At 37.5% G+C, this 72,089-nt stretch overlaps 4 protein-coding genes and 1 long non-coding RNA gene across 5 annotated transcripts; 4 read left to right on the forward strand and 1 right to left on the reverse strand.

The window, feature by feature from the left end:
* The first annotated feature begins 7,689 nt into the window (after positions 1 to 7,689).
* LOC105447378 lies at positions 7,690 to 14,531 on the forward strand. The gene is made up of 7 exons (XR_004066031.1): positions 7,690 to 7,866; positions 8,816 to 8,956; positions 9,605 to 9,766; positions 10,759 to 10,909; positions 12,197 to 12,286; positions 12,823 to 12,990; positions 13,896 to 14,531. It is a non-coding gene; the product is annotated as a cytochrome b5 reductase 4 (long non-coding RNA).
* A 6,378-nt stretch (positions 14,532 to 20,909) lies between these two features.
* LOC115927929 (acetyl-CoA acetyltransferase, cytosolic-like) lies at positions 20,910 to 29,816 on the forward strand. Its single transcript, XM_030994288.1, has 8 exons — positions 20,910 to 20,955; positions 23,664 to 23,854; positions 24,363 to 24,488; positions 25,751 to 25,871; positions 27,268 to 27,540; positions 27,921 to 28,075; positions 28,737 to 28,847; positions 29,388 to 29,816. The coding sequence occupies exons 1-8, from the start codon at positions 20,910 to 20,912 to the stop codon at positions 29,556 to 29,558; spliced, it is 1,194 nt and encodes a 397-aa protein (XP_030850148.1). The 3' UTR covers positions 29,559 to 29,816.
* A 5,853-nt stretch (positions 29,817 to 35,669) lies between these two features.
* On the forward strand, positions 35,670 to 46,714 carry LOC115928354 (acetyl-CoA acetyltransferase, cytosolic-like). The gene is made up of 8 exons (XM_030995533.1): positions 35,670 to 35,839; positions 38,716 to 38,906; positions 39,526 to 39,651; positions 40,623 to 40,740; positions 41,364 to 41,630; positions 42,766 to 42,920; positions 43,662 to 43,772; positions 44,294 to 46,714. Exons 1-8 carry the CDS (start codon positions 35,794 to 35,796, stop codon positions 44,462 to 44,464), a joined length of 1,185 nt encoding a protein of 394 aa, XP_030851393.1. The 5' UTR covers positions 35,670 to 35,793; the 3' UTR covers positions 44,465 to 46,714.
* A 614-nt stretch (positions 46,715 to 47,328) lies between these two features.
* On the reverse strand, positions 47,329 to 51,658 carry LOC579020 (histone deacetylase complex subunit SAP18). The gene is made up of 3 exons (XM_779155.5): positions 51,532 to 51,658; positions 50,412 to 50,518; positions 47,329 to 49,179 (listed from the first exon to the last, which is right to left on the reverse strand). Exons 1-3 carry the CDS (start codon positions 51,610 to 51,612, stop codon positions 48,816 to 48,818), a joined length of 552 nt encoding a protein of 183 aa, XP_784248.2. The 5' UTR covers positions 51,613 to 51,658; the 3' UTR covers positions 47,329 to 48,815.
* A 7,995-nt stretch (positions 51,659 to 59,653) lies between these two features.
* On the forward strand, positions 59,654 to 67,986 carry LOC115927930 (proteasomal ATPase-associated factor 1-like). The gene is made up of 9 exons (XM_030994289.1): positions 59,654 to 59,657; positions 60,370 to 60,473; positions 61,509 to 61,598; positions 62,656 to 62,754; positions 63,352 to 63,502; positions 64,176 to 64,370; positions 65,402 to 65,493; positions 66,745 to 66,860; positions 67,830 to 67,986. Exons 1-9 carry the CDS (start codon positions 59,654 to 59,656, stop codon positions 67,969 to 67,971), a joined length of 993 nt encoding a protein of 330 aa, XP_030850149.1. The 3' UTR covers positions 67,972 to 67,986.
* The last annotated feature ends 4,103 nt before the right edge of the window (positions 67,987 to 72,089 follow it).

The raw sequence follows: 72,089 nt of genomic DNA on the forward strand, positions 1-72,089 counted from the left end.
GGTGGTTCAGCATTTTGGAGGAAAATATTGTGTTTTTTGAATAGGCTAGTTTCCTCACATTGAATGTATATTCATGCCATTAGATGGATCCTGACCCCCATATCCCTTTGACAGGGGGTAAGGGGCAAATATTGTAAAAATTTGAATTATCACAACTTTTCGTGCCGAAGTTGTAAGGGCCAGGGTGGTTCAGCATTTTGGAGGAAAATATAATTTTTTTTTAATTGGCTAGTTTCCCCACAATGAATGTATATACATGCCATTAGATGGATTCTGACCCCCATATCCCTTTGTAAGGGGAGTAGTAGCAAATATTGTAAAAATTTGAGTTATCACAACTTTCGGGCCGAAATGGTAAGGGCCGGGGTGGTTCAGTATTTTGGAGGAAAATATGTGTTTTTTGAATAGGCTAGTTTCCCCACAATGAATGTATATTCATGCCATTAGATGGATCCTGACCCCCATATCCCTTTGACAGGGGGGTAGGGGCAAATATTGTAAAAATGTGAATTATCACATTTTTTCGGGCCGAAGTTGTAAGGGCCGGGGTGGTTCAGCATTTTGGAGGAAAATATTTTTTTTTTTAAATTGGCTAGTTTCCCCATAATGAAAGTATGTACATGCGATAAGATGGATCCTGACCCCCACATCCCTTTGAAAGGGGCATAGTGGCAAATATTGTAAAAATTTGAGTTATCACAACTTTCGGGCCGAAATTGTAAGGGCCTGGGTGGTTCAGCATTTTGGAGGAAAATATTTTTTTTTTTTAATTGGCTAGTTTCCCCATAATGAATATACATACATGCGATTAGATGGATCCAGAACCCTATATTTCCTTTTGAAAGGGGCGTAGTGGCAAATATTGTAAAAATGTGAATTATCACAACTTTCGGGCCGAAGTTGTAAGGGCCGGGGTGGTTCAGCATTTTGGAGGAAAATATTTTTTTTTAATTGGCTAGTTTCCCCACAATGAATGTACATACTTGCGATTAGATGGATCCAGAACCCTATATCCCTTTGAAAGGGGCATAGTGGCAAATATTGTAAAAATTTGAATTATCACAACTTTTCGGGCCGAAGTTGTAAGGGCCTGGGTGGTTCAGCATTTTGGAGGAAAATATTTTTTTTTTTTAATTGGCTAGTTTCCCCATAATGAATATATATACATGCGATTAGATGGATCCAGAACCCTATATTTCCTTTTGAAAGGGGCGTAGTGGCAAATATTGAAAAATTTGAGTTATCACAACTTTCGGGCCGAAATGGTAAGGGCCGGGGTGGTTCAGCATTTTGGAGGAAAATATTATTTTTTTTTAATTGGCTAGTTTCCCCACAATGAATGTACATACTTGCGATTAGATGGATCCAGAACCCTATATCCCTTTGAAAGGGGCATAGGGGCAAATATTGTAAAAATTTGAATTATCACAACTTTTCGGGCCGAAGTTGTAAGGGCCGGGGGGGTTCAGCATTTTGGAGGAAAATATTATTTTTTTAAAATTGGCTAGTTTCCCCATAATGAAAGTACGTACATGCGATAAGATGGATCCTGACCCCCACATCCCTTTGAAAGGGGCATAGTGGCAAATATTGAAAAATTTGAGTTATCACAACTTTCGGGCTGAAATTGTAAGGGCCTGGGTGGTTCAGCATTTTGGAGGAAAATATTAATTTTTTTTTATTGGCTAGTTTCCCCATAATGAATATACATACATGCGATTAGATGGATCCAGAACCCTATATCCTTTTGAAAGGGGCGTAGTGGCAAATATTGTAAAAATTTGAATTATTACATTATTCGGGCCGAAATTGTAAGGGCCGGGGTGGTTCAGCATTTTGGAAGAAAAAATTACATTTTTTAAATAGGCTAGTTTCCCCACAATGAATGTATATACATGCCATTAGATGAATCCAGAACCCTATATCCCTTTGAAAGGGGCATAGGGGCAAATATTGTAAAACTTTGAATTATCACAACTTTCGGGCCGAAATTGTAAGGGCCGGGGTGGTCCAGCATTTTGGAGGAAAATATTGTGTTTTTTGAATAGGCTAGTTTCCCCACAATGAATGTATATTCATGCCATTAGATGGAGCCTGACCCCCATATCCCTTTGAAAGGGGCGTAGTGGCAAATATTGTAAAAATTTGAATTATCACAACATTCGGGCTGAAATTGTAAGGGCCGGGGTGGTTCAGCATTTTGGAGGAAAATATTATTTTTTTTAAATTGGCTAGTTTCCCCACAGTGAATGTACATACATGCCATTAGATGGAGCCTGACCCCCATATCCCTTTGAAAGGGGCGTAGTGGCAAATATTGTAAAAATTTGAATTATCACAACATTCGGGCTGAAATTGTAAGGGCCGGGGTGGTTCAGCATTTTGGAGGAAAATATTTTTTTTTTTAAATTGGCTAGTTTCCCCACATTGAATGTATATTCATGCCATAAGATGGATCCTGACCCCCATATCCCTTTGACAGGGGGGTAGGGGCAAATATTGTAAAAATTTGAATTATCACAACTTTTCGGGCCGAAGTTGTAAGGGCCGGGGTGGTTCAGCATTTTGGAGGAAAATATTTTTTTTTTTAAATTGGCTAGTTTCCCCATAATGAAAGTACGTACATGCGATAAGATGGATCCTGACCCCCACATCCCTTTGAAAGGGGCATAGTGGCAAATATTGAAAAATTTGAGTTATCACAACTTTCGGGCCGAAATTGTAAGGGCCTGGGTGGTTCAGCATTTTGGAGGAAAATATTAATTTTTTTTAATTGGCTAGTTTCCCCATAATGAATATACATACATGCGATTAGATGGATCCAGAACCCTATATTTCCTTTTGAAAGGGGCGTAGTGGCAAATATTGAAAAATTTGAGTTATCACAACTTTCGGGCCGAAATGGTAAGGGCCGGGGTGGTTCAGCATTTTGGAGGAAAATATTATTTTTTTTTAATTGGCTAGTTTCCCCACAATTAATGTACATACATGCCATTAGATGGATCCTGACCCCCATATCCCTTTGAAAGGGGCATAGGGGCAAATATTGTAAAAATTTGAATTATCACAACTTTTCGGGCCGAAGTTGTAAGGGCCGGGGTGGTTCAGCATTTTGGAGGAAAATATTATTTTTTTTAAATTGGCTAGTTTCCCCATAATGAAAGTACGTACATGCGATAAGATGGATCCTGACCCCCACATCCCTTTGAAAGGGGCATAGTGGCAAATATTGAAAAATTTGAGTTATCACAACTTTCGGGCCGAAATGGTAAGGGCCGGGGTGGTTCAGCATTTTGGAGGAAAATATTATTTTTTTTAAATTGGCTAGTTTCCCCACATTGAATGTATATTCATGCCATTAGATGGATCCTGACCCCCATATCCCTTTGACAGGGGGGTAGGGGCAAAAATTGTAAAAATTTGAATTATCACAACTTTCGGGCCGAAGTTGTAAGGGCCGGGGTGGTTCAGCATTTTGGAGGAAAATATTAATTTTTTTTAATTGGCTAGTTTCCCCATAATGAATATACATACATGCGATTAGATGGATCCTGAACCCGATATCCCTTTAAAAGGGGCGTAGTGGCAAATATTGTAAAAATTTGAATTATCACAACTTTCGGGCCGAAATTCTAAGGGCCGGGATGGTTCAGCATTTTGGAGGAAAATATTATTTTTTTTAAATTGGCTAGTTTCCCCACAATGAATGTATATACATCCGATTAGATGGATCCTGAACCCTATATCCCTTTGATAGGGGGCTAGGGGCAAATATTGAAAAATTTGAGTTATCACAACTTTCGGGCCGAAATGGTAAGGGCCGGGGTGGTCCAGCACTTTGGAGGAAAATATTTTTTTTTTTGAATTGGCTAGTTTCCCCACAATGAATGTATATACATGCCATTAGATGGATTCTGACCCCCATATCCCTTTGAAAGGGGAGTAGTAGCAAATATTGAAAAATTTGAGTTATCACAACTTTCGGGCCGAAATGGTAAGGGCCGGGGTGGTTCAGCATTTTGGAGGAAAATATTGTGTTTTTTGAATAGGCTAGTTTCCCCACATTGAATGTATATTCATGCCATTAGATGGATCCTGACCCCCATATCCCTTTGACAGGGGGGTAGGGGCAAATATTGTAAAAATTTGAATTATCACAACTTTTCGGGCCGAAGTTGTAAGGGCCGGGGTGGTTCAGCATTTTGGAGGAAAATATTAATTTGTTTTAATTGGCTAGTTTCCCCATAATGAATATACATACATGCGATTAGATGGATCCTGAACCCTATATCCCTTTGAAAGGGGCATAGGGGCAAATATTGTAAAAATTTGAATTATCACAACTTTCGGGCCGAAATTCTAAGGACCGGGCTGGTTCAGCATTTTGGAGGAAAATATTATATTTTTTGAATAGGCTAGTTTCCCCATAATGAAAGTACATACATGCGATAAGATGGATCCTGACCCCCACATCCCTTTGAAAGGGGCGTAGTGGCAAATATTGAAAAATTTGAGTTATCACAACTTTCGGGCCGAAATGGTAAGGGCCGGGGTGGTTCAGCATTTTGGAGGAAAATATTATTTTTATGCCTCCGCCACCGAAGGTGGTGCCGGAGGCATCATGTTTTCGGGTTGTCCGTCCGTACGTCCGTCCCATTTGACCGTTATCACAATATCTCAAGAACCATTTAAGATTTAAACTTAAGACTCGGGAAAAGTGTTTAACACCATAGGAAGACGATCTGATTAGATTTTGGAGTACGTAGGTCAAAGGTCACAGGTCACAGAGGTCAACTTATGAAATTCCTTGTATTGAGTTTGTTAGCGTAATATCTCAAGAACCATTTGAGATTTAAACTTCAAACTTAAGGATAGTATGTATCACCATAGGAAGACGATCTGATTAGATTTTGGAGCACGTATGTCAAAGGTCAAGGGTCACAGAGGTCAACTTATGAAATTCCATACATTGAGATTGTTATCATGATATCTCAAGAACCACTGGAGATTTAAACTTCAAACTTAGTGATAGTGTGTATCACTATAGGAAAACAATCTGATTACATTTTGGAGCACGTAGGTCAAAGGTCAAGGGTCATAGAGGTCAACTTTTAAATTCCATACATTGAGATTGTTATCATGATATCTCAAGAACCACTGGAGATGTAAAAACTTCAAACTTAAGGATAGTATGTATCACCATAGGAAGACGATCTGATTAGATTTTGGAGCACGTAGGTCAAAGGTCAAGGGTCACGGAGGTCAACTTATGAAATCCCATACATTGAGATTGTTATCAAAATATCTCAAGAACCACTCAAGATTTAAACTTCAAACTTAATGATAGTGTGTATCACCATAGGAAGACAATCTGATTAGATTTTGGAGCACGTAGGTCAAAGGTCAAGGGTCACAGAGGTCAACTCATGAAATTCCATACATTGAGATCGTTATCGCGATATCTCAAGAACCACTCTAGAATTTTCACTTCAAACTTAATGATAGTATGTATCACCATATCATAATATCTCAAGAACCACTGGAGATTTAAACTTCAAACTTAATGATAGTGTGTATCACCATAGGAAGACATTTTGATTAGATTTTGGAGCATGTAGGTCAAAGGTCAAGGGTCACAGAGGTCAACTTATGAAATTCCATACATTGAGATTGTTATCATGATATCTCAAGAACCACTGGAGATTTAAACTCCAAACTTGTTTAAATTGCTCTATGGCGGAGGCATCATTTTCAACTGCGCGCAGTCAAAATTCCATCTAGTTTTTTTATGAAGTTATGATTTAGTTATCTTTAAGTTTTCTGATTTGTTTAGAACTTATCCCTTTCCTTAACTTTAAATTTTGAGTCTTTAATAAATTTTAACCTTCTTTTTTTTTTCCTCTTCTGAAATCTACAAAAAAAATTGAAAGCACGACGAGATGTACATGTACATTGAATGAATGCTTTGAGTATTGAGTGATTGGCAGGCATAACAACATGCCCGTGTGCCCATGTCCTTATTAGAACTTTTTACTAGATAGCCAAGGTATTAATTTTTTATAAAGTAATTTAGGTCTCTATTTCATTTTAGACTGTTTTTAAATGTATGTTCTTTCGATTTTATGATGTCATTCTTTATTTAGTTTATTAGAGATAGTTTTTGTATTTCCATGGCATCAGATATCTTCTAAATGATGCAATGAAATAGACAGAATTGTGAAAACTAACGTGTGCACAATTTCAATATACAAAGAACATGTACGTGCAAGTTTAAATGCACAGAAGAGCTTTCTATAATTGAAGAGTTTAATTCCAAAAGAAGCTAAATCCATTTTTTTTAACTTCAGAGGAAAACAAAGTTGTTTACCAGATTTTGTACAGGCGTCTATGGAAAAGTGATATTAGAAGGTGCAATTTTTTCATAATTGCTCCCAAAATTTAGGTCAATAATTTTGTTGAAAGACGGGTACTTATTAAAGTGAACAACGTTCTGATATCAATAACTCAATTTTCATCAAAAGTTGATTTAGCTCCTTTTGGAATTAAGCTCTTTAATTTATAATTTATCACAAGCAAGGTCATGCATGCCTTAGCTATGTCTGCACATGTCTCATTGAACATGTCTATGCCCCAATAAGCGTCATTCACTTTTGACATGGTAAACTGCCTGGAAAAGAAGACAGTAACAAAGTATCAATATATTTTAAGTGTTAATGAATGGCATATGGAGATGAGAAATGTGCTATGCACAATGAACGCCTTTGTGTGTACTTACCGCTGCTTAACCCTATGTGTTAAAAGTAGACTATGCTTCCATATTATTTCATTTTGCGGCTGCTTTTTTTTCTTCAGGTGATATTGTGTAGTGCACAATAATTCTGAAATTGTTGTAATTGCAGTTTGAATTTTGAATCATGATATCATGAACTGCAAACAAACATGTTCTCTATACTCGTTATTATGATAGCGAATGCAAGAGTCTTGTTAATCCATTGAATATACTCTCGATGAATTTGCAATTATTTCTATTCCTATGACAATTTGCAGAAAAAAAGAAATCAATTCTGAATTACTAAATGAAAACATGCTCACAAATGTCAGTCATAGTTTAAGAATGTGAAATTACAATGTATTCATCTTTTGAAGGTAATGATTCTTAATGTCTGTTACTAGCATTGAGTTGTAGAGGTGTTGTGGTCTAGTGGATCATAGATCACAAGGTCTGGGATTCAAATCCCAGCCCTGCACTAATGTCCTTTGGCAAGACGTTAATCTTCATTTGCCACTCTCCACCCAGGTGTTAATGGGTACCCGGTAGTATGCAAAAGTTAATGAAGTTTGCTCAGCATAGTGAGCTTCTGTAAAATGATGCCTGGCTAGAATGCTACCCAGGGAGTGGAGAGTGTGCATACATTGTGTGCGGGAAGCATGAATCCAATGACCGGGGTAATATATCTGTGAAGTGCTTAGAGACATCATCGATGTATTAAGCGCTTTATAAAAGCAGAATATTATTGAATGAAATGTTGGAATTTTGTATCATTGTTTTTTATTATGTACATTATCTAGTAATTAGTGAAATTCAGTCTTTGGACTGCTAGCATGGAATACATCAATGAAATCCTTCAATCAAAAAATGGAAGACGAAAATGTATTTGGAAAGTGCAGGCTTCAACATTTACAATAACAATACTATGCCCATTCTTTTCATGTACGGACTGACTCACTCTACAGTAACACAGCGCAAGGGTAATATGCCAATGAGATGTGACCTTTGGCTGAAGAAGAAGAACCCAAACATCAAATGGACAACGTTAGGGCTCCCTCTAGATGACCACAAGAAGACAGCTCCTGCCACCGATTATGGTGAGTGTTAGATTATACTCATTGACAAAAAAGACACACTTTGAATAAACAAGCATTTGTACTTGCATGTGCATTACAAGGGCCATTAAAAGGTGCTTAAATGCTTCATTGTAATGTTTACTTTTTGTCTCGCCTGCATAGCAAAAGCAAGACATAGGCGCCGCTTTTCTGTTGCCGGCGGCGTCAACATAAAAAACTAAGGTTAAGTTTTTGAATTTTTAATATAATTTTGAAAGTATAAGTTCTTATTCAATGAAACTTGGCCCAAAGGGTTATCAAGTATCCCGTATTGTGTGAGTAGAATTTCAGGTCCCTAAGTCAAGGTCAAAGGTCATTTCAGGTCAACAAACTTAGACTATGTTGTGGCATTGACATCAAAAAATTTCCAAAGGTTACGATTTTGAATTGTTATGAAAAAGTATACATTCCTATTCCATGAAACTTGAACAAGGGTTATCAAGTATCACCAATCATGTGATTAGTCTTTTAGGTGACGAAGTCAAGGTCAAATGTCATTTCAGGTCTGTAAACTTAGACTTTGTTGTGGCATCAACATCAGGATTTTGAATTTTTTGCATGTCTGTACTTGTAAGAAAGCAACCAGTGGACCAAATAATTGTATACCTATCATATTATTAAAGTTCTTATGATTTACCTTCTTCCAAATTTATAATTTTTTAAATTTTAATTCTCACCTGTGGCTTACAAATCCATCCTCCCACTTTAAGATTGTACAACGCATGCTCTGGTGATGAATGCCCCAAGGTTATTTTCAAATACTTACCAACTATACCAAGCCTGAACCCTAACCTTTACCTTTCTCTAAAATCTAAAATTTAACATTGCCACAGTCATATTTTAAAGATCTCGCCAAATCAAATCACCAATGTCAAAGCTGGTATATCTAATACAATCTTCACTTACTGTATATGTTTTTCATCTATAACAGAGCCTGCCTTCAGATCCTGTACACTGAGTAAACGGACAGCCGTCACGCACGACACGTATCTGATGACCTTTGACCTTCCAGAGGGCACACAGTTCAAAGTTCCAGTCGGAAATCATGTCTATCTCAAAGCAAACATCAAGGGTAAGCAACTTCTAACTTGTTTGACTCTGAGGATCGGGACATTCCAGTAGACCAACAATGTCGGTCTTGTGAACATAGAAAAAGTCAATAGAAGAAATATTGGTCTTTTGAATCTTCAGAAATCGTCCAGAAGGCCCATTAGACTGGCATTGTCGGTCTCCTGGGGTGTTGGTCTCATGGGCTGTAGCCCCAGAGGATTTCACACAAATCTTGGATAAGTTGGCAACATGGCCTCCTCTGGTAATCCTTGACGATAAGGGCAATTATGCATAGAGGTGGTCGAGTAGATTCGTCACCGGACTGTGTATCACAAGGTTCGTGGTTCAAGTCCCGCCGCCGCACTAATGTCCTTTGGAAAGGCATTGATCTACATTTGCCACTCTCCACCCAGGTGTTAAATGGGTACCTGGTAGGATTTGAAAGTTAATGTGGTTAGATGAGCAAGTGCGCGCTTGTAAAAATGACGCCTGGTTGGAATGCTCCCTAAGGAGAGGGCCTGCGGTCCTGAAAAGCGCCATATAAGAATGAATTAAAATTATTAACATTGAAAACGACATGTATTCTTTGTATATTTATTCTTTGTGACATGTGACCATAGACTCAGTTATCAATGTGAATACAACACACGTGAGATTTGTTCTGTTACAGGGGAAGAAGTGAGCAGACCATATACACCAGTCTTCCCAAGTCTACTCAAGGACGACGGGGACGAGGAGACGGATGGACCCAATTCCAGGAACAGCGTTCACCTCATGCTCAAAGTATATCCACAGGGGCAGTTCACCCAACACTTAGCAACTCTCAAAGAAGGTAAGCAGAGAATGTATTCAGAGAGAGAGAGAGAGAAAGAGAAAGAGAGTGAGAGAGAGAGAGAGTGAGAGAGAGAGAGAGAGAGAGCAAGAGAGAGAGAGAGGGAGCGAGAGAGCAAGAGAGAGAGAGGGAGCGAGAGAGAGAGAGAGTGAGATAGAGAGAGAGAGAGAGCAAGAGAGAGAGAGAGAGGGAGCGAGAGAGAGGGAGTGGGAGATGGAGATGGAAATGGAGAGAGAGAGAGAGAGAGAGATGGGGAGCGGGAACAAGAGATGGAGAGATAGAGAGAGAGAGAAAGAGAAGTTGATGATGAAGAAGTTAATGGTAGTGGGGGATATGATTATGATGATGATGATTATTGTGATCAGGATGGTTAAGATGATTAAAGAGAAGTATGAGAAGCACTGACATAGAGAGATAAAGACAGAGAGAGACAGAGATAGACAGACAAACAGAGAGTGAAACTGAGAGAAATAGACACAGGGAGACACAGGGTCATAAGGATGAAATGAGAAGGAAAGAAAAATACAATCATGTTTTGCCAAAGTAAAGTTATAGTGAGCACAAGACAATGAAATTTTCAAAGAGAGTTTGACAGACAGAGAGAGAGAGAGAGAGAAGGAGGGGGTGAGGGGAATATGCTTGTTAATGTGCGGTACATGTATGCTTAGATATCTAATGTCAAATTCTATTGATACCGTTGTGGTTTACATCATCATGCTTCTTTCAAGTTTACACGCATGTTCAAATATTGCAATTTTAAATCCCCACTGCACTACTTGTACATAGCTACTTGCTCCCTCTATATAGAAAACAATGCCTAAGCGGTGCCCGTTGGTCCTCCATGATCCTATTTTTCTTATGTTAATTGAGAGCTGAGATGATAGGATAACCACCTGTCAGTGACCACGCTGGGTGGTGTAATCCCTCCTGGCCAAACTAGAACAGACAGGCTTTAAATTGTGAATCTTTTCTTTTGATTTTTCTCTTTAAAGGTGACAATATAGAGATGAGCAACCACAGTGGTACCTTCGATCACGAGTGTACATACAAGCAGCTGACAGTGGTCTATTTTATCGCGGCAGGCACGGGCTTCACGCCCATGGTTAAACTCATCCAGATGGGCCTGGCTGAAGATTCCAAATGGTATAATGACAAAGTCCACACTTTCATTATGATGGGTAGGGGGTGTTGGGTTGGGTGGGGTGGGAGAAACCCCCTCACATCATGGGCCTTGGATCCCAACCAAGAATTGAAAGCCCCACTGCACTACTTATAGCTACTTGCGCCCTCTATATAGCAAACACTGTCTAAACGGTGCATGTTGGTCCCCCATGATCCCCTTTTTCTTTAATATGTTCATGAAGAGCTGATTTGATGAGATAACCACCTGTCAGTGACCATGCAGGGAGGTCTAATCCCTCCTGGCCAAACTAGTGCAGACGGGCTTTAAGTGCTCAACCACGGTCAAACAGGCAAACCACCCGTCGGGAAAGAATACAAAGACCACCTGGCCGTCCTGTATATAATGACCGTATTTTTGTTACCCTTGAAGCGGTATTTCATATTGAAATGTGCTTGAAACGGAACCTATTCACAAAAAAGATGCATCAATTAAAAATGCACAATTGTTTAAAATCATAGTCGTGTCACACAGAGGGAGATTCACATGGTTAGGATATAGAGTTTGTATTGAAATGCATACCAATCTTGATGAGGCTTAATGTTAGCTAAACTTTCATTTTATAGATAGGTAAATAAAGAACGTTAGACTCAAGTCTAATATTATGGTGAAGTTATAGTGTGTCTATACCAGAAAGTATATATAAATAAATTTGTCAGATACATTCTCACCTCTTTTTTTTCTCTTATTTTTAAAAGATAAAAAATTGGTACACTGACATATTATGAAGACTGTCCCCATTCCCTTCCACCTCTTCCTTTCATTATCTCCTTCTCTCTCTCTCTCTCTCTACCTCCTCCTCCCCCCCCCCCCCCCCCCCCCCTCCTCCCCCTCCCCTCCCCTTGTCCCTCTCTATCTCCCTCCCCTCTCCCTCTCTGTCTCTGTCTCTCTCTCAGTCTTTTTTTCTCTATTTCTCTCTCCATCCTCTCCCCTGTCTCATTTGTTCCTCTCTCCCTATCCTCCCCTCTCTCTTTCTCCTCTCTGTACCCTCCCTCTTCCTCTCACTCCCTCTCTCCCTCTCTCTCCCATCTCTTCCCCATTTTACCCCCAACCCTCTCTTCTCCATCCTCTCTCTCTCTCTCTCTCTCTCTCTCTCTCTCTCTCATCTCTTCTATTCTATTGTTATGCTTCTTTTACGTTGTAACCGTGCAATAGAGGAGCATGTAGTGTACCGCTGCAAGAAGCTAAAATTTCTACTGTTACTACATGATTTTGCATTCTTTTCCCCTTTTTCTGGAATGAAAATGCAGCAAATTAAAACTCCTCTTCTTCAACAAGACTCAGAAGGATATTGTATGGAGGGAACATTTGGACGAGTGTGCAGAGCAAAGCAAAGGAAGGTGAGAGCTGTCAGAAATGATTCTATCTGAATAACTGAATTGGGAGTGAATTTGAAGTGGTTTTACAAACATGTACATCATTGAAGACATATAGAGTGAAAGGTGGACTGGTTATTTAAATTAGGGTCTTTGTTGAATACTTTTAGATGCAAGCTTAAATATGTCACATGCTCATTGTGAAAGAATATCATAAGAAACGTGTGCCCTGAAAATGATGGCTCTTCTAATGCCTTCATGTTCAGTATGTGACGAGAAGCATCTACTAAAGTGCTTGGACCAAACTCTCACGCCACATATTTGTGTAATCCCATATACACATTCCTGTGTAGAGTGAGTAGTAAGTAGAGTGACTTTTACAAGATCAATTTCTGTTCATCGTACTAATGATTCCAAAACTCACATTTGAGCTAAGACTCCTATGCTGCATAAATCTGCCTTTTTCAATCTTTTCCAGAATTTGCTTTCTTAATGTAATCGCATGATCAGATCTTAACTACATGTTAAATATTTTCACAATATCTGATACTATCCCTCAGGTTTGAAGTCACTCACATCCTGTCTGCTGAAGGTGCGCCGTCTTGGACGGGTCTCACGGGTCGCATCAGTAAAGACCTGCTGGGCAAGATGATACCCAAGCATGGACCCAAAGAAACTCCCGTCTTTGCCATTTGTGGACCTACACCATTCATGAACACGGCTTACCAGTAGGTCCAATTTTTTTCTCATTTATTTATTTGTTTATTTATCTGTTACTTTATTTATTCAATGTTTTTTTATTAATTAATACATAAAGTTAGTTAATTAGTTAGTTATCTGTTTCGATTCAATTCAAATGAACATTTATTTTCTTCCATTCAATTTGACAACATATTTGACATCTTTTCAAACAATACAATTTATACGTAGGAACATAAATTTAATTAAAGAACTTGTATTACAAGGAAGAAGGAGCGAATCCCTTTGTTTATTTAGTAATATGATTATTTTTTCATTTATTTGTTTGTTGTTGGTTTTTTTGCTCATTTATTAATACTTCATTCATTCATTTAATTATTTTATTTATATATTCAATTAATCAATTCTGATTATTACACAGGACAACTCATTTCACCTTTAAAGCTGGTTTTTCCATGAGGCCCTGTTAAAAATATTAATACAAATTAAATCCATAAACAAATATGATACTAAGATTAATTACAAAGTTAAGTACATTATGTATAGTAGAATCATAATGGAAGCTTATTATACAACAAGTACCTGTATTATCCAAAATCATTTTTACAAAATCAATAAACTTTCATTTGATTAGAGATTGATGAAGATAAACAAATTTGCAGGTGTTTATCTTGTTCTGGGCTATTTTTATCTGCTGTTCTTTTGTAACATTAATCCTAATCCTGTTCCCTAAATGGATTACAGTACATTCATTATATATTTTACAATGAACAAGGTCCCCATATTTTGTTGTTTTGAAGAAATCCAAAATTGAATTGCACTGAAACCCACTACATCTACTTTTTTTCAAACAAATATGTGACGAGAGTTAATTTGATATTTTGATCTGGTCTTTACATTTTTTTTTCATTGTATCCGTATTTCTTCTTTACAGACTACTTCTTGATGCTGGTAGTAATGAGAAATGCATCTGCATGTTCGCTGGGTGATCACAAGAAGAGACATTGGACAAAGAAAATAGACTTTTGATGAAAACATTTTACTATAGATTGGATTAGTTTTTAAAGTACATCTCAGTGCTGCCTATCCAACCATAAATACTTCAGACCTGTTATGACTTGTTACGACCGCCCTAGCCTTACGACACATCAACCTACATGTAGCGATAGTATCGTCCTTGTTTTCACGAAGTGACGGTAGTGAGGAAAACCGTAACGCAAAGTGAATGCAATTTTTTTTCACTACCGTCACTTCGTGAAAACAAGGACGGTATGTAGGTATGGAGATGTTTTGGGACTGGATCAGTCTTTACATCTGGGTGTTGCCCATCCGCCAGGCCATACCATCGTCCTATGAATATTTCAGACCTGTTCTGAGAACTTTTGATTCGTTGACTGCCCTGCCATCGACCTTAATGCAGTATTGATACGTGTGTATGGAGATATTTACGGCCAAACAGAGCTCTCGGGAAGAGCAAAGATGCATACATGAGCATCACTGTTTATAGGAAATCTTGCTTTTGCAGATGCACATCTAAAATGAGCCCCGATGAATGAAGGAAAAAACACACCAAAAAATGTTTTTGTTTTTTTTCTTCTTCTTCTGATATGAAGGTGTGGTTGGCATAGCCTGGTGCTTCACTGTGAATTCAGACCAATGTTGCTCAGTCTAAAGATACAAATGGTACATGTACAGTCAAACATGCTTTATTAACCACCTGTCTACAAAGACCATGTTTTTTGTTTCCCTTGAAAATGGTTTCTTATTGAAACATGTACTAAAGGAACCTGTCTACAAAGACAACTTTTTGTGTTTCTCATGGGCGGTCGCTATAGACAGGTTTGACTGTATACGTGTGAGCCCTTGCAAGACTACTGGTTGTTGTTTTCAACATGTTGTATATCATTGGATCTCAATCAGTACTGTTACCCCATTGGACATGCTTGGTCTGTATAGTGACACCTGAAATGATGTAGAATTTAACCAGTTGAAATGTTTCATTCCCGTAGGCTTACACTGTAAAACAGGAGCAACCCAGTTCCAGTAGTCAAAGGATTTAATGTAAAAATTAAAGATAAAATTCAGGGGCGTTTCACAAAGACTAAGATCGACTTTAAGTTGGACTTAACTATGGCAGGCCACTCATGCCACTGTTTGCTCTCACCATTTACTGGCATTGGTCTCTCAAGGGACGTAAACAAAGTCACAGTCACATATCTACAGAATTTCCTTTTTTTGATGATTCATTATTAAAGGAAAAAATATTATCTAAAGATCATAATGGTGAGACCAAACAGTGGCATGAAAGGCCTGCCATAGTAAAGTCCAACTTAAAGTCGATTTTAGTCTTTGTGAAACACTCCCCAGCATAATAGATCTGTAGAAATAGATTAGACCTATGCAGTAGTTTGGATATTGAAGATTCATGTATGGACATATAATGTATATAGTGTACATACCAATTTTAAACGAATTCAAATTCAAATTGTATTTAGATTTATGGATATTAGATGTTTCATATATTCTTATTTCATAGTACTGTTGGATACACATGAATCATGAATTAAGTTGTTTTATACAAGGGTTATTCATAATCTTATTTTTTAGGTGTATTTTTATAGGAATTTATAGTGTATAATGGTTTGGAGATACATACGGTAATGCATTACTTCACCCTCTTCTCCCCAAAAAAATGAATGATACATTGCTCTTGTATAAGTATGTATATACTTTTTTGTTCATGAGTACATACTTTTTAAACCCTTTGGTATTCTGCACCTCGCTGTCATTTCATTCCGTACTGAATTTTGTGGAAAAAATGTATATATTGTAACTAGGGCATTTGTCGCATCATATTGTTTCCCGGTACATTGTGCTTTTCCTAGTTTTCCAGAACATAAGGACATTTCTGAGGGGTTCATTGAATCTCTAAGATTGTGTAATGTTTCAGCCTTTTCTGAAATAATTCCAATCTTTATTATGCTGTAAATGATTAAACTCATTTTACATATCATATTAAAACTTATAATATACATGTCTGTGTATTGTCAATAAAAAATTATGTGGATGTCAAGATTTAATTAAATGTTAAATGTATGTAGGTCTCATATTGGCATAGTGGTCCTTTCACTGTACCATTTTGGACCACTCTTCCATGTGTAGAAACACAAAATATAGAATCTCAATTCTCACCCAAGCACATGGAACTGTACACAGAATGTATTATTGAATGGAAGTTGTGGTAGATCCTCTACAGAAAGAATTGATTCTGCTAGGTTATTTCTTATGTTAGAACAAGTGGAGAAATTGTCCAATACTACAAAACAGCGACCATATTAATTCACCAGTCTGAAGTGATATTTATAGCGATCTCATCTGCAAAAAATTCAGAACTCTTCTATATTGTTTATCCAGTTTTGTTTAAACTTTGCACAATCAGTCACTCTGCTTTTGTCTGCTATCCTTCAAAACTACCTTTGTTATCAATTCTTGGTTGCCCTTAAAGGTAAAGACCAGTAATGGTCATGCGATTGCATTGTGAAAGAAACGTTGTGGAATCGATCAGAAAAGGTTGATCATCTAGCATCTAGCATCTGCAAGGTTTTGGAATCATCAAAATGATAAGAAATTTGGCCCATTCTTTGTAAAGTTACAAGCACTATACACAGAAAGATGTATATGGGACTACCCTATATCTCTCACAGTCCATGAGAGAAACAAATTTACCAAATATATGAATTAGTAGGCGTTTTCCCGGCAAATTTTGTATCATCATGTATTAGTCAAACATATTCTTTCACATGATTGGTAAAGAGAGCTTCCATTTCATTTTTTGAAATTGGGGCGTTTCCAATACTGGTCTTTACCTTTAAATGATCTACTATATGTTTGCACAAATGATGTTTAATATCATCAGCATTATGAACTTTTTTTAAATAAAAGGGTACTATTATTAACATTTTTATATGAAGCCAATGCTGGCATTGGTTCCCATTTTTCATATGATTCCTTGAATCGGGATATAATTAAAAACAGGTATGTTGTGATCTTGATTGCTTTTTGTTTTTCTACTTATTCTTGGATATCGCTCCATTTCATAATTCAAAGGCAGGCATTTTATCAACATCACTTTCACTGCTGTTGTGTATTTCCAATTACACCATCTTTCGAGACCGGGCATAGTGGCTCAGTGGTTAGAGCACCTGCCTCATGAACGGGAGGTCGTGGGTTCGAACCCCGGCCGAGTCATACCAAAGACTTATAACAATGGGACCTCCTGCCTTCTATCTAGGCGCTCAGCATATTAGATTGGAGAAGGGTAGTAATAGCATATTATGTTATGCAGGGCCCGCTGGAAGAGCAGTTTCATAAACTGAAGTGGCTACCCTGGGTAAATAAAACATTATTATTATTATTATTATTGAGTAATTTCTGGTTCGTGTACCTAATCATCATCACGCTTGTGTCATGCAGTTGGTAATGCATTGTGGGACATGCCTTGGGGGACATTGTGGGATATCAGGACATTGTGAGCAGTATACGTAAATCTGAGGTAGTGAAGTAGAATACCCTGCCTTTCAGAGGGAGGTTGGGGAATAGAATGGTGTTACTTTTAGTGGCAGGGATATTGATACATGTTTTTTTCCAGGTGTTTTGGGGATGTTTCTTGTGTAATGTATGCAGTATAGCAGACAGAGGTACATAATTGTTTTTAAGTCCCGACCGATTCCAGGCTCGACCTTTGTCTACCCCTAACATGAAAGGGGTGTTAATCCCTCTCTCATAATAATCACCAAAGTTCAAGGTTTGTCGGTAAATGGATATCTCATCGTAATTTTTATTATATACTTGGCATTTTTTATCTATCTTTCCCTAGCCATTGTACATTTATCTATCAGGACTGTTTGTATAATAATTTGTATTCAACATGTATGATTTATATGACAACGATTCCTTGCATGGAAAAAGCAAACATTGACACTACACTGTATTTGCATAGTGCTTGTATGTTGTATTGTTTACATAAAGATAAAGCTAACGTCTTATATTTCTTATGAAACAAAGGAGAATGTCTGAGTTTGTGCATGTAGTGGAGATGAAATAGTATATTTAGATATAGATACATGTATATTTATATAATGATATGTTTTGTACAAAATATACTAGAATTGCTGCTTTTAATAGAATATTATCACTATTAACTTGGGGATAAGAGGTATGTTCTTTACAAAAATAGCAACAGGTATTCTCCACTAGTTGGCAAGAAGTAGTGAAAATTGATTTGTACATCAATAAAATGCTGCAGAAATCCTGGTGGTGTCTATTCATATTGACATTGTATACGCATGATAGTTAAATTTTGTGAAAATACAGATAATATTATAGTATTAATGACTGCTTTGAGAGAAATAGTTGTTTTATTACGCTCAAGGGAAGGTTAGAATTGTGCTATTCCCCGAGGCTTGCCGAGGGGAATAGCCCAATTGTAACCTTCCCGAGAGCGTATGAAAACAACTATTTCTCGAATATTAAAGCAGTCATTAATACTTTTATATGCCGAAAAAAAATAGACTAAAAAATAAAAAATAAAAATACTTTTTTTTTTTTGTCGAAGGTGAGAGTCGAACTCTTGCGTACAATTAGCGATGAATCTTGTAACCAACGCCTTACACCACTCGGCCATCGCGCGCTGTTCATATGCTTGGCAGTTTTGTACGATATATACATTAAAATGGATTGAAACCGGCTTCGGCGTGATGAATGCTTCGCAAAAGCACCCTTCTTTTACTTTTGCAATGCATATTGGCACGAACTTAGATCAAGATCTATCGGCAGATGTTGTTTTTTTGTTTTTGGAAGTTTATTTTCGTCTTCATGTCAACAATGCAAGATAAAATTGTCGGTAAGATCGATCGAGATTCAATTGTATTGAAATTACCGACCAATCCTTCGCACACATACGGTATCCTCGATCGCTCAAACCATTTTTTAACATGTAAACCTATGGGGTAACCATGGAGGCTGACCTATTTTTTTAATAACCATGGTTATTAAAAATATTAAATGTTTTATGCATGGTTACCGGGAATTTTACAGGAACAGTTGAAGTTTATGAATGCAATTCGACCAATCAGATGGCTGGATTTCTTAAGTGAGGTATATAATCACGATTATCGCATGCATTTCAGTGTTTGCAGATGTGAAGGAAATGAATTTTAAAACGGGCAATTTTTTATCTATGAAGAACAAGAAGTTTCATAAAAAAGGGTCATATATTTCAAGATGGAACCTGTGACTCCAATTTCCTTCAAAATGGGATCCTTTTTGTGAGTTTGTACTCAATAAGCCAAACATGGGACTATATTTAGCGCACATTCTAAACCTTGCATTGGGCAAAAATGGGTCACATTTCATGGAAAATATTCGTGAAAGTCTGCAAATAGGGGGTCATTTTCGACTCCACTAATGATGATATGTCCCCACTACGAATTTGAGATGACACCCCAGTGGAACAAATCATATGATTACTAAAGGTTAAAGATTAGCTAATAATAACATGAAGTCTATTTTTATTTTTAATGTTTCCTATACCACTGCTTTCTTAGTTATCAAGAAACCCACCTTGCATTTTTTTTTGAAACAATGTATAACTGGCAATGTATTAAGCATGGTAGTTTTTATAGAAATTGTGCTCCTTGTGCAGGGAAATGAAGTGTTGTTTGTATCTGTACACTTGAGTTGGACACATATTATATATAAAATGGACAAAGTAAAGAAAAAGAAAGCCCATCTGTCTCCTTGTATATTTTGATCAGTAGATGTTAATTGATGATGATTATGTTACCAGATTACCATTCATTTTATTCCTATTTTTGTTGTGATATCACAAATAAAAAATTAAGATTATAAAAAATGACAAATGGAATCTTGGATTGAACTGTGTGTGTACAAAAGATATCAATAAAGTTAACGATAGTGTTGTTTGTGAAAAAGAAGAGATAAATCGAGAGAGGAGGATGGGGAAAGAGAGGGATGAAGTGACATAGAGAGGGAGAGAGGGAGAGGGGGAGGGAGGGAGAGAGAGGGAGGGAGAGGGGGGCAGGCACATACGCAGGGGGGGGGGGGAGGGTTGGGGGTTAAACCCCCCCCCCCTTGATTTTTTTTATGTGTATGTTTTGTGTATGATTTTTGTGAAACCCCCCCCCCCCCTCTTTTAATTATTATTATTTTTTTTTTTTTTTTTTACAATTAAAATTTATACCAATTTAAAATTATACCAATGGCTGACCTAAAAAAGATGACCTACCCCCCCCCCAACGGATCAAATAGTCAAATTTACAAATTTCGAGACCAGAAAAAAAAAGTGTCCTCTTGGCTGAGTCGTTGCGATTTTTTTTGGACCCCCCCCCCCCCAAAAAACAAAAAGTGTCCGCTTACCCCCCCCCCCCCCCCCCCCCCCCCCCCCCCCCCCCCCCACTGAGTGACTTTTTGGCCGGCGCGATTTTCATATTTTCCTGAGTCGTTGCGAAATTTTGGGCCCGATTGTAACCCCCCCCCCCCTTGAAAAAATTCTGCGTACGCCACTGGAGGGGGGGGGGGTAATATAACAAGTACATTATATGATAACCATGATAACCCCGTAGTTCATTTAATATCCTTCTTGAATCAGACAAACAAAAAGTCGATTACCGTCAATCGATCTTTGACTTTAGTGGTCCAAAGTTTTGTGTCAAAGGTCAGTCTTATCTCGGACGATCTTTATCAGTTTATTAGTTTTGTTTTACGGGTTTTTTTCTAGAATTCATTTTTTTTTCCCCGTTCGAGTCCATGCGGCTAGTGTTTTTAATTTTTAAGCGTCAGCTGTTTCTGGAGAACGTTAAATCTCTCTTCAAAGAGTTCTTTTACTTTTGATAATTCGGTTTTACCGCAACTAAATATATCAGCCATCATGTCTGATCCAGTTGTTATCGTTTCAGCCGTTCGCACTGCGATTGGTAAGTGAATAAAAAGCGAAATGTTATTTATATTTTATGTTACCCTTTATGTGACATTTTCATTTTATCTTTAAATACTGGTATTGCCCCAGATAAACTAAAAATTGCAACGGTTATTCCCACTTATAAAAATGGATCATGTCTGTTCTTCCTATTTTGTCAAAGATTTTAGAGAAATGTGTACATAGTCGTGTATATTTGATTTGCTTTGATTTGATTTATTTTTTACCAACAGCAATACATTCCATACATTTTATACAATAATTACATATACAGAAAGAGAAACTATTGGTTGGTAAAAGGGGCCAGATAATAGCACATGTGCTAGTCGAGCCTAACCCCTTAACAAAAAACAAAAAATAATGAATTTACTGTTACAATCGATACTTAGCCCTAATACTGATCCTTGTGGAACACCACATCTTATCTTTTGCCTTTCTGATAACGTTTGACCACACTGGACAAACTGAAATCGGTTACTGAGATAATCCTTAACCCATTCTAGAGGTAATCCTCGAATGCCATAACTAGATAGTTTACCTAGTAATATATTATGATTAATTGTGTCAAATGCTTTTTTAAAGTCGATGAACATACCCAGAGTTACTTTTCCCTGATCTATAGATTTCAAAGTTGAATTTATCAAGTTGATCAAAGACAATTTAGTGCTATATTTCTTTCGGAATCCATATTGATGGTAATAGAATATATCATTTTTTTCTAGAAATTGTATTAATCTGATATTTATCAATTTTTCTAAAACTTTACCGATGACAGGTAAAACCGATATTGGTCTATAATTACCTGGATCTTCTCTTGGCCCTTTTTTGTGTAGGGGAGTAACCTTTGCAATCTTTATTTCATCTGGAACCTTGCCAGTTTCTAATGACAAGTTAAATATATATGCCAGTGGATGTTGAAATATATGGAGCACTATCTCTAATTAATTGCACTGGAATGTTATCGTGACCACAAGCCTTTTTGGTATCAAGTAGCAGAACTTGACTCTTAACTTCAACTGCAGTTATTGGTTTCCAAAATAAAGATTGCTCTATAATTCTGCCCTAAAAATCACCATATGCTACATCTGTATTCGGCAATTCATCTGCTAAATTCGGTCCAATATTTACAAAAAAGTCATTAAATTCATTCACAATATCAGATTGAGATGTAAGTTGCATATTTTCTCCATGAACCTTCTTAATTAGTCTGTCCACTTCAGCGCTTCTCGGTGATCTGTTTTTTCCAGCTAACAATTCATTGATAATGGCCCATGTTTTATTTGTATCCTTCACATTATTTTATAACAAATCGCAATAGTACTTTCTTTTTGCATTTCTTAGCAGAGTGGTCAGTACATTTCTGTATTTTTTGTACTTATCAACAAGATCCTGTCGATGATTTGATTTTATAACTTTTGAATACATTGTATATTTTACACGAATAGATTTCATGAGATATAAGATATAAGATATAATTTCCTGGAAAAGTGCAATATCATTACTCCTAAATAAATTGGTTTTCGAGCGGGACACTGTACATCTTCTGCCATCACCGAGTTTATACATAAGGTCACAAATGCCTGTTGGCCTTTGTTTTGGCCAATTGGCCTGTTTCTAGATCTTAGCAAGGCTTTTGATTTTCCTGATCACACAATTTTATCAAACAAATTGGAATATTATGGTTTTAGAGAAATTATATTGGAATGGTTTAACAGTTATTTAAGTAATCGAAAACAATATGTTGTACTAGTAAAATGTGAATCACAGACGATGGTAGTAAGATGTGGAGTGCCCCAGGGTTCAATTCTAGGACAATTTCTGTTTTATTCATGGTCGGCTCCAAGTGCAGTGGGGCCCCCAGCCTACGTTCTACCACGACTAGTGTATTGGGGGAAGTGGATGTCAACATGTTGAAATGGAGTATGGTATTTGTCCGACTTCGGACAGAAATTGCCATGATGTGGGGGTTCCTGCAAACTTTTCCTGCAAACTTTGTTACTTTGTCACGTGCGTTCTTTATTTAATTAATTATAACAACATTTAGGGTTGTAAAGGTGATATTTGATCGTTGACCATTCCTCAGTCATAACATTTGTATCGACCACTAAATAGGATCTCACAATACATTGAGATTAGATTTATTGCGTGTATAAAATAAATGGGGTAAATTAAGAGAATCATTTTAGTTCTTTCTCAGGAATTTCACTCCACTAAATCATTTTACCTAATATTAGAAAGAGCGTCTGATATTTCCAGTTATCATCCAAGGTCGAAATCATGTCCAAAGACAAAGAAATCTGCACTTGACAGATATTGACGTTTTTTTAAGGCACATAAAAAAGCGATGTTTAAATGGTCATAACATTCTTGCTGTGTAGAGGTGTTGTGGTCTAGTGGATAGGTCACCAGACTGCAGATTACTGGACACTGTTCAAATCCCAGCCCCACTATCCACCCAGGTGTTAAATGGGTATCCGATAGGATACGCAAGTCACTTTAGTTTGCTCAGCATAAGTTGTGAGAGTCTGTAAAATAGTACATGGTTGAAATGCTCCTCAAGAAGTGGAAAATGTGCGAGTACATTGTGAGCGGGCGATTCTGAATCCGATGACTAAGCACTATATAAACGCAGTGTATTAGTATTATCATTGCTTGATGAATGTGTAAATGCATGGTGTTTTATCATTGCTTCTATACTGTGAATAGGCAGTCTGAATGGAGTACTGTCAACTATACCAGCTCATGATCTGGGCACCATAGTCATCAAGGAAGCCCTGCAGAGGTCAAAGGTCAGAAGCAGTGATGTGTCAGAGGTCATCATGGGTCAGGTGTACACAGCAGGTCAAGGTCAGAACCCTGCCAGACAGGCCAGTATGAATGCAGGGATACCAGTCGAGGTGATAATAATGATTAGAAACATTGGGTATAGAGGTCATTGGAAAGGTCAGGGGTCATTGATGTGTCAAAGAGGTAATCATGGGTCACGTGTTTACAGCCAGTACGGTCAAAAGAGGTTTTAACGAATCAAACAATTAACTAGGTAAACCATCACAGCTTCAAAGCTGAATTGCAATCGTTCTGAACATCTGGAGGGGGAGACAATTTAAATATTAGTAAGAAACCTGTCTTGAAATGGACCACATACTGCATGCATGTGTGCTGGAAATAAATTAAATGACAAAGGAACTATTCCTATCCTTCCTACTTAGAAAGAAAGTGTGGATACTGGAGCCAGTCCATTTAAACTGATTCTTTGATGAACCCCTTTGACGTAATAGTACTTTATAGCAATAAAATAAAATATTTGGCTAGTTGATAGTCTGAGGATGTAAGTGTATTACATGGCCTTGTTGATTATTTGGAATTTGATGACATCCTTTCTTGACATCTCCCTGTCGTTTGAAGGTACCAGCATATAACATGAACTTGCTGTGTGGTTCCGGCCTGAAGACAATTATACTAGGAGCACAGGCGATCATGTGTGGGGAATCTTCCATTGTGGTTGCAGGGGGTCAGGAAAGCATGAGCCAGGTCGGTTTGTATCAATATCACTTTTAAATAAATTATTAACAATCATGATTATTAACAAAAAATATTATATCTTATATCTTTTATACCTCTCTTTAATATGTTGGATAAATCTAGTTATCTGATTGGGCGAAATTGGAGTCGTGATTTTAGCCATGCCCGCCGCGTACCTCGGCGCGCCTTGGGGTCATATATCAGGATGTAACGTTCCCTTGAGCCTATAGAAACAGCGACGCCTCTCATAGTAGTTCAGGAAGAAAAGAGGCAAGAGAGCATCAACTAAGTGTGTAGAAACATGATAGTTCATTGAATATTTTGGTTGCAAGATATTTTGAAAGCAAGAGTCAGTTTGGTATTAAAATATGTGCACATAATTTATCTATCACCACTTCGGTGGCTCATTGTTTGAGTTTTAAGGGGATCATAACAAATAAAAAAAAACGAGATTTTATTAGATTTTGATTGTGAAGATTCAGAATGCAAGAAGGTTTGAAGTCTTATGAGACTACCATTATAGTAGTATATTATGGATGACTTGTATGCAGAAGAGATTCTTCTATTGTGGTCGGAGGGTTCAGGAAAGCATAAGCCAGGTTGAATAAATTCAGTTTCATGAAGACCCACGTACTAACATTATCTTTGGACGATCATTTAGGATTTGGCAAAAGAGCATAAACTAAGTGTACATGTAGAAACATGAAAGTCCATTGAATAGTGGGGTTATAAGATATATTAAAAGAGGCAGATTTCTATCAGACTACATGTAGTTGAGGGGAAAAAAACAGTTACCACATGATGAGGATATAAATGCCTCATTTGTTTAGCCATGTAAGAATGCCAATTGCATACAAACGTTGTTGGTAGGTAGGTAGGACATACATTATCGCTTGCCCCACCCACCCCCTCCCACTCCGGGGTCGGTGGGACAGCATGCGTGTTCCCAAAAATCCGGCCCGTAACGACTTTACACACCGGACTTAGGGGGTGTTTTCAAAAGGAGGGAACATGCATACGCGTACCCTAAATAACACTGAGTGGGGGGGGGGCGGGGCCCCCACCTATATAACAACACGTAGTTGATGCAATTAGTATTCTGACTATTGAAATAAAGCTTCATATATTTGTGACGTGTAAATGACATTATTTGTATCGAGGCACTTCACAAAAACGTGCATCGAATTTTGTACAAAAATGGCCTATTCTGGCAGATGAATATGTCATAGATCCATTTTTAATGATGTATTTCTTTGTTTGGTCTCCCGCAGGTGCCCCATGCAGTCCATCTTCGTAGTGGTCTATCCGGCGTCAGTGACAAACCTTTGGTTGATCTTATAGTACACGATGGCCTGATGGATGCATTCAATAACTACCACATGGGAATTACAGGTATACATTGGTACAATAAGTACATTATCTAGGGAGAGTGTAATGGATGGAGATACCGTCTAAGAGGCCCCTTGGAAGTCATCCGTGGCACCGCGCGTCTTTTGTTTCCCCCTGCCCTATCCGATGAAAATGCAACTTTATATCATTCAATGGAAAACTGAATGAAAGTAAAATACAAATGTAAAGGAATTAACAAATATTTTCCCTTTCATTATTGCACAAAAACATATTAAAACCTCCTTTTCCGCAATCCTCCAAATTTTAGGTCAATAGGGGAATTTGCTGCAGTTGCGATGGCGACAAAACATGTTTACCCGATCGGCTCGCCTGAGCCGTGCTGAATGAATGAAAAAGTCATTGCGAATAGGCTTACTAATGCTTTACTAATAAAAAAGACACATGGAGTAATACATTTCTTAAAGATACGGTTCCTGTATATCTTTACGACCACTTTAAAAAGGTGTCTGGACTCTGGAGCATCGTAATATCTGGTAATAATTTCTTTAATCTAGCCATTACTTACTTTTAGCGCTCTCATCCCTTTTTTTTTAATTACAGCATATAGATTAATTGGTTTGTTTGTTTGTATAAAGTATGTTTGAATGTTTGCCAAAGGGATGTTTACCTTATTTGGAATGATAATTAAAACAGAGCTTTTTTATGTATTTTGTTATCAATAAAATACCTCTTGGGTTGCTCGTCATGTCATGTTATTTATTTTGTGAATTGAAACGTTGCATAAAATGAATTTTCATGTACTCACAGTAAATTTGTTCAAGATCTAATGTATCCTGTTCACATGACAAGGTGTTGAAGAAAAACTCTTTCAAATTTCTTACAGAGCCACATGTATACCTTGCATAAATGAAATCAAAAAATGGAATACAAATAAAAGAACAAATACGATTTTACAAAAAAAGGAACCATCAACTATTTCTCTTTGGGAGAAGTGATTCGTTTTTAAGATCGCCTTCAATCCAGTGTTATGAACCCTATACTCTTCTCCTTGTCTGTATAAAAGTATGCAATTCAATTCAATTTTCAGTTTATTTATGTTTCCAACATTGAAAACATTACAAATCAATTATAAACATTTACAACAATTTAGGAATAGATATTGAAAACAGAAGGGTCCACTAAAAAGCAGTGCTTGTACATTTAGTGTGGACGCCTAAAATCATCCTTAGGAATAATGGGTAATATAATTAAATTAACAAGTAAGAACAGAAGAAAATACAAAATAGGGGGGAAAGGGGGATGCCAACACTGAGAATCAAGAACGGGACAAGACAGTAATTTACATGCAAAATGTAATATATTCCTCATTATGTCCTCGGAGGTCAAGGTTGGCAAGTATGGAATATTATATCTGTGAAAATAATATTGATTTTGACAGCTGAAAACCTGGCCAAGAAATGGAAAATCACACGTGAACAGCAGGACCAGTTCGCTCTGGGGTCGCAGCTCAAGGCCGAGAAGGCCCAGAAAGACGGCGTCTTCGCTACAGAGATTGTCACCGTGCCGACCAAGAGCCGCAAGCGCAAGGCCACGGTAGAGTACGACGTTGATGAGTACCCAAGGAAGGGGTCAACCATCGAGGGAATGGCTAAACTCAGATCCTGCTTTATCGAGGATGCGACAGGAACAGTTACTGCGGGAAATTCATGCGGTAAGTTCACGTTGCTCTTGACCCTCTTGCTATCACTATCTTCACCCCTTCGTTTTAGCTGGTGGAAAATCTGACCCATGAGTGCAAGCGTTTAACCCATTAACTCCAGGCGACTATGGACAAATTAGAAGGTGCATTTTTCATAATTGTTCCCAAAATTTAAGTAAATAATTTTGTTGAAAGAGGGTTACTTAAGTGAACAATGTTTTTGTTATCAATAACTAAACAAAAGTAGATTTAGCTCATTTTGGAATATTATGCTCTTCGTATAGATCTACACGCGCACAAGTTTCAGAACTGTTAGCAACACTGTTTAGCAACACAAAATAAGCACCTGCTATTGAAGATTTACTACTTCTTCTACTTTACCTCTCGCCCAGGTATGAATGACGGAGCAGCAGCAGTGGTTCTCATGAAGCAGTCCGAGGCTCAGAAAAGGGGCGTGGCACCTCTAGCAAGGATAGCCTCGTGGGGCCAGGCCGGGGTGGATCCAGCTATCATGGGGTCTGGTCCTATTCCTGCCATCAAGAAAGCTGTAAGTATAGATGAGGCAGGTGGGCCATTTGAGGACATCCCAGTCTTCCACTGCTGAAGACATTATTATCTGAGATCATGTTTGTGGTTCTTATTTGTCATAAGAATTGTAATAACACTGGAAGTGCCACCTCAACAAACTTAAAGAACATGCTGGTCCATGAATATTCAGACCATCACACCTAACTTTGTATGGTTTTACAGAGAAGTTTTCAGAAAAGGGGGATTCTAGTTAATGGTTGTAAGAAAGTGTGAAAGTTTGGTGTGTTCTAGGCTTTCTAGTCGGACAGGGACAAAAGGCCACATCGGATATCAGTTGATGGGCATTTATGTTTATGACAAGTAAAAATCTCCGTGATTTGCACAAAATCAGATTACAATGTTATGATTGTATCGTTCATAGGACGAGTCAGGACCTCAAGCTGAAAGAAGCTGCTATATAGATCTTCGTAATTATCTAACATGATTGCATATCAACTAGTAAGCAAGAGCCTGTTTTACGCATATCGCGGCTAGGAAAAGTGTTGCAAAAGTACAAGAAGATGGCACTATATGTTCACAAATAAAGTGCCTGTTTAAGGTGTTTAGTTATTAGGAAAAAAACAGAATGCATCACTCATTATCTTAACTGTTCTGTTTTTGTTCTTTTCCTTTCATGTTAGCTTGAGAAAGCAGGCTGGAACATTGGTGATGTTGATCTATTTGAGTTGAATGAGGTATTTGCAGCACAGGCTCTCACAGTCACGAAGGAGCTTGGTATTGACATGTCAAAGGTAATTTTGAATAATTTTATGTTTAAACAAATAACAATTCAGGGGCAAACATGCTGTTAGCTGTATGCAAGGCTTTTGCAGTATATTTTACAGAATATAAACTCATCTAAGTAGACCGAAATACACATGAGAGCAGAGCTTATAACGTACATAGCATGGAGAACCTTATTAGTCGGTGAAATACTCTTCTAACGATTAGAGTTTTATCATAAACTTGAAATGAATTATGAGTTTTGTTTTACACGACTTATTGATCGTATCTTTTTTCTTCTTCTTTCTCTCTCTTTCTCTCTCTCTCTCTTTCTCTCTATCATTCCATTTCGTACGTCATTTCTCTGTCCCTGTTTACTTTATGGACTTTATGTTTCTCCTTTTTTATATCTCTTCTCTCATTTTCTCCATCTCCTCTCTCTCTCTCTCTCTCTCTCTCTCTCTCTCCTCTCTCTGCCCCTCCCCTCCCCTCCCCTCCCTCCATCTCTCCCTCTGCACGCTCTCTCTCACTTCCTCTCTCTCTCTCTATCTCTGTCTCTCTCTGTGCAGGTCAATATCTACGGGGGAGCCATAGCCCTGGGCCACCCCTTAGCCATGTCAGGAACTCGCATCGTGGTCACCCTAATAAACGCCATGAAAAGGACCAATGTCAAGAAGGGCTTGGCTGCTATCTGCGTAGGGGGAGGGATGGGCATTGCCATTTGTGTGGAAGCATTATAGTCAGGCAAATACAGAGGCGGCGCTCCCGGGGGCCAGGGAGGCACAGTGCCCTCCCACTTTTTCAAGTACCCTAGAAAGCACCCCCTTCACCTCTGATAATTGCCCTATTCAAATCTAAGAGGTGCCCTTTTTACTTTGACAAGTGCTCCTTTTCCTTTGTAAGAATTACCCCTTCCCATTTTAATAACTACATCTTTTTAACTCGGATAAGCGCACCTTATATTTTCACATGTGCCCCATGTCCCTTCTCATAAATGCCCCTTTTCACCGAAGAAAATAGTCCCTTTTATTTCTCATGCTAGTGCCCCTTTTCATCTCTGGTAAATGACCCTATTCAATTCTGAGAGATACTCGTTTTATTTTGACACGTGCCGCTTTCCCTTCCTAATAAATGCTCTTTTTCCTTCTTATAAGTGCCCTTACCCTTTTTCATAAAAACCCCCTTTCACCTCAAATAAATGTCCCTATTAAAATCTACTTGGTGCCTCTTTTCTTTCAACAAATGCATATATCCCTTTATTATTAGTGTCCCTTTTTTATTCTCATAAGTGCCTCTTTTCATTTAAGGTCAGTGCCTCTTTTCACCTCCGATAATTACCCCTTTAACAATGATACATGCCCCTTTTCCTTTCTTTTAAGGAATCTATCCCTTTTTCATAAATGCCCCTATCAAAATCTGATGGTTGCCTCTTTTCCGTCGACAAATGCACAAATGGGGGGGGGGGCGGAAATTCGAAATTCGCGCAGACCGTTATTTAAACTTACCAATACTAACAAGGTCATATTAGAATACTGTACTTTAATAGTGTACTGGTACCTACAAACGGGCACAATTATTTTGGAAAGGGGACATGCTCACGTCACATCTCTTGTCCGATATCAACATTCCCCGTTTTCAAGTTATGCTAGCGCGCAATTTTTTTGACATTTCCATCAGTGGGGGCTGAAGCCTCTTGCCCCAATATCTATTTCCTGGTTTAATAATTTGGCGAGTGAGCGGAAATTTGAGCTTATGTATGTTGTGAAAAGTGTTAATTGTCACCAAAATATACGAGATAAGATATAACAAATGCATATTGGTAATTTTTAAATTTTCGGGGAAAGAGAGGCTGCAACACCATCCCGCATTAACTGCAGGTGTTTTGAAATCGAATCAGACTCCCCAAAAAAGTATTAACCAAAACGCACGAATCCAGTTTCAAAAATCCAAATCCAAAAAATGTCAGCTTCAGAGGGGGGCACATCACCCCTCAGACTCCCTCTAAAAGTATTAACCGAATCGCACGAATCTAGGTAAAAAAAAAATCAGCTTCAGAGCTAGAAAGGAACCCCCCCCCACACACACACACACACACACACACACACAGACACCCCCTGTGCGCGCAAGCGTGAAATTAACGCTGGCGCTAATGCGTAAGCAGGGGCGGCGGAGCTATTTCCAAAGTGGAAAGCACCAACAAAAAAGGGCACCTACAAAGCGAAATCTCAAAGCGAAAATATACATTTTTTTAGACATTGGTATATACCCTTTCATTGTGATTCCATTATCAGGGACGATTTCAATATTTGTTTTTCTTTATATATCATACAAGTTATTGCTTAAGCATCACACTTTCGGCTGAGTGTGATTGTCTGAATATTCATTTGCGAGCGAGCAAAGCGAGCGACAAAAAAATGTAAGATCTGTGAGGTCGCAGAGTGAAAAAACCAAATCATGATGGGGTTATAAGCATCACGGAAGACTGAAAAAGCATTTGTTTTAAAGTGACATATATTTGTATCATCTATAAATGCGAGCGAGCGAGCGAGCTTTAGGGGAAATTTCTCTTAGTCGCTTTAAATTAGGTGCAAGACTAATGATGAGCAGGTTAGGGGGCACGTGAACCCACAATACGAACAACAATACGAAAACAGAAGTTATATGAAATTGTCTTTAAGAGAGAAAGAGAGATTAAATTCTAAAATTAAATGAAAGGGGTTATGTGACTCTCAGGGAGGAAATTACAATTTCTATCGCTCATGACGACTATTTGGAATTTCCTAAAAAAAAATAAAGTTCAAGAACTTCCTGGGGCTCCGCCCCATGCAAGACTCCCGGCAACAGCAAATTATTTACACAATTTCTTGCTGTCTGCTGCCTCGAGATCACTGGAGCGAAGAAAGGTAACATATAGCAAGAATCCCTATTCAGTGAAGGATTTATCCCTTTTATTATTAAAGACTCCCGACGAAGGCTCTCCCCCTGCAAAATTGGAGAGAGTTTTTATGTAATTTAAGCTTCTGACAACCACGCCCGTGGACCTTTTATCATTTACACAAAGGTAAAAGTGTATAGCAAGAATCCCTATTCAGTGAAGGATTCATCCTTTTTATGCAGATGCTTCTTTTACCATTCTTGACCAGAAGTGCGTTTCAAACTCAATGATATGGGCATCATCCCATTGAATGTTGTGTCCAGTGTTACGGGTTTGTTTTGCTACTTGCTGCCTAATCTGAGGGCTCTGTTGTGCTCTTTAAAAAGAGGACACAATAGGGGCGGCGCAATTTAAATATCAAGGAATGTATTAGAGTTTATTTCTAAAATGAAATGAAAGGGCTATTTGACTTTCAAGAGCGATAAAAACTCTAATCCATCCCTTGAAATTTAAATTGCACTGCCCCCCCCCCCCCCCATTCAGTGTGCCATTTTCAAAGAGCACAAAAAGGCTTCAGATTGAAGATGCCATCTCATAAAATTGTCTATAAGAGAGAAAGGGGTTTATTTCGAGAGAAAAAATGAAATGAAAGGGCTATTTGACAAGAGCCCTTTCATTTCATTTTAGAAATAACCTCTCTTCCTCTCTTTTAGACAATTTTCTCTCTTGAAAGTCAATATCCCTTTCATTTCATTTTAGAAATAACCTCTTTTTTTCTCCTAAAGACAATTTCTCTCTTGAAAAGGCTCTGCCAGGCCCCTCAAGCTCTGCCATGTTGTATGGATCTATTAGAAAGCAAAATAAGCCCACTCAATAATTGATATATATTAAAACGTCATAGCGATTCATCCAAATAAGAAATCCACGTAAGAGGTATTTTGAAAGTTTTAAGAAAATTCTTTCAAATTCCAGGATATTGGGTGTTCTTTTTCAGGAAACTCTATTTAAACTAGTGGAAGCACTGGTGGTTCTGTTTTTTTTTAAACTGTAACAATTCTCCTTGGATCAGATATAGACCAAAAACAAGCCTCATTATCTTCAGTATACAAGTGTCATTTCGGACCTTACAGCTTTCATAGAAATCGCTTCTGGACCGTCAAAGAAAAAGTTTGAGAACCCCTGGTCTACGCATTATACACATCAGGACCAACTTGACAACTTGACAAAAATTTGAGGGGGGTTCGACCCCCCCCCCCTGCTTACGCGCCTTTTTTTTCTACCTCTTTTTTCCTTCTCAATTTTTTTGCGTCGCCAATAGGGGGGGGGGCACGGCCGTTTCGGCCCACCCCTGGATCCACCACTCTTTTTAGGTGTAAGAAGTACCCCATTTTCACCTCTGATAATTACCCATTGTACTTTGACACGGGCTCCTTTTTCTTTTCTAATAAGTGTCTTATCCCTTTCGATAAGTTTCCCCTTTTCCTCTCATCATTACACGTGCCCCTAATTTCATATCCCCCAAAGGTCGCTCGCTTCGCTCGCTTGCATTTATAGTTATAATTATGTCACTTATCAAAGGTCTTTTCCGTCTGCTGTTATGAGAATGTGCTTATAACCCCATCAGGAATGGGTTTTTTCCTCTTTATAAGATGTAATAAGATGGAAGGTACTCAAATTTGGTTTGAACGGGGGTGTGCGGCTGAAGCGTCTAAACCCATACCCATTTGTAAGGGTCATTTTGGCAGAAGATGGTACCCATTATTAGGGGACTTTGGATGAAAAGGTGAAATGATTTCAATTGTTTATGCGGGATTTCGCATTAGATTTAGATTTACCACGTGATTAGGATAAACATGTATATAAATTATGCCTCTTTTTTTCATGTTCACATATATGCATACAAAACTAAACATATTTTATATTAATTTCATTTGTAAAGAGAAAAAGTGTAATTATTCATGATATAGGTTTTCCCGGCCAATTTCGTCAAAGCAGCGATCAATTTCACTAACGTGCATTCATGTTCGAGCAAATTTTCTCCACTCGTTGCTTCCCTGTTTCATTTTTAAACTTTTTGCATTCAATTTCGTTTCGAGTCACCGAATTTTCGAAACAAGCACATTCAAATTAACGTTTGGTTCAATCAATTTGGAAATGCGTTAGCGTCATTCAATTTCGCCAAAGTTGAGTGGGAGGACAATTCTTTGTCGAATTGCGGTTTCATTTTCGTCTATGGGCAACCTCTTTTGCAATCGGGTCATTCAAATTAAAACTAGACCTCATAATTATTGTACGAGGCTCGATGTTTATTCGGATATTCACTTTTTCATGTTCATTTGTTTATTATTTTTCTCTACGATCTTTTCTGACATGATTTCACATTATACAATCTTCTTATTTGTCTGATATATTTATATTGCATTCAATATTTTCTCTTTCTGTCGATCTTTATTTTTGATGAACATTTCTTTATACAGTCATGTCTTCATATCTTTCATTATAAATGAGGTTATTTTTTAAATGTTTTTTTTTTTATCAATCTGGATTGAGTGGGTAATCTTTCTTTCCTTTCATTTCACATATTTTTCTTTATTCATCATTGTATTTTGTTTCCATCATGGCCATGTCTAAAGCTCAACTCTACCGCTGTCCAGGATCTGTGTATAATTATATAGCTTGTTCTTAGAAGAAGAAGAGAAGTCACAAATTGTGCGCCTTCTCTGGGGACAGTTACCTGTGTAATGACATATATCTGCTAACGAATACGCATAATCATTCCTACTAGTAAACTTAGCATTAAATTATTCAAACAGAAGTATATTAAGTGACAAATTAACATCAAATGAAAAGCAATGCACAAATGTCACATATGGATGACTAATCACGAAATTGAATGCTCGAATACATACCACCGTCTGTCTGGCGCGAATTTGAATGCTCTTTGCACGCTTTTCTAAATTGAATGCTCGTTTTGCACTTCTCCGTGACAAGAGTATGAAATCGCATGCTACTAAATCAAATTGAACGACGCAATTAGCTTTTTGAATGTTGATCTACATAGTCATTCAATTTCGCACGAACTTGAATGAACGTAACGTTAATTCGGATGCTAAGTTTACGAAGTTGGGCGGGAAAACCTATAATATAGTTCCTGAGTAGCCATACCCCTAGAATTATATTTTTAATTAATTAATTTTTATTTTGATTTCCGTTTCGGTTTAATAAAATTTGGAGTGGACTAATAAGGCTATTATTATTATTATTATTATTATTATTATTATTATTATTATTATTATTATTATTATTATTATTATTATTATATACCTTGGAAGTAGGCATTTAAAGTTAAAAACTTATTTGCCTCTCGTTGACATTATTATTATTATTATTATTATTATTATTATTATATTTCAATTTGTTGTTGTTGTCGATATTGCATCAGTAGATGTGGATTAAAGATAATGTTACCACTCATATTTTCATACTTTTGTTGTGATTTCATAACCACTTTACAGTTATATGCAGTGTATATAGAAAAATAACAATAATAACAAAATATACACAAAATGAAGAAAAAGATGAAAATGTAATAGGCCTACTTTCATGGAACTGTATGGTTGCATGTGATGTGAGAAAAGGAGAGATAGGTCGAGAGAGACTGGTATTATATGGGGGATAAAGCGAAAGAGAGGGAGATATTTAATTAGCAGGGACTATATTTTCACGATGACATGTATTTTGCATCATCATAATCCCAGAGTTCTATTTTTTTTTTTTAAATCCCCCTAGAAAATTGAAACAGACAGATAAGAAGTATAATATTCCCCGGGGTCTATTCCTGTCCATCGATCTTTGACTTGAGCTGAGTGGTCCAAAGTTTTGTGTCAAAGGTCAGTCTCGGACGATCTTTACTAGATTGATTCAACAGGCTTTTCTTGAATTCATTCATTTCCCTATACGAGTCAATACGGATCACTTTTATTAAAACAACTGGATTCTTTTGTGGCGTCAGCTGTGTCTGCAGAACGTTAAATCTCTACTCAAAGAGTGCTTTTACTTTAGATAATTTGGTTTCACCGCAACGAAATACATCAGCCATCATGTCTGATCCAGTTGTCATCGTTTCTGCCGTTCGCACTGCCATTGGTAAGTGAATAAAGAGCGAATTCCGCCCATCAATTTGTCACGATTCGCCGCCCGCCCGTGTACGGTCCCACTCGCGAAGAATTGTGTGTTGTCATGGTTGTAAGTGTGTAAAATCCACGCCCACTTGACTACAGCCTACAGGGTGTATCTCGGTCCCGGATCTCGGTTGACTGGCCAGCGCTGGTCTAACTCTAAGGGTTCATGTTCGGCTTCGATTGCGGGTCCCCAGCCAGCGCCCAACTACGACTGTATTTAGGGGAAGTGGATGTCAGCCTTTAGAAACGTAGCATGGTATTAATTTTGACTAACTTCAGACAGGACTTGCCATGTCATGAGCAAGCAAATTGTGGGGTGTCCAACAAATTTTGTAAATTTGTTGCACACATTTTTTTTTTTAATTCAAGAAAATAGAATTGTGAATGTGATATTTGATTGATGACCTTCCTCAGTCATGATCACATATGAAAATATTAAATATGATATTAATATCACCAAGTCTTAATTAGCACCCATAATAGGGAGGCCAATGCCCGGGCGTAAGGTTTCTACACCTACGATTTGTGCGCTCGTCGCCCACTTCAAAAAATTAGCAAAGGGAAAAAAATGATGTAAAAATAAAAATTGAAGAAAATAAGAAAAGAAAATACAATTATACATTTCACAACATACCTATAATCACGGATCTGTAACAGTCTTTCACCATTTGTTGACAATCTTGCAGATTTTGACGTTTTTTAATCCAATTATTGTGGTTGCAGACGACCTTGACGCGCTCGCACCACCGACTAAGAAAATCCTAGAGGGCGTAGAGGTTTGCTCACTAAAAACCTTCTCATTGGCAGAAGGTAGACCCTAAAAATATGGGATCCGTTTTGAGTAAAGAACTTTTGATAGAGATCAACATTTCAGATGTTCACAATTGCCACTTCTAACAACTAGAAAATATAAAGAAAAAAGATTATATCTTTTTAAATACAGATTTTTACAAACTGAACATTCGAAAGTAGATAGAGCTAGAGTACGATGTTTCTGTCAATCTTGCGTTGGTTTGAGCCCTATAGCTACATCCATCTCAAAATGAGAAGGAAAACTGTGAACAGTGACGTCATTGTTCGCGCCAAAAATAATTAAAGGGTATTGCGACATATGTTTGAGCTCCGGTCAGATCGTGCGCAAAGCGTAGTCTTATTTATAGACCCTAGTACCTTATTCTCACAGCACTAGATACGAGTGTCGTGCAGTAATGTATGAGAAGTGTTAAAAAAGATATTTCAGTAAAAAAAAAAGTCTACGTGAGCAGTCTATACTCCAATTGAGAATTGAAATGAAAGCCATGATTTGAAGGTGTGTGTTGTATGATACATGGTTAGTGAGTGTGTATGTTACGTATAGCGAAAGGGAGAGAGAGAGAGAGAGAGAGTGAGAGAAATATTAGTACACGTACGTTGCATGGATGTGCGCTATGATTGTGTTCGCTGCAAGATGGATGTTAATTGGACCTCGTAACTTCTCGATCGTTGATAATAAGGAATACTCATGAGGAAATCAAATTATTGGAATACACATCTAAGGTAAATATCAATGAATTATATATATTTCTTTCCTGCCAATTTTGATACCTCTTCTTCATTTTTGAACCATCGTCTTCGGCTCGTAGTAGTAGAAGATGTAATCGTTCGCACATTGATGGCTGGATTTCAGCCTGCATCGGGGCTTGCCTGTGTCAGTGTGTACGTGTGCGACCGATTCAAGGCTAGCCGCTGTTGAGTGATTGCACTTTCGCGCGAAGTTTTAAACTTCATCATGAACTTTGTCCCTCGGGCCTGTCTAATTATGAACGTAACTTTGCGACATGAAATATAATTGTTTCAAGGCTCTTACGTACGGATAGGCGTAGAAGGAAGCTGGATAAAAAGAGCTGGATATTGATGGAACTTCTGGAGTCGGCAGATGGGTGGATTTTCTTAGTGAAAGTAAATGCTTTCTTTTAATCTTAGTTTTATTATAAACAAATTAGTAATTAAAAAGTTAGATTTGGGCATTGGCCTCCCTACCCATAACCCTGTGTGAAGAGGCAAACAAACCCTAAATTAAAATGTGTCCGAACTCGTCTAGTGGACTCTTTCTTCTCATACAAAGTACTTTGAAATTGGTCAAATATTTGAAATAAATTATGAGATTTTGATATCGGAGTGATACTGATTTGCTTACCTTCCACGTGTTCCTGATGATATTGATAAGTTGTACAATTTATATTACAAAAACGATAACCTCTTAGTCTTACGAGAGTTCGCGATTTTGATTCCGGTTGAAATGCAAAGACATGCAGTATAGGTCTACACGTACAAAACGATTATTGCTTTGCTAATGTGATACTTGCTTTACGATAATAGCGATTTGTGTTTAAAGTTGCGCACACAGGAAGTTCGCTAATTTAAGAGAAATCTGTGCGTGCGTCTTTGTATTCTGAATCGTTATTATCGTAAATAACTTTCACATGTTGTTTCTCCCAGCGATAGTCTCAGTAATCACCTCTGTCCAAAAAAGATAAATCACAAAAAATCCTACCCTGGAACTAATTCCCTTGTACAAGACATTAATATATGTGTGCCTGTCTCAACAGAGGTGTTAGTTACATAGGTACCTGTTAGGATGCAAAAGTTATTGTAGTTTGCTCTGCATTGTAAGAGTCTGTAAAAGGGGGCGTGGTTGGAATGCTCTCCTGGGAATTTAAAATGTGCATACATTGTGTGCGGGCATGCCTGAATCCAATAACCGGGGTAATTATACATGTATTTCTGTAAAGTGCTCAGATACATTGTCGGGGAATAAATGCTACACGATAGATGTTTCATCATTGCTTCTATTGTTTATAGGTAGTCTGAATGGAGTATTGTCAACTGTAGCAGCCCATGATCTGGGAACCATAGTCATCAAGGAAGCCCTGCAAAGGTCAGGGGTCAGTAGCAGTGATGTGTCAGAGGTCATCATGGGTCAGGTGTATACGGCAGGTCAAGGCCAGAACCCTGCCAGACAGGCCAGTGTGAATGCAGGGATACCAGTTGAGGTGACTAATGATTAGGAATATTGGTTAGAGGTCATTTGAAAGGTCAGGGGTCATTGGTGTGTCAAGAGGTCATCATGGGTTACACCTTGGTCCCCATTGCATATATATTATTGAGATTGCATCTTTGCCATCAGTATTAAATACCATGACAACATCACTTGACAACCAATGAAAATACGGTATTCAGAAATGGAACAGTTACCATCAATGCAAAAAGGCCCAGGTCAGGTCAAAAGTTTTTGAAGAATCAAACAATCAAATTCATATATATGCAAGCCATCATGGCTTCAAGTTCAAAGTTGATTGCAGTTGTCCTGAGCATCTGTAGTGGTGGACAATTTAAATTTGGATAAGAAATTTGGCTTGAAATTGACCACATACTATGTGTGCAGGAAAATATAAATCAACATGGGTATCTGTCCTCCTCATATTTGAAAATTGAAAAGCTGATCCATTTAAACTGATTTTTAAACTGATTTTTAAACATGTATTTCTAAATGCTGACTAACACCTTTGATGTACAGTACCTTTTATAAATGGGGATATAAATGTATTGCATGGCATTGTCGCCTATCGGAATTTAATTACAACGTTCTCGGTATCTTCCTATCATTTGCAGGTACCAGCAACTAACGTCAACATGCTGTGTGGTTCCGGCCTGAGGACAATAGTACTAGGAGCACAGGCGATCATGTGTGGGGACTCTTCCATTGTGGTTGCAGGGGGTCAGGAAAGCATGAGCCAGGTTGGTAATGGTCCATGAATAAATTCAGTGTCAGGAAGCCAAGCTATCATTATCTTTGAAATGTTTCAGGGAAGAGGGGGCAAGGAAGCGGCATAAAAAAGTGTGTAGAAGCATCATATAATAATTCATTAAATATTCGGTTACAAGATATCATGAAAACAAGAGTCTCGATTGATATGAAATGCAAGCATACTTTTTTATCACAACTATGGAGGCTCACTTATTGTGTTCAGGAGGAGCATTTAAATAAAAACATAAGAGTTTATTAGGTTTTGATCATGAAGAGTCAGAAAGTATGAAGGTTCGAAGCCTTATGAGATTACATAGGAGTATTTTGCATACAGAAGAGACTCGTCTATTGTGGTTGGGTATGAGTCAGATGGGTGATAATTGATGTCTATATAACTAAAATCAGTTTCATACAGACCCACGTATCGCTATCTTTGAAAGCTCATACATCAAGTCAAGGTTGGGGTCATAAACCATGTTCACATTGAGTTCATTAGATTGTTGTTGCAACTAGCCAGGACATTAGAAGGTTAAGGTGCTTTTTAAAGCCCCACTGAACTACTTGTAGCTACTTGCTTCCTCTATATAGAAAATAATGCCTAAGCAGTGCCCTTTGGTCCCCCATGATCCTCTTTTTCTTATGTTAATTGAGAGCTGAGTTGATGAGATAACCACCTGTCAGTGACCACACTGGGTGGTCTAATCCCTCCTGGCCAAACTAGTGCAGACAGGCTTTAAGGGGTCTCTTTTTATTTTACTGAGTGTGTATAAGAGACTCTTTGACCTAGGATTTATTTTGTTCAAGATATAGGTGAGGATTTGGTTTATTGTTGGGTCCAGGTTGACTGATGTTAGGAATTCAGTTAGCCTAACTCTATGAAGTCCACCACGACGCGTTTGACGATGAAGAATATGTCATAGATCCATGATACGTATGTATTTCATTGTTTGTTCTCCCTCAGGCGCCCCATGCAGCCCATCTTCGTAGCGGTCTGTCCTTCGGTGACAAGCCTTTGGTGGATCTGTTAGTAAATGATGGCCTTATGGATGCATTCAATAATTACCACATGGGAATTACAGGTATATAATTGGTACTTAAAGACCCTATCCAATGAAAATGCAACTTGATCTCAATAGAAAGCACAATGAATGTAGAATAGAATTTAAAGGAATACAAAATATGTTCTCTTTCAGTATTGCATAAAAGAAACGTACAGTTGACAAGTGACAACATAACATGTGAACCTGATCAGCTCGCCTATGTAGCTAGCTTTCCGTTGATGTATAATGCATCTATTTCATTTTTTCGCTTTCGACATGGTCTTTAATTGTCCCATCAAGTGAATGTTCATGTACTCATGGTGCATTCACTCAAGATCTACTGTATCTTCTTCAATTGATAAGGTGTTGAAGGAAAAAACATTCAAATTTATTACAGAGCTTCATGAACCTTGCATAAATGAAACCTATCATGGAATACAAAAAGAATTTAAAAAGCTGCAAACCATTCCTATTTGGGAGAAATGATTCATATTTTTCTACCTTAAAAGAGAACTCTGTATTCTTCATCTTGTCTGAAACATCTGTATTTAAAAGCTTGCCAAATGCAATATATTCCTTATTCTGTCCTTGGAAAATCCTCATTATGCCTCAGAAAGTTGTATGGAATAACATTATTTTGTGAAAATTACCAATTTTGACAGCTGAAAACCTGGCCAAGAAATGGGAAATCACACGTGAACAGCAGGACCAGTTTGCTCTGGGGTCGCAGCTCAAGGCCGAGAAGGCCCAGACAGAAGGCATCTTTGCTACAGAGATCGTCACTGTGCCGATTAAGAGCCGCAAGGCCACGGTAGAGGTCAACGTTGACGAGTACCCAAGGAAGGGGTCAACCATCGAGGGGATGACTAAACTCAGATCGTGCTTTATCAAGGATGCAACGGGAACGGTTACTGCTGGCAACGCATCTGGTAAGCCCACGTTGGTCTTGACCCTCCTGTTACTTCTTCTTCTTTTTCTTCTTCTTCCTCGTTAAATGCTACTTCATGCAACGATTACGCACTGCAGTGTGGTGTGCCATGTCCAATGTGTGTGTAGGCATCAATCCAGGTGCAAAATATATACATATAAAGTGATGTGCTGTTAAAAACGTGGACAGCGATGTGCTGCCATCAGTTGGTCGCTTCCTTCCATGTCCCTTCCATACCATTTTTTCTTCCTGACTGAGGTTTGTTCCCAGGGGAAAAAGCTTCATACAAATTTCATTTAACAAAGAACAAGAAGCCGTGATTAACTTGTGAAAGATCATGTATGACAATCATTCAAAACTTCAGTTGCCGTTTTCGACAAACTGACTTTGTCAGACCCTGGTTTGAAACTGAGTCAAAGACCGGTCCCCAGATGTAAATAATTAAATATGATTGATACACGTCTCATTGCTTGATTTTGGCTGATCTCAAGCTTTTTCATGTATTTATTTCAGGTCCTTTTCAGGCAACATGTTGTAGAAAATGTGCAGGGCTCAACATGTTTTAGCCCTTTTTCAAGTTTAATGAGTTAAACCAACTGGTGTCTATGATGTCTGTAAAAACCCGATTTACAATCACTCACACAGACACTAAACTTTAAGAAATGCAGAAAAACCTATTTCAACAATGCAGAATTAAGATCTGCCAGAGTACATTTCCTACTTCCTTGGAAGAGGTTCATCTGATTGGTAGTACTTCCATAAATTGCCTACTCGTTGCTGCAGGCATCGTCAATACTGATGTTTTATCGCCACTAGCTGGGGTAGTAGAACAGTCCAAGATAGAGCCATCTATACACAGAGTTTGGCAAACCTGGTTGGAGTTGGAGACAACATGGCGACTACTGCTTTGTTGAGCAAGCACAAAACAAAAGAATATATGCCATGTTGTCACCCAGGGAAACCAAGTTGGCCAAACTCTGTATATAGATGGCTCTGGTCCGAGAGAATGGGAATGAACAGTCATGATAGGTTAAAGTGGCCCATGTCGTGGTTCATGACTTGGTCGCGTTCTTTCTAGATATGCACTACCTCCCTGATCCATCTTTTATACTACTTCTACTATTCCTCTTGTCCAGGTATCAACGACGGAGCAGCAGCAGTGGTTCTCATGAAGCTCTCCGAGGCTCAGAAGAGGGGCGTGGCACCTCTAGCAAGGATAGTCTCATGGGGCCAGGCTGGGGTGGATCCAGCTATCATGGGGTCTGGTCCTATTCCTGCTATCAAGAAAGCTGTAAGTAGATCCATCCCAGATTTGTATCTGGTGGGGGAGGGGAGGGGGAAGGGGAGAAGATTTCTTACTGCTCAAAGCATTATTATCTAGGATCATTTTTGTTGTCCCGAATGGTCAAATGAATTGTAATATTGAAGGTGCGGGGAGTTAGATACCTTATGGTTGGAGAAGGAGCTCTGTCAAATATCAGTCGTTGGGCAGTATGAGGCCTAAATAAAAAGATGTTGAGGTGCCAAAAATGGGTCGGTCGGTCAGAAATCTCTTTTCTTTTTTTTAAATTTCTTTTTCAACTCCCTCTTTTCGCTGATATTTTTCGGTTTTGAATGCCTTAAAAAAAATTCTTTTCTACAAAACTGTTAAAAAAAAAAAAATTTAAAAAGCCGACCGTAGATTTCAAGATTTTAGGGTCGGTGACAAAGGGCAATACAACTTTTTTTTTTTAGAACTGATTGCAGGGGGCCTTGGGGAGAACAGAATGATGAGGCTACCCTTGATGAACAAGGCATATTATTACTAAAAAGTTGTGCAACAGGTATGAAATCTCTGCATTTACACCTAATCAGACCTTTTGTTGTTGTTGATAATAGTGGTCATGTGGTCATTCAGGACCTCATTTGGATAGAAGCTGGTCAGTGCCTATCTGGACGTCAATTAGAAGGGCTTGCAGCTAAAGTGTAGTAATTAGAACAGAATGCATCACTCATATTTACTATTCTATTTTTTGTTCTTTTCATTCCATAGCTTGAGAAAGCAGGCTGGAGCCTTGGTGATGTTGACCTGTTTGAACTGAATGAGGCGTTTGCAGCGCAGTCTCTCACAGTCACCAAGGAGCTTGGTATTGACACCTCAAAGGTAAATTTATTTTCAGGGATGAACATGCTGACTTTTGCAGTATATTTTACAGAATATAAGCTTACCGGTATCTAAATAGACTGAAATGCACTTATGAGAGCAAGGCATACACGTTAGCATGGATACATTTACTAGTAGGTGAAGAATACCCTTCTTAAGACCAAAGTTTTATCATGAACTTATAAAAAATGAATTCTCATTTTTGTTTACTGACTCATCATTCATATATCTTTTCTTTCTCTCTCTCTCTCTCTCTCTCTCATTCCATTTTGTACACCATTTCTCTGTCCCTGTTTCTCTTATGGACTTTTATATTTCTACCTTTTATCATCTCTTGTGTATCCCCTTTTTGTTTATCTTTCTCCTTTGTTCCTCTATCTCTTCTCTCTTCTCTCATTGTCTTCATCTCCCTCTCACTCTCTCTCTCTCTCTCTCTCTCTCACTCTCTCTGCTTCTCCCTCCCTCTTGCACACATCCCTCCCCCCCCCCCCCTCTCTGTATCTCTGTCTCTCTCTGTGCAGGTCAATATCTACGGAGGAGCCATAGCCCTGGGCCACCCCTTAGCCGTGTCGGGCACCCGCATCGTCGTCACCCTACTCAACGCCATGAAGAGGACCAATGCCAAGAAGGGCTTGGCTGCACTCTGTATCGGGGGAGGGATGGGCATTGCCATGTGTGTAGAGACTGTATAGTCGGGCAAATAACAGTCTCATTCAATAAATCAGTTTTTTAAAATGTCCTTCTTTTGTGGGAATAAATTCCCAAGTTGCAAAGTGTTTGAAGGTAGTATCAGCCATTTGCAACCTATGAATTGACGGTCAGAGAAATTTAGTTAAGATGATTAAATAGAATGTTTAATTGATTAGCCTGAAAGTAAGCTCCAAGCAAAAAATTCTTGAAGAAATGAATTTGTAGGAATTGGTGAGCATTTTCAGAATAAGCTTTCTCAAATATACCTAAAGCAGCTGAAACCTGAATATTAAAACCACCCAAGCAGGTTTCCATAGCGTATGTTTCAATGCGAAACACTCGAAAGGAAGAAAAATTAGCGAGTCTTTATAGACAGGTGGTCTTTCTATACAGGTGGTCACTAAAGCAGGTTTTACTCTTTTTTTTCATTAACCATTGAAATCTTATGCTAATCCATGAAACACCGAATTGGCCGATGCTACCATTGCACTATATGTTGATATGCTGCATTGCCATTGAATTTAGAGAGGTAACCATTTAAGCTCAAATTTTAAAAAAGAAATTAAAGAGGGAATGTCTATTTCAACCTTCCTCCTTCCAACAGACGGTGAACAATATTCTTTGATTTCGAACCAAACATAACTTAGATAAAAGAACATGAGTATATATATATATTAAAGTAATGTATGTACATATTCTTTTATCATTGAAAGGAACCCGCATACGGGTCTCCCTTTGATTATTTTTTGTAACTCTATTTCACTTTTTTCCTGTTGATATATAATGTACTTTATCATGATTTTAATGACAACTCACTGAAAATGTTCTGTTGAAGTATCTGTGTTTTTTTGTAAATTATGAAATTTCCAAAAATAATAGATTGTAAATGCTAGGAGAATGGTCAGTATCATATATTTTTTCTATTTTTGTTGGACAATTTGTTTTATCTTTTGTTGTTGTGGTTGGGTTTAGTTTGTTGGCTCTATTCATCAATTTTGATGATTTCTTTCAGACTTTGTGTGAAAGGGCGTCTTGCTCTCTCTCCTGCAGCTCTACTTAATTTTGATTTCATGCCTACACTTTATGCTTTCAGGAATGGGGACCAATGTACACAATTTTGACATATTACGACATTTGTGAAAATGTACATCTGTTTATCTGTGTATGTCTGAATGAAAATTAATGTGTATTGAAAACTTAAACGGACGAAGAGCCAGTTGAAAACATGGCTGGCAGAAAACAAAATATAATCATGGTTTATAATAATTTCTTCCTTATTCAAGAGGAATAAATGGAATAATTTAGCTGGCTTCCTGTCGTATCGAGGTTTGGAAGTTATCTTTGACCCAAAGTGCTATTATGGTAATGACTGCAGTGTATATCAATTATCAAATAGTTGTACATATTACTGCATGAACCAATTATATGAGCAGGGTAAAGGAGAACTACTGTAATGTTGTTTAATATAAAGGACACCATCTTAACAGAACAACCTCGTTATTGTGGAAAACTTTCAGTGACAATGTAGTTTTGCTAGTCCGCTCTCCTTGTATTCTATTGCTTCCTAGCCTTGATTCAACAAGGTTTCCCTATTGCAAGGTAGTTACCCTTGTGACTAGGATTTTACTCATTTAAACAGGGTCATTTTGCAAGGCTACACTTGTTTGTATTCCTTTATTTTGTATCTCGGATATAACAAGGTTTTGGTAAAACAAGTTCATTCCTGATCCCAAGGAGTTGATTAAATGAGGTTCTACTGTAATCTCTTGGTAGCTGTGATATTAGCTATCTGTATTAAATTACTTGAAGATCCAACACAAAGGAGATACATTAATCATGAGAGTGTAGATGCATTTTTGCTAAAATTGTGTAAAGACAATTTACAAGTGTATTGCCCTAAAGAATTTTAAACAATGTGCAATTATTTAAAAAAGGAAACTATAATTACACAGTAAAATGGATTTCATACTATGAACAGTTCTCTGTGTATTGTTTGTAAGAGATGTGTCACCCCAACTCAGGGTAGGAGAAAGATTTTTTCATTTTTTTCAATTCAGTTATGAAAGTATATATAAAAGTTGAATTTAGAGCTTATGAGGCATTATCTGTGGTGACGTATTCGCTTATTACTAAATATTTAACTTTGTATGAAATTTCAACTTGTAATTATGTATTTGTCAATTTACAGAGGATTGTATGTCATTTGGTGAAGGGTAATTACGGTACTTGAATAAAATTCATGCTTTCTCATACTTCAGTTGATCAATTGTGTATTGTATAGAGTGGTGAAGTGTGACGTCATCAAAAATATATTTTTAGAATTTCTCAATTTTTTCTTCATATTCCGAAAGAACATCCAAAATAATGGCCAAATGTCGAAAACCAATTGAATATGTTAAGTATTGGCTGAGATATGACCATCTGAATGAATATATGTCCTATGGGAACTCAGTGTTATATGCTCTGGCTCCTAACCATTAGGAGCCAGAGCATATAACACTGAGTTCCTATGGGGAGTATATTTATTCAGATGGTCATATCTCAGCCAATACTTTAACATATTCAATTGGTTTTCTACATTTGGACATTATTTTTGGTGTTCTTTCGGAATATGAAGAAAAAATTGAGAAATTCTAAAAATATATTTTTGATGACGTCACAGCTTTGGTACTCTATAGTGTTCTCATAAACCAAAATGGATAGATGTGGGGAATATAAATAATACTGTTCAATGGTTGACAGTTTCTTGAATACAAAGACATGTAATGAATGCAAAGGAAATTAGCTAGCACTACACATGGATGGAACAAAACCTAAAAAATAAAGAAAGACAAAATGCAATTTTTAGTAATTTATAATACAAAGATTTATTTACAAGTAGATGCTCACAGCTATCATCCTCAACATTTGCAGACACAGAGAACTTTAAGTATTAAAAAGTGACTATACAAACAAGAACTAAAAGAAAAAAGGATTTACATTTTAATAGTGAAAATGCCAAGGCATGTTAAAACAATTTTAAAACAATGTTAAACCTTCTGCTTGTCGTTAATTTTTTGTAATACAAAAAAAATTACAAATAAAGACCATCAGATAGTTAAAATGCCAAGTCCACTCTATTTGTCATGTACTTCAGTTCTATCAAGCTGGACTATGAATCTAGTTGGCTTGCATCAGAGAATAAGATATTCTAGGGATGAGTTACATGTTCACGGTAAATTTCTGAGACCAGAATAAAACAATACTTTAAAAGCCACATGGCCATATATGTCCTAGTTTATTCCAAATGCAGAATGATGCACTGAAATTTACATCAAAATATCCTATGTTATACACAGGCATACAGCTAACATCCTTGCCCAATATGAATTGTTAAAAACTCTTAATCTTGGAACTAGAACAACTTTTGTACACCTCACTGTCTAATATACTAAAAATAATCACTAAAGTGAAGGTTTTGGAGTCATGAAATTTACTGATTGAATAGCTGGTACATAACACAAATACAGATGAGGAATGGAAAGTAAAAATCTTTTTAAAATATGAACCATTTGGTAAACAAACAAAAATGAATCACACCTGCTTCAAAATTTTTCCAAGATATTTATGTTTGAAGACAATTTGTTACACTAGAATACGATTTTTCATTCTGAAATAATATACCCTAGAGTAGATTGAACCAATGTTGGCGATTGCCTAGAGCAGCCAAGACTCAAATCTTCATTCAATCATTATGTAAAATTCAGAATTCTGTAAGCAGCAATAAAAGTATCAACACCTATAATCAATTCATGTCTTTGCAAAGAGATTTTATCTTCTCTGAATAATACATCTCTTCTATTTTCTTGACTTTCAATGTATCATACCATGTCCAAATGTACATGACATTGCTAAATGTCAAGGTCATAATTATAAGACATTCTATCCTGCTTGTTCCATTCACATAACATCTTTTTTCCTTCCCTTTTTTATAGCATTTAAACAGATCTTGCTTACATGTACTTCTGTACCCCAAAAATACTAAAACAATCTTTTAAAAAAATTCTTATTACCCTTGGGCCTTGACTGAGAAAGGATATCATTTCTTGAGAGCCACAGGCGTTAACTCTGAAGAAAAGTATGATTTCCAATGCCATACATGTAGGCCTTCCGTCTCTTGACAGACGATTTGTGTGATTTTTGCCATTACCATGAGTCAATGTCAATGCTAATACCTTCCTAAACTTCCTTCACACTGTCTCCTCGTCTCCCTAACCTCAACCTCCCACCCGACCCTTCTTGTCCCCATCCCATGACTCTCTCTCTTCCTGTTGAGTGTTGACCCACTACCTACTACTCGTACCACTGCATCCATCACCGCCCCCAGCCCCCTCTCCTCCCCATCCCCATCCCACCGCCTCCCATCCCTCCTCCGCCTCCCATCCTTCCGCCTCCTCCCATCCCTCCCCCTTCACCTCCTCCGAGCCCACCCCTCGGGGGCAAGGTGATGGCGATATCGATATAATCACCAATGGTGAAACTCTGAGATCCCAGGGTGACGGAATCGTCCGGTCCCTTGCGCCCGGAGCACGTCATCCCGATCTCTCTCATCTGGTAGGCCTGATTGCGTCTGGGATGAGGGTGGACGATGGCAAAGTCAAAGTACGTGCCTCGCCGCCGAGCGTCCGGGTTGACCTCCTTCACGAGGCTGGATAACTCTTTTAATGTAGCATCCATCCTAGGAAGAAAACGGAACAAATACAAACAATAGAATGAAAGGCAATATTCTGTTCCTGTATAGTGCATAATACATAATGAAATAACGTCTCTCTGCACTTCCAAAGAGCTTTGGAAATTATTACCCTAGCTTTAGCTCCGGCTTCCGTTATCAGCGCACAGCGCATTTCAAGGAATAATCCTACCAAGTACTAGGGTTGAGTGTGGCAAATGTAGATTAATGCCTTGCCAAAGGACATTAGTGCCGATACGGGACTCGAACCATGAACCATGAACCAAAGCACAGAAGACAAAAGCTTTCTGTATCTAAAACTCCTGATTTCCAACACATACAGTAGTACCTGGCTTCTCATCACAGCATCAAAGTCTGCTTAAAATTAAATCAGTTGAGTCTGATTTCAGGTTCTATTTCCCCTAATGTGAGGGTACTGAATTTTGGTAATACTTGTCGTCATTTCTCTCAAGTACATCCTTGGCCATTGCCATGGTAACAGGTTGCTTATTTACACAAATGCACATGCTTTATTTAAGTTTCTTACCAGTCCGGTATAATCAAACTATTAAACTCATTATTTGTTATTGGTAGAGTCTGATTTCATGAGCTATTTCCCCTTATGTGAGCTATAATTGTTGCCAATTTTCTCAAGTACATATTTAACCACTACCATGATACCATCATACCATGGTAAATCATTATTTCTAAAGAAAGTAATATACTAGTATAATTAATTGTTACTGTTTTGCTGCAACAGGTTTATGTGATAAATTCACCAGCTCATTTTGGAACAGGGTTTAAGTGCTAAAAGTAAAACCATTCACAGGGTTTTTCCTTTATAGCATGAAAAGTGGCCCCATAATTATTGGTTTCCCATATATTCTGAACAATAAAAACTCAAAATATGCCTGAAACAGAGTGGCTACAGTCAGACAAAAGCTTTGAAACTGGCACCTCTGCATTAAGCAAAACTGTTACAATACTCAACTTACGGGGTCTGCCCGATAGTCGTAAGGACGGCTATTTATAAAAAAACGCTATTCATTTAGTCACACATTATGGATAGCGGTCCTCATGAATAGTGGTCCTTATGAATGGCGGTCCTTATGAATAGTGAGGTAAATTGTCTATGGTTTGCTCGCTATTTGTAAGGGATACTATTCATTTTGTCACACGTTATGGATAGCGGTCCTTATGAATAGCAGTCCTTACGGATAGCGAGCTTGACCCCAACTTACCATGTGTAGATCTGCAGTTCATTGGCTGGGACTGTGCCTCTAGAAAACTCATGTTCCTGGTGATGGCGATTGTTACTACAGAACACCCTCAATAAGAGTGGACATGTCTGTGGAAGAGACAAACGGCACAAAATACAGACATTCAATACAATGTGACTTGAACTGAGTTTACCTAGATTGAGACTTATATTAGTACTTGTATTATTTTGCTGGGTGTGTATGTGTGTGTAATTGGGTTTTAACAGATGTGTGTCAATCAGAAATTATTATTTTAATACGTCTGAGGACCGTCTTTTAATGTCACCATCTGAAAGACGTGACTCAGTTTCAAACTTGCATCCTCGGCTGAATCAGTTTGTAACTTCCATTGATAGCTGGATTACGGGTGCACGCCACAACACCCTGTGGAACACTGGTTCTTATTTAAACTATTGCATCTAATTCATTTCATTTCCAAAAAATTGTTATTAAATTCTCGATCATGACATCATTCGTATTTCACTCAAGTCACGGCGTGTAGACACTAGAGAAATAGAAATTATAAATATGATCAAAATTATTCAAATTTAATTTAGAAGTCATCGAGTGGCCCTGGACTGCTGGAGGAATTCAACAAAAGAAAAAGATGTAGACTATTTAGGTCGTAGGGCTTTCAAATTTTAGCATTTATGGCATGCAAATTTCAGTAAACCAATTCGAAAGAAAAATCTACAAGGCACAAATCAAAGTTTAGAGAGTCCTCAATTTTTTATTTTTTTTGTGTCATAACAAAAATGGCAATAATTCGATTTGAGTAAGACTTGCATATTAGGCTCTACGGTACATTTCTACTAAAGAAATACACACACATACACACATATTCTCATGTACACTCGTACCATCTTAAATATTAATTGCGAGTGGAGAAAGAGGCGGAGTATCGACCCTTTTTTATGGCCCGTGATTGGTACAGGGTTATAGTACATGAAAGACAACATATGGGACTACAATATAAAATGTTTTTAAAAGCTAAACACATTACCAATATTTGGGGGCTTTTTGCGTCCAAAATTTGCAATGTATTTCCGCCAAACGCTCATACTAATTTTCAGAATAATCATACGATGCATTTTTAGCTTACCTTTTCACGATCTATCGGGTTTTCTGGCGCTGGAGGCTTGTTATCGACCTCTGTGATCCGTGATACCACGTGAGACGCCATCTTTGTCAAGATTGTAATTATCGTTCCAGAATCTCTCTAGCCTCTAGGCTAGCTCTAGCTCTCAAAACAGTTTTCAAAAAATTAGATGCTTTATCCTTTCTTTCATTTTTCCTTCCGGTTTGACTTTAGAATACCTCACCGATAGGGTTTATGTTCATGAACGTCCACCACCTAGGGTTATAGTTAGCAGGACATTTAAAGGCCCACTGCACTACTGGTAGCTACTTGCACCCTCTATATAACAAACAATGCCTAATCGGTGACCATTGATCCCCCATGATCCTCTTTTTCTTATGTTAACTGAGAGCTGAGTTGATGAGATAACCACCTGTCCAGTGACCTTGTAGAGTGGTTTAATCCCTCCTGTCAACTACGGCAGATAAGCTTTAAAGTCTCACCTCCCTGCTTATAGGGCTAGAGTACCGAGTCAGGGGCGGAGCCAGCCGGCGGCAGGGGAGGGCAGCAAAAGAGGGGGCCCAATTTGTGAGAAAAATGTTTAGCGAAACATCCAGTCGTAAGCGGGGGGTCGGGTAAATTTTTTTTGCCCTCGAAAATTTGAAAATCGCACCCCCCCCCCCCCCGCCCTTGAGCACCAGGGGAGCTAGGGGGGCCCGTCGTCTATTTTTGAACAAATTAAGGTAAAATGAACGTGTTTTTACCTGTTTTTTTCCTCAGGGGGGCCGCACACCCCCCCCCCCCCTGGATCCACCACTGGCTAGATAATCGGGTAATTTTTTTTTGCCCCCGAAAATTTGAAAATCAAAAAAATCCTCTAGATGGCCATGCATTATGGCTCAAGGCATGGGCACACAAAAGATTTTTGTTCATGTTGGAAACCGGGGTAAAAGCAATAAATTATTGAAAATTTATTGCATTTTCTTTTTTTTTTTAAATTATGGAAACTGCCTCTTACCATAGCCCCCGCTGTGTACAGTCATGGTTCAGTGACAAAGCAATGGCCTCGTAACTGAGGCCCTAGGATCAAAATCGTGTCGATGTGCTATATTAGTGCCCTTTTGTGGGGCATTAATCCTCATTACTGTCATTTATGACTTAAGGGCATAGGTCCCCTAGTTGATAAGCATGTTAGCATACACATGCTTTAGCAGTCCCGCAAAACACACATTGGCAAATTATTATTCAATAAAATCTGAGAATGTATAATATACTATTATCTAGATCTATTATTTTTAAATTATTTTTAAAATAATTCTATAAATTAGGGTAAAACTTAAATATTCCAACTTTATGAGTGACAGTGTAGGAAGCATCTATTGAATCGCTGATCTAACGATAATATTACCCGTAGTAAAAATAAAAATGGATAAACTGATTAGGATTAGTTTTATGAGTTTCATCTAAATTTCGACATTTTCACACAATAAATTTTTTTTTTTGTTAAATAACATTTATATATTTCTTGGTATTCACAAGTTTTCCATGAATTGTTTTCAATAATATGTAAAAAGGTATTAATAGTCTTATATTTTCAGCACTTAAATAAAAAAAAAACGTTATTGACATATCAAGCAGTTTCATATTTCTACGACCGTTAGGCCTATCTCTTTACATTTCTTATTTGTATTTGAAACCAAACCTTTTGTTGAAATAAGGGAAAAAATTATTATATTTGGCCTACCATGTCTATACATAGAAAAAGTGTGACTTACATATAATTATGTGACAAATTGTCCCAATAAACCCAATTGGGGAGAAACTTAAATACTTCACACACACTGAATATATATACCGGTATATATATTAGTTTATCATATAAAAAGAAAATATTGCCGCATTAAATGGATCAAATCAGAGCTCTATACTCTATAATTTAGAACAGCCAAGGAGTTGGAACAGAGTATTATTATAGTACACCAGGAAATACTATAGGCCAACTTGTAAAACCGTTGACAGCAAGGCGAAATACAGGTGAAGGGCCGGGAGGGGGGGGGGGGAGGGTAGTCGTCAAAAATGAAGAAGTGACATTTAAACCATGACTACATAATTAAACCTACATTATGTGTGGTATTGGCGTAGATAAATTTTTTTCTTTTGTAGGATTTAAACAATTTTTTTAATTTATTCATTTTTCCTTTCCGGCTTCTTATTCTCTTTATTATAGCTTTTTTTTTCTATTCATTTATTTACTGAATTCGCCCTGTCTGGGCTGGCATGACAGATTGAAGGAATTGATTGTGAAATTACAATTAAGAGAGTTTACAAGATCATACTAAAAAAGATGACGATTGTTGGTGGTGCGGTGATGACAATGATCTCGATGAATCCGATGATAATACGGCGGAGCAGCTATAATAATTATAAGTGCGCAATTTTCTTGTCATCCGCCCGTCATCCGATGGATCGAAAGAAGGAGGAGGATCGAAGAGGAGGAAGATACGAGGAGGAGGAAGGCGAGGAGGAGGACGATGGGGAGGAGAGGTGAATGAGAAGGAGAAGGAGGAGGAGATTCTTAGTCTTTGTGATTACCATTAGGCCTTTGAAAAAAAGATGTTGTATTGCCCTTTAGGTGCCAAAACATGGGTCGGTCGGTCGGAAAACTTTTTTTTAAACTTTTTTTTTACTTCTCACTCTTTGGGCTGATGTTTTTAAGTTTTGAATGCTTTAATATTTTTTCTTCTCTTAAATACGGTTTAAAAAAAACTTTTTTAAAAGCCGACCGTAGATTTCAAGATTTTTCCCCCGGTCGCAATACAACATTGTTTGTTTTTTTCAGGCCTAAAGATTTAGAGCCATGGACGTGGTGTATGCACTGAAGAGGCAGGGTCGTACATTGTACGGCCTCGGCGGCTAAGTGATTTTGTATTAATTGAAATGTTTTATTAACGTTCACTTATTCAAGCTTCTAAGTTATTTCAATATAATGATTATCGTTACTGAAGCAATAAAATGCAAAGTGACCATGTTTGAAACCGTCATCTGTTTGAGTGAGCAGATTTGTTCGCAACACACTTGGTGTTATTATATTAAAGCTGTATAGTATATCCTGTACTGAGTCTATTATCTCAATTAATATCCATCCCGTATAAACGGGGCGATTCCCCTTGTTATTTTCAAACGGCCATTACAAATTCATTTCCAGTGGCGGATCCAGAGGGTCTTGCGCCCCCTACCCCGTGCCCCTTCCATTCTGTAGCTACGCCACTGACTAACACCCCTTGGATATCAATCAAGATCAGTCCTCGCTCTAGAAGATATCAGTTCCCGCGAATCATCTGTACATCCTCAATGCGTCTACTCCTCATACAGAACGCGAACATCGCTCGGAACTCCTTGAGCCGCCACCAGTAGATGATAGAGTTTGCGATCCAGTTAACGCAAATCATTATATCCGCAGCATTAAAAAGACACCCGATGTCAACGTCAAAACTAAGAAAGGCCCAGTTCATCCACGGACAGATCCAGCAAAGGACAGTAGTCCCGAAGACAAGACCGAACGTACGGAGCACTCTCTGATTCTCCTCCTTCCGTTCCCGGGTGATGTTGCCGTCGCAAGGTACCATGGCAACCGATCGGTAAATGAAGACGTAACAGAGACCGGTGATGATGGTGGTGGCCAGGGATATACACAGGAGAAAGATGGAGATGTGGTCGGCGACGGTGATGACGATGGTCGAAGAAATGGAGAGCGATAACGCCCACGTCCCTACGCAGGTCGCAATCAAGCGCGGTGTCGTTATGATATTGAGGGCGCCGAAAGGGTCTACCCGGATAGTGATGAATTGGTAACCGGTCACCAAAACGATGCTCAGAAGAGATACCACGGAAGATCCTACTGATAATATCACAAGGAGATTTTCCATCTGAAGGAACAAATATTCAATGAAAATTTGTAACCAAAATTTGAGAAAAAAATATCGAAAAGAAAAAAAAAGAATAAAAATGGAAAAGAAATGACTCACAAAGTTCTGGGAGTTTCATTCTTGATTGTCCGATCTCTTGTCCGAGTAGCCAGTTATTAAAAGAGTGTTTAGCAGAGAATCCGTATGATTAGCTTGTTTCTAACTGAAATAATAATGATTGAAATTCTTTGAGAATACAGAGCTATAGGCCTACATACAATTTACAACAATGACATGAGTACAAAGACGCATCAAATTATATGAAGCAGAAAAAACCTCTGGGTCACCCTCATCAAAAAAATAGACAAATCAGAAATAACAAGACCGGTATAGAGACAACTGATAGATAGAGCAATATACTTGCACTGTCACTGGCATATTATAATGCATGGTATAATAATGCATGACCCCTCGCAACCTCTGAATGAGCATTTCAATTATCGCCTGTGCGCATCGCGAACTCAACGTGCACGTTTCCGAAGACCCTTTATCCCCGTCTCCATTCATCTATTCAATTCCAAAGCAAAACGTGTTTGATTACTATGAACCTACCATGTCAATTCATCAATGTAAATGTCAATTATAATTTCAAACATATGCCATGAATACATGTATCCAACTATCAATTACCGATTGAGCCAGTAACTATGTGACATCAATAAAGTTAACAATAATAACGATGTCGGTAATAATTATACTACTGAATATAGTAATCGATAATAATAATGAGAAGAATATTAATTTATGTATTCATTATCATTTTAAGATGAACTATAGAATAATCATATCAAATAACTTAGCTTCATATTTTGTCAAAATGGAAACTGATATTATCTCTATAACCACCATATATACCGTGACTTACTCATTACCTCATTCATTATGTATGTTTATCATAATATGTTTTTCACTGTCCTGTAATATTTCATGTATAATTTTGTATTATATTACTTTGTAACCAGTGGGAACCAAATTTGCTGAAAAGGACAGTAAATTATCATACCTTATAGCTTATACCTGATAGTGTCGATGGTTTGCACAGTGAGCATCATGTATATTTCCATCATTTTACATCGGTGTTTTATTCATTTTAAATTTCAAAAAATTGAATATAATATATTTATATATATATATATTGTTTTTGTTTACTAAACTGCAATTAAAAGCAGTGATTATTCTTTTTAAACAACTGTTAATAAAGCCTACCTCTTCAGAAGGTTCGTTGATCCCTTCGAAAATTGCAATAACGATCGCACCACATAAGTCAGAGAGCGCGAGGTTGTAGGGGAAGATGTGATGCCGCTTACGAAGTCGCCGATGACCAGGGATAACGATGAGCGTCGTGGTTATGATAAAAATAGCAACCCCCAATGTTACGTGTTTGATAACAGACAATACAGAGAAGCACAATGGGCTCCTTTTGTCGCCGACATCGACCGACATCAATGACGTCGTGGTGTTGATATCAATATCCGTGTTCATGCTTCACGATGATGGGGACACGCGATCAAAGAAAAAATAAAAGTAGTCAACTCAGCACCACGATCGGATGATGATTTGAGGATTTATTGAAGTGATGAAAACCTGCATGAAGTTGATAGAGCAAACACCACTCGTTATCATGCGCGTGCTTTCTCAATCGTTCAGCTGGGATTTTCACTAGAATTCTCATTAAAAGAGATGTCGACACAAAAGATATCTTAATACACAATCATGGGTGTCGATCCCGGGGGATGGGGGGATATATCCCCCCCCCCCAATATATCAGGTGGGGGGGGGGGATGGCCTGTACAATCATTCCCCCCCCCCCCCAATAATTCACCATACACAATTTTTAAAAAATGAAGAGAAAAATTAATGATGAGAGCCCGATGAGAGTAGTTAAAAGTTATTACTCGCAAGATGACCATCAATATACACATTTTGCTTTATCATTTTCATGATACATACGTAAATGAGACAACTGTATATGAGACAAGGTTAAATTGAATTCTCGCTCATACGGCTTCATCAGGAATTAATGAATGTATTCAATTTATTCAATCAACAGCAACATTGAAATGCAGTGCGCCAAATGCAAAGCCGCAGCGTTAAAAAGCAACGAGCTAAATGTTAAGCGCGAAGCGCAAAAATGCAAAAAAAAAAAGAAGTAGAGAGTGGGAGAGAGAGATAATGAGAGACAGAGAGGATACAGGCGTGTAGCCAGGGGGCGGTGGGGGCGGTCGCCCCCTCCCCCCCCCCCTCCGAAAAAAAACCGCCGGCCAAAAAAAGAGAGAAAAAGAGAGAGAAAGAAAAAAGGAAGAGGACGTAGGAAGAAAAAGGATTAAGAGTCGAGAACGGTACAACGAATCGTCTTCTTTCTCTAATAATGTAATGAAACGTCAAAGCTTCCGCGCTTTGCGCGGGAAGGGAGGGGGGAACTGAATTCAGACAAGGATTAAGAGTCGAAAATGGTACAACGAATCGTCTTCTTTCTTTAATAATTAAAAGAAACGTCAAAAGAAACTGAATTTAGACAAGGATTAAGAGTCGAGAACGGTATACGAATCGTCTTCTTTCTTTAATAATTTAATGAAACGTCAAAGCTTCCGCGCTTCGCGCGGGAAGGGGAGGGGGGGGGGGACTGAATGCAGACAAGAATTAAGATTAAAAAATGGTTCAACGAAAAAGTTAATAACTTGGAAGGGAGGGGTGCAACCTACCATACGCTTCAACCTCTTGGTTGCTTTGATCCATTGCCGAAAATATTTTGGCACTTATCATCCCCCCAACCACGGATACAAATCGACACCGTTGTACACAATCTCAATAACTGGTATATTCACACAAATCAGGTTTATTTGTAAATTATGTTGTCCCCTATTACTATGGAAACCAAGACCTCACGATAATGCCACATTGTGTTGTTCTAGTTCTACCACCATCTCCATTCATCTAGCTATCTTAAACATCAGTAACCACACGCAATATTAAAATAGAGCAATATTTTCGCCTAATAAAAAAATAAGAAGTGGCAGAACGCATAGGAAAGTGACTGGTGAGGGGTTACTCTTGTATGTTTGTGGTGCACGTGATGGTAGCATTTCATATCAGCAGTATATGTTTGAAGTCTGAAGTTTATGAACAACAACAAAATGTATGTGTACATAGGCGCGTACGCAGGGGGGGGGGGGGTTAACCCCCCTTATTTGTGTGTGTTTGCTAATGGGTGACCTAAAAAAGGCGACCTTACCCCCCCCCTAATGGAACGAAATGTTGATCGGACACTCTTTTTTTTTTCGGGCACGAAATTTTTAAATTTGACATTTTACTCTGTTGGGGGGGTGGGGGGTAAGGTCACTTTTTAGGTCAGCCATTGGCATATTTTTTTGTTTTTTTTTTGTTTTATGTTTTTTTTTAAATAAAATTAAAACAAATATATAATTTTATTTTTGGCCGGGGGGGGGGGGGGGGGGGGGGGACGTGCCCCCTGTGCCCCCCCCCCCCCCTGGATCCGCCACTGCAAACATAACATATGCTCTTGCTAATTGCCCTTTTTTTTAACACCAGGCACAAGGCTTTCATTAAATACTGAAATGGTATCAATTTATTATAAAATGAAAAGAAATATGACTTGCAAATTCTAGAGCGCCATATTTAAATGGAAGTACAGACTAGATCTAGGCCTATACAATATTATGATCGATTTCAGAATGGCGACCATCTCAAGCAGACTATCTATTATGAGCGAATGGAACCGGAATTTGAGGTGATTTTCTCGTCTTTTTCAATTTTGAAAGAATGCAATTTTTGTTAAAATTGATTCGATATAGATGATGAATGAATTCGTTTTGTTTTTCTGTCTTTACAGTGAAAATGATGGAGTGGCGTGGGTGAACTGCAGGACAGCAGGTGAGCGGTGTGGTACCTTATTTTACCCCGTACCGAGTGCGGGCACGATTCGACCAGAAGCACTTCAAATCCTACGGGCTTTGGTTAAACATTGGTTTCTGTGTCAGATATGCATAATTTATTTATTTTGGTTGCAGAATCAATCTTATATGTCACTATTGCGCCATTCATGTCTCTTTATTTTGTGTGAAGTGCTATTACTATCATTAAAAACGCTTGTATATCACAGGGTATGATCTTCAGTCCCGAATGCTGGTTTTTGTGTAGGGCCTAGGGGCTAACAATGTAACATGTGTAAATAATCATGACTCTTGACTTGAGTCTTGTGTTATCGTTAGAAATTGAATGCACACCTAACTTGAATATACATCCTTGTAAATGAATTAAAGTGCATCCAATAAAATGCATTCTTTATGTATACATTATGGATTAAAGAAATTCACACTCTAGTCTAGACCACACATAGGAGCATCACTATCTTGGCTGTGTAGTTAAGTAGCTAAAAGCTGTGCTTTTGATTCTCAACATTTCAAACACCACTGTACAAAACTCAACTGATTTTCACTAAAAATCAGTACTTAAGTGACAATTGATGACACCTAAATAGCAATAAAATACATATTTTTAACTTACTGATGTTAAAAAGAATAATTTGAAATTTCAAATTGTAAGTCTAGTGTCAACCTTTGCTTACAGCTGCATCGACATGATTGTGTACAGTCTATGCAATATTGTGTGGTGTGTATATTTGTGTATGGGTCTAATAATACCTGCCTCACAGCAAGTATGCATTAGCATTGACTCTCTATGCTTGCTGGAGTGACTAGATCTAGATCCATTAAAAATTATAGACTACTATTATTAAAACTAAAAATGAAATCATTGAAAATATCTCAGGCTCTTAACTTCTAAGGTTTAAGGGGGGAAAAAAAATACATTTTAAAAATTATTGTTGGTTTGTTTGTGTATTTGTTTGTTATATTTGTTTCTTTGTTTCCATGTGCAGGGCAGAAGGCAATAGAAGGTGAATTGAGGTCACATGGGGTTAATCACCTTGGGACTCCAGAGGTCACTGTATCAGAGGGTTTCACTGTGTCCGATGTAACTAAGGTAAGGTAACACTTTGATTTGTATTAAGACTATTATCCCAGGAAATAAATTATCACCCCCCCCCCCCCCCCCACCCATACGCACATAAATACATTGTCCCATGCTAGGACATCTACCTTCACACACACATAGCTGCATTACTATCCTGGCTGTATTACTATCCTGGCTGTGTATTAAAAGCTGTGCTATTGATTCTTAACATTTAAAACATCAACTTTACAAACTCAACTGATTTCACTCAAAATCGGTACTGTAGTGACAATTGATGACACCTAAATAGCAGTAAAATACAAATTTGTTTAACTTACTGATGTTTTAGCATACATGTACTGCAAGGTTCTTGAATCATCAAAATCATAAGAAATTTAGCCAAGTCTTCATAAAGTTAGTAGCACTGTACACAGAAAGATGTATATGGGACTACACACACGTGCGCGACACGTGCATTTCATATCTCTCAACAGGTAAGAGATGCACTAATTTACCAAATATATCAATTAGTAGGCGGTTTCCCATCAAAATTGTTATCATCATGTAATATTCAAAACATATTCTTTCACATGATTGGTAATAAGAGCTTCCATTTCATTTTTTGAAATTGGGGCATTTCCAATACTGGTCTTTACCTTTAAAAAGAATAATTTAAAAATTCTAATTGTGAGTCTACTGTCAAACTTGATTACAGCCACATCGTCTTGATTGTGTGCATTTGTGCGTTATAAGTGTATTGACTATCGATGTGTGCAAATGCTGCCTATTAGCACGTAGTGCAGCGCTAGAGGTCAATACACATTAGCATTGACTCTCTATGCTTTGCTGGAGTGAGGCAAGGTAACGCTTTGATTCTGTAACTTTCTGTTCATACATTCAAGTGTTTATTTGTAATTTATTAATTTTTGTTTTTGTTTTTTGTAATCTAATAATTTTCTTCTTTGCTAGCTTTCATAGGAAATAGGAATCATATTTTGTTGGTAATATGTTGAGCTACAAACACTTGATTAATTTCTTTCTTGTTTTTTAAAAATTCCTTAATAGAGGAAAATCACAGTGGCCTGTCCGGAGAAGAATGTATCAGCACAGTTTGTAGCACCGAGCACTGCTCTAGAAACTGTCCACAGTAAGGCTGTGAGTATAAATTACAGAGCAATAATTGATATTATTCTAAAAATTAGGGGCACTACCGGTATATTCATGGCACCATAGAGATATGGTTTTGTTGGAAGCAATTGATTTCCTTCATTTTCTGATACCTGTATTTGAATATACCAGTAACAACAATGGTAGAACATGACCTTAGAAAAAAAAAGTTTGCTTGACACTCCTGCATTTTTGTGAATAACTTATTTATTTTATTTTATTGGAATAAGTATTCATTTTATATCAGTTTCATGTGTTGTGTGATAATTGGTAAATATATATAGTAAACCCAAACTGAATATTTTTGTTGTAATTCATCACAATGTAATGATGTTTGAGTATTGATAGACAGTTTAAGGTTACAATAGTGACAAGAGTTGAGATTGCTCAGTGAGAAGGTGAGATGGTTCAGTGGTAGAGCAGTGGTCTTGTAACTGGAACTCCCAGGTTCAAAACCAAGTGGATTTGCCAGTGCCCTTTGGTTTAAGGTGATAATCCCTCATTACCAAGTCCCTCAGAGAGGAATTGAAGCTGTTGATGCCCTAGTTGCTTACTTACAAACAGTAGGCCTGTCCTCAACAGCTCAAGTTTGCCAAATGAAATAACCTGCTATTTTCAGACTCGAGATATTATCCTGAAGCTCGAAATTGCGTCTTCACCACACCGATACGCTCATCGCAAACTAGCTCGTACAGGAGCAAATTAGCCCGCTATTTCCCAAATGGCGGGATATTTTGGAAACAAGACCAAGATTTCTTGGAATATTTTCTTGACAAAATATCCTGCTAATTGCAACTGCGGGCTGATGAAGACGCAAATTAGCTGGATAATTTACAATCAGTCTAGGGATAGTCAAATTAGCAGGTTATTTAGCAAACTTGAGCTGATGGAGACAGGTCTAAACAAACGCCTTCTTATCAGTCAGGTATTAAAATACACCGAATCACCACTGTGTTACAAATAACCAGAGTTAGGAGTTAAGCCAAAGCACTTGGCAGGTAAGCAAATCTCCAACATTTCCATTGTGTTTGTTTTTTATCAATAGATTAACAGTTTGGATATATCTGCCGGAGGGGCTCTAGGTGTATCTGCCAGCTCTGATGGTTGTCTCAGGATATGGGAGACAGCAACAGGAATTGTTAGGGTGAGTCGAAACAGAAGTCCATTCTGAATTTTCCAATGTCACGTTTACGTTGATCAACTGAAATTGGCAACTCCTAAAAGCCTAATGACCTGCATTTCCAGAGATATAAATGGTGATTTATGTCATTGTGGATGTAGGAATAAAGCTACGTCGTAGAGGGGGTGTCTTAAGCGGATGCTCTCGATTACGTTAGGGTTAAGGATTAAGGATGATAATTTTAGATCAAGATATCAAAGGGCATGGGATAGCATGAATAAAAAAAAGAAGTTTAAAGTTTTTTGTAATTATGGTACATTATATTGTTTGCCTGTAAGATAATACTATGACATCAGAGTTGTGAAAATAAGAATGAAGTAGATTTACTTTTCAAGTATACTGTAAAATGAGATACATTTGCATACAAGAATCTTCATTTGTAATGTCTGAGTGGACTCGATTCAGGAAAGTCTGATGTTGTAAAATGATTGAATTCCAACACTGAACTTCACAACCGTAGAAATGGCCATTGATAACGATTTGTGAAATTTTTCAGGTCTTGAATTATCTATTGATACCGCAGTTATGAAAACTTTTAAACATTTTTGTATTTGACCACAGAGGGAGCTAGAGGGTCATGCGGGTGAAGCAGAGACATGTCAGTTCTTCCCGTCTGGGATGGTCGTCTTGAGTGGAGGACTGGACACTCAGCTGAAGGTATGGTCCGTAGAAGACGGGAGCTGTCCAGTAACGATGACTGGTCACAAACGAGGTGGGTAGCTCCTTCATTATCAAATTGGCAACACAACATTATTTTTCTCTTTCAGTGATGACATTCTGGTAATAAAATTATGATGTAACATTTATGAACAAATGTTACCAATGACTAAGAATAATAATATATCTTTAATAATGTGGAAAGGATTTTGTAAAGACCTTGAAAAATTAATGTTTGCTCCGCAAATTGGCAACAATAATTTTTTTTCTTCAGTGATGGCATTCTCGTAATAAGATGATGAACTAACCTAAATGATTACTTGTAAAAAAAACATGTGAATGTCTCTTTGATATTCTGAGCTTCTTTTTTTTTTTTTACATGTAATGCTACGGTCACAAAGTTTCGTACAATCGATAATTTTGTAAGAATCTCCCTGTTTTTCCATTGTCTTCCCGAATTTCCATTGTCTGAAAGTCGTTCATACGGCGTTCATATGATGATGTTATGATTTACAAAATCATTTTATTTCCCCCGTAATTTTGACACCATGTTTTATTTCAAGTCCGTTTTTTTTCCTTTCCAAAAAGCTTCCAAAACTGGGTATACCTTCTTGCTTTTCTTATTTTAGACAAACTATAGAATATGCAATGTCATTTTTTATTTCTTCAAAGACTAATTTTGTGCATTAATCCGACTCAAAAATTTTCTTTAACTGCATCCCCTCCAGGTATCCAAGACACTGCCGTCATAGACAAAGGAAGGAACGTCATCTCTTGTTCATTGGATGGGTCAGCAAGGTTATGGGACTGCGGTCAAGGAAAGTGCCTCGAGGTCATAGGTCAAGGGTCAGATGCAATCAATGGCTGCGCCGTGGCCCCGGTTTGCGACGGTGTAGATCTCGGCGCCTCGGGTAGCCCTTCGTGTGAGTAGTGATCTATACAGATCTTTTACAGTATGTTGTAACAGGGTCATTAGGGACTTTTAGATTTGCGTGGACTTATACGTGTGACGCCCATTCAAGGCAGTGCATTAAAAGGATGTCGACCGTAGCAATCCACGTTATCGTTGTGCAAATCTAAAAGTCCCTATTGCCAGTGTTTGGACATACATGGCGTTACTACCAAGCAGAGGGCACTACAGAAATTTAAAGACCCTGTCGGAAGGGAAAAATGAAATAGATGAAATATATATCAACATGAAGCTTATAAGCCAAAGATTACAATAATATCAAATATGTGCTACTTTAAGTGTCTGTCAGATGGGTAAACAGCTCTCTGAAAACTCGAAATCTAAAGCTTTGAAAATCAGAAGTTGAAAAAAACTATACATCGACTTGATGACAATATCTTATGCGGAGTACGCATATTCAGAATGACTTTGCATTGATTAAGCACGGCTCATAGCCTCAGCTAAATACTATAGGCGAGCCAATTGGATCCTCAACTTATGTTGTCACCTCAACGCAGCAAATTTGACCCCTGTTGACCCGTAATTTGGTGGGGGTGTGGTAAATGAGGTTCTAAATTGCTCTTGTGCAATATTGAAAGGAAATATATTTTTCACTCCTTTATATTTGTATTATACGTTCATTCAGCTTTCCATTGAGGGTTTTGTTCCGACTTTTGTACATGTATAACTTTCAGGCCTGATAATTACCTGACTTAAATCAGTTTCCTGATTTTATTTTATTTTTCCTGATTTTTTTTTTTCTGTCCCCCGATTTTACCTCTATTTTCATTATTTTCCCTTATTTTCCCAAATTTTCTTACTCAAAAGGGGGGAATGCCGTTAGATGCCATTTTTTTTTCCTGAATCCTTTTTTTAATTTTACTCAAGGAGGGGTTGAGGAAAAAAGATAAAAAATATCACCTCTGAACTTTTTTTCTTTCATTGTAAAGAAAGGATTACATCATCATTTGTTTAGTCGTTGTACTTTGGTTTTGATCTTTTTAGCTGAACGAGAAGTAGGCACCGATGGCAAGCTGTTACTCTTAGCCAGAGAAGGAGGCAGTCTGGAAGGCTATGGGTTAAAAAGTAGACAAAAGGTCAGTTCAGAGGTCAAGGGTCATCTTGAAAGCTTTTGGAAATCATGTCAAAGTACTCCATCTGTTGATACTGCATTTTAGCAGCATGAAAGTTCCACTTGTATTGGTAATATTTGTGTTTGAAAGTTGAACTTTTGATCTCATTATAACAATATTTTACCTCTCAATGCTGACTAAAGCAGTAGCTGAACAGATACAAAATTTGGACATGATCGTTTTTGTATTGAGATCACAAGTTTTCTCAACTTTCAAATATGTGATGTATGTAGTTCACATCATAAGCATCTGTGTTGGATTACTTGTAACCTGATGTATAGCTGGAGAAAAGAATACCCATATCATTACCGTAAATCTCTGTGTATAAGGCGCACTTTTTTGCCGCCGAAAAAAATTGAAAGTCTGGGGTGCGTTTTATACACAGGTACACAAAAGACTCACCACTCGGAAACTAGAACAGCACTCAAATTTGTCTGTCATCTTGGTTTGAAAGTTATCTTTCTAATAGATCTCAATATGTAGTGTATAGTAATAATTCATCCAATCTTGCTTTGGCGTACCACAAGGTTTTATCCTAGGTACTCTACTGTTTTTAATTTACATTAATGATCTTACACATTCTTCTAAAAACGACATTGTTACTTTTATTTGTGACAAGTTTACAAGCACAAATCGCCGCCTTCAACTGCACCTCGATGTTAAATGAAAGTCCTTCCCCGCGTGTGTTTTCGTTTCGCCTTCAAAATAGGGGTGCGCATTATACACAGGTGCGCCTTATACATGGAGATATACGGTAGGTAGCTTGGCTGAGGGAACCATTTTGATTAATTATTGCTAAATCCAAGTCTGTATTTTTTTCTCCAAAATTCATTCAACATCAAGATGTTCTGTAAGACTATTTTTCTATTTTGATGGATTCTTCATTAACAGAGCTCAGTTTGTCTGTAATAATTATAATAATAATAATGATGATGATGATGATAATAATAATAATAATATTGATAATAATAATAATGATGATAATTATAATAATAATAATGTTTATAGTACTACTAATACAAATTTTAATGATAATACAAATGATAATAATTTTAATACAAATTTTGATAATAATAAAAATAATTATAATAATGAAGATGAGGATGATGATGATAATGATAATAATTAAAATGATAGTTCAATTCATTTATTGCAGCTATTATACAAATGAACTCTAGTTTTGAATGCATTCAAACTTCATCTCACATCTAACAGGTTTTCAGTATGTCTGGCTCTTCTCCGTTCAATTGTTGCACGTTCCTCTCATCACAAATCCTGGCTGGAGGAGCAGAGGATGGAAACATCTATCTTATCGATGTCAGGAACACAAGGTGAGTTTGAAATATCATTTAAACCAGAAACTTGATTGAATTTCGCAAGTAGTCGAACTTTGCGAAAGTTTAATGCCACCAAAACTTTTGAGTATTGACATTCAATGTTGTGTGATTCACATCGTATTCTTTCTGCGTATGTGGCTGTCCTAAGCATACCTGAGTTTGGTTATGCAAATTTTCTGTGTTATACAGTATCCAGGAAAGAGAAAGCATTGTACCAATATTATTTTGGAATTTTTGCGATAGGATAAGCCCATGTTGCTGTGTCTGTTTTTGCTGAAACTTGTTGCCACAACAAGAAGATGCACCAGGACTTCTTACCATGGTTTATAATAAACCGAAATTTAATTTAATTTAATGACGTGTATGCTACACTCATTTAGTTTTTTGTGTTCCCTTTCTTGTTTCAAATCTCTTATTGTGATCTAATCATACAACTATATGTCCCTTTCTCTCTCTTTCTCTAACTTTAATGTTATATTTAAGTATTGTTGTCTTTAAATAAACTTCTATTTCCCCACAATCCTGTGTCATCTGTTTGTGACTAATATAGGTCAGGTTTTAGTGTGGGGGGGGGGGGGGTGAGTAATTGTATATCTGTATTTATACATCAGTGAAAATGAAAAAAATATGACTTTTGTAAATTTATTCATTGCCAATATTACATGCATGTCGCTGCCAACTATTTCTATTTGGGAGGAATGATTCATACTTTTCAGCCTTTAAGATAAATGTTCTCAACCTTGAGTTCCTATACTTTTCTAATAAACATCTCCGTAAATTTTGTCTTGAGAAATTCCTAATTTCCACTTTAATAGGTTGGCAGGTATGATGATATAATCAGAAGGTACATGTATTATGGTCTGATGACTTTCAGGCAATTTCTCTTGAAATTCAATACCACAACCTATTCCTAAGACTTTTTTTTTTTAAAGACAATAATCATTATTCCCTGTCTCTATACAGTGAACCTCAGTCTGTGATCCATCAATCGGCATCCCCTGTGAAATGCATGCTGGGATATCAAGATGGATTCATCGCCAGCACAAGTAAGTTTATTGGTAAAATAAGTGTTGATGGTATGTTGCTTGTTAGTTATGCTTTGTGAATGCACCTGTATTGATACTGCTCATCAACAGATACCTGTAGCAGAATTTTTCTGTTTCTCAGCATTTGATTTGTAAATCACCTACAGGTACTTGCCGGAAAGACCTAGTTAATGATTGAACGGCCTAGGTGAACATGAGGAGTGTCTCCTTTCGCCATTTTGAATATGTATGTGTGCCCTACCCTGTATGGGCGTGTCTCCCATATTACAGACTACAAGTAGTTGCCTAGAAGACCAAATTCATGAATGTTTCCACAAAGGGAAAACAAAAAATATTATACTACCGGTAACTTCACAATACAGTAGACTTGGGTCCAATCAGTTTTGGCAAGGAATTTTTTGCTCAAATTTACTTTCTGTCGTTGTCAGACAATTTCCCGCAGTCGTGGATCTCTTGACTGTGATGTTGCACGGCACAAGATTTAACGGCCAGAGTGAATGCGTGGAGTGTATGCTTTGGCCCTTTTGTCACAGTTATGTGTACATATGCAGCTAACAACGAAATTATTCATACCCTTACCCAGTTTTGTAATTTTTTTAAATATGGGGAAAAAGTGGTTTGCCCTAATTTATGTTTCTTGAGAATGTGACATATTAAAGCTCACATCTAAAAGTATTCAACAAAGGCCCTAATTCAACCAGTCCAACTTTCATTCATTTCAAAACACAAACATGTTCAAAGGGTGATGTGACAATGTTTAGTTTAGTTAAGTTTATTTCTTTATTAGAAAATCATACTCATGATCAGACGGCCGGCCTAAGAAGGTCACATAACATAGTTATAAACAATTTAACATGGTAGCACTTATAAATATAACATAATCACACACACAGGAAAAGAAAAACAATGTGTTAGAATGTAGAACTTTAAAAGCAACGTTTTTTTCTCTGTATATCACTGTAATAATGAGAACTCCAATTATTGAGCAACGGACATGTGTACCTACATGCATGTCCTTTGGCAATACATTTATCTACATTTGCCACACTCGACCCAGGTGAGGTAAGTTGGTACCTGGTAGGAATCAATTCCTTGAAATCCTAGAGTGCCATAATGGCAGCCGTGCTAAGGCTGGGATAATAATTGTGGAGGGCCAGAAGTGTCAAGTTTGACAGACATGAGCGCTAAACAAAGAACCAACTATTTTTATTATTATTATTATTATTATAAAAGATGGCGGATACTAGCGTCCAGCACTACAGAAGACATAATAAGTTATTGTTATATTGGATATCTTATTGTGTACAGTACAGGAAATTCAGACTTGATTCCTTCCTTCTATCTACCTCAAGGCCATCTAATGTTACAAAAATATTTATGATATATCTCAAGACTCATAAGGTTATGCTGTACAAGGCCAGTAGGAAGTTGCCTCTTCTAGTAGCTGTCACGCGGCCAACCAATATCGCTTTTCTATCATTTCAAAACTAAAACACCACTTAAACCCAAATCTGTGTGTCACGTACAGAAATGTTGGAAACAGTTTCAGATGCTACTTTGTTTCTATCTTTTTGTGCCAACGTACTTTTTGAAGCTACAAGATGAGGAGGCGCTGTCATTAAAGCATATAATTGATAAGCCCCCCCCCCCCCATCCTTTCTAATACCTTTGAACGATTTTTAGATTTTATTTAATAATAAGCAAGATACTGACAATTCTAAGCTACTGTGATTCTTTTTTCTTTTGTTTCTTTCTTTTCTCTTTAAGTAGAATATTTAAAAGATGAGAAGAAAAAAAGAATTTCCATCCTTATTCAGGATATTCGTTTCAGCTACATGTAGTCCACCTTTCATTGTGGAGCTACAGAAATAACAAAAATCATCAGTTGTTAACTGAAAGTGGAGCAATATGGGGGACACATTCAACAAGTTTTATTTCAAAATTCTCTTCATTACCAGACCTAGATATTATTGTCGTTAGTATCCTTCTTTTTCCTTCAAGAGAGAGCTTGAGAGAGCTTGGGGTTTTGTTATTAGTGGAGACTATGTTGTCATGCATTAGAGTTTTTGTTTCTTTTAAATTTTACAGGTAACTGTACTTTATGTCTTTTCTTTCATATTTAAAAAAAATAAAATTTAAAAGGTGGATTGCATAATTCTGAGAGAGAAACAAAATCATACATCCGCTTCTCAGGGATTATGCTCTAGTAGAAATTTGCCACCAAGGTCGGATTTGCCTTGTAAGAGTAATTATTTAATCTTTATTTATTTTGTTTGTTTTGTTTAGACTAGAAAGTAGATTGACCTCAAGTTACAGCACATGATCACGTAGTTTGAAGCAATAAATTTTCAAGGTCAATTTAATACATAGCATCCTTGTATCTATCCATTTCAACCAGGATTTGGACTGCTACATGATATTCCAAAAACAAAATTTAAAGTATCTGTGGATACTTTCGAAATTTTCAGAGAGAGAGAGAGACACTTGCTTAAGATTAGATTATAAAGGGAATTTCAATTTTTTAATGTAAAAACTTTGTTTGATTATAAACTTTAAAATTTAGATTAACAGATTAAAGAGGATTTAATTCGAGGGAAACTTCATCTGGCAGTAAGTTGACTTAAAAAATGGGAACAAACCAAAAGAAAAGATCGGTGAAATTTCTAGGCAAATTTCATGTAGGATAAAAAGGTTATGTTCAAAAATGGCAAAATGGCAACTCTACAATAACCTAAGCAAGCAGTGCTTCTTTTGTTTTTGTTAGAAGAGCCAATGGGAAGGGAAATCACAGAGGTTAATACCAATATGTGTTCCATCAGTCAAAACTTCAAGGGTTCACAAACTTTATTGACCTTAATCAATCTGATTTTCATAAACCATCAACAACTTTTTAAATCAGGTTATACTGCTTTAAATGTCAATTTTTTTAAAAATCAGTGCAGACTTTCCCTTTAATTAAGTAACAGGTTTTGAAAGATGGAAATTTTGTTAGGCATGATCATTGTTTTGCGGTCAGTACTCAACAATAGGTTATGATGTACAAGGCCACTGAACTTAGTGTTTTCACACTTGAGTTTTAATTACATAGGGAAAATAAAAATATCCATTCAAGAAAGGCTCTTAAAAGAAAATAAACCAGATAAATTCTTGTTTGCATGTTGGTCACGATTTTGCATGCTAAAAATCGATTGCACACACGTTCATTGACAAACAAGGTTTGGAAGAAAAGGTTAGGTTCTTGTAAAAGTTGAAAAAGGAATTTTGTAAGCGTTCGTAAAATGTTATCCCTGTAGGAACTATGGAGAAGTTTACAGTGGCAATTTCATATGAAAAATGCCCTGGAACTGCCCTCCTAAACAAATAATGGATCTGGTTCAAAGCTCAAAAGTCAGTTTATCAGATTGAGATATTAAAACATCTATAAATAAAAACACTTAAAACCTTCCAGAACTGACTTTTCATTTATCCATTATTAAATGTAGTTAGCTTTCTTCCAGATAGATTACAGTATTCCTGTTCATGTACGGTATATATTCTGCCTTAGTGGTTGTAATGTTTTTCTTCCCTTAAGGTACATTAATTCAGTTTGTAGTATTTGAAGAAGTAGTAATAACAATGAAGAAATAATGTTCACCATAACAAAAAGCATGTAAGATGGTAAAATATTTTTTTTAATGAATTTTCAATCTGTAGACCTGTGTGTCCAGTTAAATGCTGCCCCCTTGTGGTCATGTTAGTACATTTTGATGTATCTGAGTACCAAGCATAGAAAAAAAGTTCAAAATGGCATAGTGTAGTTTGGCTGATTGCTCCCTAGGGAGTGGAGAATGTGTGCATATCGTGTGCAGGCAGGCCTGAATTTGATGACAAGGAGGCACTATGGCTCAGTGGTAGAGCAATGATATTGTATTCGTTAGGCCTGGGGTTCAAATCATGTCAATGGGAGCTATTTTGGATGTGTTGAGCTCTACACATATTATGCAGAGTATTATTTTGATGTTGCAAATATCATTCATATAATTATTATAAGTATAATTGTTGTAGATGTCCTTGTTAACAACTAGCAAATCATTTCATTACTGTCCAGTATCCAGTATACTGGCTTGGAACCATGTTGTATTGCATCCTTCATCTAGCGTCTGATATTTTCAAAGCCAAAATGTCAAACTGTTTAGTA

The sequence above is a fragment of the Strongylocentrotus purpuratus genome, unplaced genomic scaffold, assembly GCF_000002235.5.
Source record: "Strongylocentrotus purpuratus isolate Spur 01 unplaced genomic scaffold, Spur_5.0 spur5_scaffold_21, whole genome shotgun sequence".
NCBI classification, from domain to species: Eukaryota; Metazoa; Echinodermata; class Echinoidea; order Camarodonta; family Strongylocentrotidae; genus Strongylocentrotus; species Strongylocentrotus purpuratus.

What these genes read in the sequence shown, in the direction of transcription:
- LOC115927929 (XM_030994288.1), top strand. Translation starts at nt 20,910, where the DNA reads ATGTCTGATCCAGTTGTTATCGTTTCAGCCGTTCGCACTGCGATTG. An exon ending in ATGCAGGGATACCAGTCGAG is followed by an intron (nt 23,855 to 24,362) that starts GTGATAATAATG and finishes TGTCGTTTGAAG; the next exon opens with GTACCAGCATATAACATGAA. An exon ending in GTCAGGAAAGCATGAGCCAG is followed by an intron (nt 24,489 to 25,750) that starts GTCGGTTTGTAT and finishes GGTCTCCCGCAG; the next exon opens with GTGCCCCATGCAGTCCATCT.
- LOC115928354 (XM_030995533.1), top strand. Translation starts at nt 35,794, where the DNA reads ATGTCTGATCCAGTTGTCATCGTTTCTGCCGTTCGCACTGCCATTG. An exon ending in TTACCACATGGGAATTACAG is followed by an intron (nt 40,741 to 41,363) that starts GTATATAATTGG and finishes CAATTTTGACAG; the next exon opens with CTGAAAACCTGGCCAAGAAA. An exon ending in TTGGTATTGACACCTCAAAG is followed by an intron (nt 43,773 to 44,293) that starts GTAAATTTATTT and finishes CTCTCTGTGCAG; the next exon opens with GTCAATATCTACGGAGGAGC.
- LOC579020 (XM_779155.5), bottom strand. Translation starts at nt 51,612, where the DNA reads ATGGCGTCTCACGTGGTATCACGGATCACAGAGGTCGATAACAAGCCT. An exon ending in ACCCGATAGATCGTGAAAAG is followed by an intron (nt 50,519 to 51,531) that starts GTAAGCTAAAAA and finishes TCTCTTCCACAG; the next exon opens with ACATGTCCACTCTTATTGAG. An exon ending in GAACTGCAGATCTACACATG is followed by an intron (nt 49,180 to 50,411) that starts GTAAGTTGGGGT and finishes TTTTCTTCCTAG; the next exon opens with GATGGATGCTACATTAAAAG.
- LOC115927930 (XM_030994289.1), top strand. An exon ending in CGCCTCGGGTAGCCCTTCGT is followed by an intron (nt 64,371 to 65,401) that starts GTGAGTAGTGAT and finishes TGATCTTTTTAG; the next exon opens with CTGAACGAGAAGTAGGCACC. An exon ending in GGTTAAAAAGTAGACAAAAG is followed by an intron (nt 65,494 to 66,744) that starts GTCAGTTCAGAG and finishes CACATCTAACAG; the next exon opens with GTTTTCAGTATGTCTGGCTC.